Here is a 72,089-nt window from a genome sequence, read left to right as displayed (position 1 = left end):
TCCTTGTTGCTTCCGCTGTTGCTGATACTTTCGTACAGATTCGAATTGTTAATAATTATTCTCATCATTATAGACCATGGATGACCTAATATGTCATGCCAAATAGTAAATATATCTAGATTCATGAACTTTAATCGTTGCATATGTTTCAATTACTCGTATATGAGTATAATATAATTCATAAGATAAAAAAGACAAATTTTTAATATGCATTTTTCATGTGAGACTGTAGATATGATATAAAGATACTCTATCTCATTCTTTCTATTAGTCTTCATGTAATAATCATTGCATCAGATATACTTATAACTTAGAAAATTCCCTTTTATTGATTAAAGAACAAGGCATTGCCAATGTTAAATTTGGTTTCTTTAGGCAAAATAATATTTAGTATTCCAAACCCTTTAGGTAATTTGCATAACCTGCTATCGTATTGACATTTGCTTCCAACCTTGTCAATTTTGAAAAAGTATTTTCTACTTGTAAATATTGTATTCGTAATTGCATAAGTTGCCATACATAGATCTCCATTCTTCATTTTTGAGTCACTCAACATATGAAACTTATCCATGATTCTTTAGGACCTACCTTTAGCAGGGAAAATAACATGAGCTCGTGCTAATAACGTGTTGTAAAATTGAGAAGCAAAACGACGCACCACGACAACACGAATCTTAGGGAAATATAATATAATATATAAAATAAATAAATAACAAAAATAAAAATAGGAAAAGTAATGGGAAATTGTATTGGCAATTTAGGAATATAATATTGTGGGCATGTCACCTACTTTTTGTACTTTGCACATATAGCAATTTTTTAAAATCCTACTCTTCATTGTTTTATTCCCAAATTGCCCATAATGGAACCTTATCTTCTTCCTTTTTTTCTCCTCTAGTTGCCACCCCTATATTTTTTCTTCTTGTATTTCTTCTCATTGGTGAACCTTTCCTAACTATGATAACAAGACGCAAACACCTAGCGTCCGGCAGAGCGATGCCCGACGACAAGTGATAGAAAGAGAAAAACAAAGAAGGCAATTGATGGAGAGAGAAAAATGAAGAGAGAGACTAGCGATCAAACATGCGGTGGAAGAGGAGCAGTGGCTGACGAACGTAAGCGGCCGACGACGTTGGTTGGTGAAAGAAGGAGGTAGGGGTAGGAGAGGGGTTTGCTGCATGCGAATTAAGAAGGAGATGTTTAGTGTTTTATTTGTTTGTTTGTTTTTTAAAAAATTTTTAAACTAAACTTATAAATTACTCTTCTTTGGTATTAAATTACTTAAATAACATTGGGATGGAATTTACTTCTTTTTTATATTTTGGTTGCAATTGAAGTAATGTTTTTATTTTATTGAAAGTGAGAGGTTTTGGTTTTGGTTATGATTTTGGTGCATTTTCAAATAGCAATCAATATTAGTTTAAAGTATTCGATAGTAATCAGAAAAAATCAAATGACAATCGGTATCATTGATTGCTATCTAGTTGTTGTATCAGACAAGAATCAGATAACAATTAGTATTATTGACAATTTAACAATTATTATCATATAGCAATCTGTATCATTAACAATAGTTATTAGATAGTAATCAGACAATAATTAGATATCAATTGGTATCATTGACATGCAATAAAGAAAATCAATATCAAATAGAAATCAAACAACCATGAGATAGAAAATTAGTATAAGATAGCGATATCAAATAACAATTAAAAAGTAATTAGACAACAATCATGTTGCAACAATAAGTATAATTAGAAATTGGATAATAATCATATCTAATAAAAATTAGATAGCAAATCCGTATAAGATAACAATCAGACAATAATCCATATCAAATGAATAACAATCAAATAAGAATAGTTATAAAATAACATTCGATATCATTAATCAGTATCAGATATTAATTAGACAACAATCAGGTAGCAATCAGTATCATTGTAATTAGTTTATCATATAGTAATTAAACAACAATCATATAACAATCAATATTAAATGAAAATCAGATAATAATCACATAACAATCAGATAACAATCAACTTTTATACGAAAGTCAGTGAATCATGAGGGTATTTTTGACTTTTCAGTTTCAATGCCTCATTTAAATTGGGATGACTTAACCGATTTTTCTATTTTTTCAAAATTTATATTATTGGGCTATGAGCCTAATTTTTGTAAACTATTTTGACATTCTTGCAAGTGCCCCAAAAGTAAAAAGTAAATTATGAAAATATGAAATTTCTCCAACTTCTTCAAAATTTCTTGAATTCTCACCGATGTGTGTATGTCTACAAAATCTACAAATGATCACTTATAGGACTTTTGGTAAGTAGGATGTGACACATTTGGATACTAATGTTGTATGACACATGGTCAACAATGGAAAATGACACTAGGCTTTTCATACTAAGCATGAACATCTATCTAACACCTATTTTATAATATATATATATATACACCTGTCTCTTATACACATCTAGATGTGTATAAGAGACAGCTTCAATAATTTTTTATTTCTAAATTTCAATCTAAATTTTTTCATATTTTAATACATTTCTAAGATATAGATGTTTTAATATTTAAGTTGAAGCCTAGGCTATGTTGTCTTAACATTTAAATTTTAACTTTTAGTAACTTTGATGATTTTATTAAAAAATTTATAGCACTTTTTTTTGAATAAAAAATGTATTGGAAATGACCCATTTAATATAAAAATTTATTTGGTTGATAATAAATTTAAAAGCGGTCAAAAAATGAATAAATTATATATAGAACGAAAAATTTTTCTCGGTGGGAAAGCCAATCCTGGATGGGGAATGAAATAGGATGACGGTAAATGTGACAAATTAATAATTCTAAGTAAACATGATCGAAATCAATCCAATTACGTTTGCAATTGTGACCCAATCCGATTGATCTATTAATAAAATTCTATGAAGATGACATCAATTTTCATTACGAATTGGTAAACGTAATCTTAATGAAATGAAATAGAAATCAATTAGAATGAGAATGTTATGATGGTGTTTACATATCGTAACGAAAATGAGTTCTTATAAAGAAAAAATAATAATGAACAATTATTTGTAACTACAAATGCATTAACTAAATAATTAACTAGAATTTTCTTTTTGAGAATATGCCAAAAGAATTAGAATTAGAGCCAAAAGTGTGAAAAGTATTATAAATATTATGATAATAGATGTCTATTAGATGGTCATGCTTAGTGTTTATTGGCCATGTGTAATGTCATCATTTTCCAAAGTGTTGTCCATGTGTCTAAATATTACATATTATTAATGTCCATGTAATCCACCTACTAGTTGCTAAAGTGCCTATAATAGTGGCATTTGGTTGATTTTGAAACACACACATTGGAGAAAATCCAAAACGATTGAAGAAAGTGGGGAAATCCATCCTTTTTATTTTATTTACTTTTGTTATTTATTCATTTCATATATTATGTTTAATTTATTTAATTTATTATTATATTATATTATATTTCTTTGTGTTTTCATTGTGTTTCTCAAGTTCACAACGTGTTATCAATACGAGCTCCTATCATTTTCCTCGCTAAAGATAGATCTTAAAGGTATGTCGGTTTTTCCCTCTTTGTTATAATTAATAGATTTAACATTATTTTTCATGTTTAATATCTATCAAAATTCTAATATAAATATAATATTTTATAATAGTGTTACTATGAAAAGTATTATAAAATTAGATTTTGTAGCATTTGATGTTAATGGTAATAAATATTTGTCATTAGTGCTTGATACCAAAATACACCTGGATGCCATAAAAATATGATCATCAGAAAACAAATTTTCTTCCTAAAACTTTTCATAAATGGATGCATTTGAGGCTCTAAAATTTTAAATCAACATATTGGAGAAGACATTTTTCTACATTTCGGATATGCTCTTGCTGTAGCAATATCGAGAGAATGGTTTGAAACAATATTATGAACTAATTTCATTTTTTCTCCTGGCCAAACAAAATAATGAGTTATTGATGAAAAGTTATGAATCTCGACCAATTGGAACAACATCATTCCCTGAAGTGAATGCTGTGAATGTTAATAATCGTGATCAAGGTCGTGGCCGTGACTGAGAAAGAAATAATTATTTCATGGTGGTCGTTCTAATCATTCAAATTTCAAAAGAACCACACAAAATGATGATCACAAAGGAAAAACTCCATAAGATAAGAGTTCAAAACATGTTGAAAATAAATGCTTCCGATGTGGAATGACTAGGCAATGATCACATACCTGTCATACGTCAAAACACTTAGTTGATCTCTATCGAGCCTCTTTGAAGGAAAAAGGAAAAAAAATGTGAAAGTAAATTTTGCATACTAGGATAATGGGATACCATCCAATATAATAGATCTGGATATGACACATTTTTTTTTTTCAAAACTCCTAAAGAGAAAATTGACACAATTGATGGCATAACAAATGTTTCTTTTGATTTTGAGAATATTTAGTATGAATGTTGCCCGTTTTTTTAATGTTTTTTCCTAATTAAATTTTATATAGAAACCTGGATCATTTTCATATGTTGGGTGACTAAAAAATAAGTAAAGAAAATCTATATATTGCAGATAGTACAACTACACATACAATACTTACAAGTAGAAAATATTTTTCCAAATCGATAATGTTGGAAGCAAAAATAAATACAATATCAGGTTCTGCAAACCTAATTGAAGGCTTTGGAAAAGCAAAATATTATTTTGCTTAGAGGAACAAAATTTACAATTGACAATGCATTGATCTATATCTTGCCGCTCCGCATGGTAGCCGACTAGCGTCGATTGACAAGGGAAAGTGTTTTCATTGCAACCAGGATGGGCACGAGAAGTGGAAATGCCCTCACTATTTAAAGGAGAAGAATAAGGCCAAACAAGGTAAATATGATTTACTGGTTTTGGAGACTTGTTTAATAGAGAATGATGATTCTATCTGGATTATAGACTTTAGGGCCACTAACTATGTTTGTTCTCCATTTCAGGGAATTAGTTCCTGGTGGCATCTTGAGGCTGGTGAGGTGTTGATGCGAGTTGGCATCGGGCACGTCGTCTCAGTTGTGGCAGTGGGAGGACTTCGGTTGACTTTACAAAATAGATTTATCATTTTGAATGAGGTATACATTGTTCCCGAGTTAAAAAAGAACTTAATTTTTGTAAAGTCGTTGCTTGAATGTAAATACACCTTGAACTTTTCTGTAAATAAAGTATTTATTTCGAAAGATGGTGTTGATATATATTCAGCTAAACTGGAAAACAATTTGTATGTGCTAAGGTCGTTAGCAACAAATTTCCTCCATCACATAGGGATATTTAAAACTGCTGTAACTCAAAACAAACGACTTAAAGTTTCTCCTAGAGAAATGTCCAACTTTGGCACCTAAATTTAGAGCACATCAATCTCAATAGGATTGAGAGGTTGGTGAAGAATGAACTTCTAAAGGAGTTAGAAAAAAATTCTTTACCTGTGTGTGAGTCATGCCTTGAAGGCAAGATGACTAAAAGACATTTTATTGGAAAAGGTTATAGGGCCAAAGAGCCTTTAGAGTTAGTACATTCAGACCTTTGTAGTTCGATGAATGTACGAGCTAGGGGAGGCTATGAATACTTCATCACATTTACTGATGATTATTCAAAGTATGGGTATGTTTATTTAATGCAACATAAGTCTGAATCCTTTGAAAAGCTCAAAGAGTTCAAGGTTGAAGTTGAAAACGCATTAAGTAAAAAGATTACAACACTTCGATCTGATCGAGGTGGAGAGTTTTTAGATTCTGAGTTCTAGAACTATATGATAACACATGGAATTGTTTCCCAACTCTCAATACCTGGTACACCTTAGCAGAATGGTGTATCGAAGAGGAGAAATTAAACCCTGTTGGACATGGTTTGGTCAATGATGAGTTACGCTTCTTTACCATACTTGTTTTGGGGTTTTGTAGTAGAGACTGCCGAATACATCTTGAACTGTGTTCCCTCCAAGAGTGTTGTCAGAACACCTTGGGAGTTATGAAACGGGCATAAAGCTAGTTTACGTCACTTTCGCATCTGAGATTGCCTAGCATATGTGCTTGAGGCTAATCCTAAGAAACTAGAACCACGTTCGAGGCTATGCCTATTTGTAGGCTACCTTAAAGGGACACGAGGGAGTTACTTTTATGATCCTAAGGAAAACAATGTGTTTGTGTTGACAAATGCTACTTTTCTTGAGGAATATCATATAAGAGAGCATAGTCCTAGAAGTAAAATTGTGTTGAGTGAACTTTCCAAAGAAACTACTAAAAATTCAACAAAAGTTGTTGAGGACTCTGCTACCTCAACAAGAGTTGTTGATAGAAGTTCATCTAGTAGGTCAAATCCACCTTAAGAGTTGAGGGAATCTCGACGTAATGAGAGGGTTGCGAACCCACCTATTCAGTATATGGATTTAACTGAAATCCTAGCTGTGGTAGCTGATGGCGAGGTTTAGGATTCGTTGTCTTACCAGAAGGTAATGAAGGATGTTGACAAAGATGAATGGGTCAAAGCCATGGATCTCGAGACGGAGATTTATATGATAAACACTTTATCATATAATATATATTAAACTATATGTTATATCAAATATAACATATAACCTATAGTTTATATATTGTATCAAATACAATATAACCTATAGTTTCTTTTTTCTCATCAATGAAATTTAATATAAATCACATTTACATTAAATTTAACCATATGAATCCAATTCATATAATTAATATTTGAATCATATTCAAATATTTATTTCCTTTATTAATAAACTTTATTTTATAATGTATGAAATACATTATAGTAATTATATCATATATAATTAGAATTTAATTAATTATAATATATATAATTAATTTGAACAATTCAAATTAATCCAAAAACTGATTCTCATTTATTCCCGTTGAGCTACCGAGGGGATCTCATGGACTTGTAGCTTGAAGCTCCAACAATACGTGAATAATTACGTTAACTATCAGGCACTCTACTAAAGACCGATAGCTACACTCTTCACACTACAAATATATTTCTGTGTCTATTGGATATAACTAATCAACAGTACAATGACCCTTCACAAATTGCTCGTAAGTACAACTAGGTCAAAATTATCGTTTTGCCTCTATAGTTACATCTAACTTCTTAACTACCACTGATCCCTCTAATGAACAATAAATCATAGTCCAACTTATTGAGATTGATGTCCTAATTCTCACGGAGCCTCGTTATTGGTAATGATACTCATTATTTGATGAATAAAATAACTGTTATTTCATTTTGGCATTTACTCATATGCAATAAACAAAGCTCCATGATTATCTTATGTAAACTTAAGCATGTATATGTGTTATACAAGTGGATCAAGCCTTAAGTTATAATCTAAATAGGTCTGTAGTATAAGAATTAAGGTGGGATACCTGATCTTGGTGACACTACGGATACGACCGGCTTTTTAGAGGTTTGCAAGTGTTGTAAACTACTATAGATGATAGAGACTTATATCTCACCTAAACGACCATAGGTGACACGATCTCGATCTTGAGTGTTTTGGGTACTCCTGTCTTTGAGAGCAGTCCTTTGATTAGTATGGGTGAGAGTGGCCAGATTGCCAACTCAACATGCCTACCTTTTTGGGAACTTGTCTGATTTGGGAGTTGGGAACTCAATACACAAGATGGAATTCACTCCATTCCCAAAGTAGGGACAAATAGAGAGACTGCTCCCTTAAGGGTTGATTCCGGGGCTTGAACATAGTGGCCACAACTTCTTTATGGAAGAGAGGACTCAGTCATAGTAGGACTATGACTTATGTTCATTAGAGGGATCAGTGGTACTTAAGAAGTTAGATGTAACTACAGGGGCATAACAGTTATTGGCCGAGCTGTACATACGAGCAATCTGTGAAGGGTTGTCGCACTATTGATTGGTTAAGATGGACACATAATATATCTGTGATAAGAAGAGTTTAGCTGTCGGTCTTTAGTGGAGTGCCTGTCAGTTAACTAATGGTGGATCCTGTGACTAAAGAGTTTAGTCAGTTATTCACGTATCGTTGAAGCTTCGAGCTACAGGTCCATAAGGTCCCCTTGGTAGTTCAATGGATTCAATTGAGGATAAGTACTTGGTGTTGACTTGAAATGTTCAAATCAACAAGAGGTAATTCAATTATATATAATATGATCGGTATGATGTATGAGATACATCTAGTGGAGGATTAATGTAAATGAGATTTACATTAAGTACCATGGAATAGAAAAAGAGCTATGGTTTATATGTTTCATGAGATGAAATATTAAAACTATAAGTTATAAATATAGTATGGTTAGTTAGTTATCATTTATATTTATAGTAATATTAATTATTGGATAATTAACTCTTTTTCTCTAATAATCAATTGATTGGGAGGTTATTGATAGTTTCATTGTAACCGTGAGATAAAAGGAAAAATGTTTTTCCTAATTTTAGTAAGAAAGAGAAAAGATTTTACAATGTTGAAAATTATTGATTTTGAGATTTCCAATCTCGAAATTACTCACGGGAAGTTGTCAAGTAAATAGGATTTACTAAGCGACAACTTGGATAAGGTAAACGATCGTGGAGTGTTTGTAGGTGACAGTCACTTAGCTAAGCGATGAGCTAAACGATCGCATAGCTTTTGCTAGACGATCGCTTAGTTTTTCCTAAACGATTGGGCATCGACCTATAATATAGATTCTACCATCTCCCACTTGCTCAATCGTTTATACGATTGTTGTTTCCTTCGTCTTCTACCTCAAACCAAGTCCACACAGAGCTCACTCTCTGGATTCTCACACCGAGAATACCAAGGTAGCCTTCTTGGTGGTGTCATACTCAATCGAAACTATCGAGGTTCTGTGGAGGCCGTTCGTGTTGTTCGGGGTGTTTGTGACCAAAGCGATTGTTGCGTTCGAGTGTGCGGTGTTCGTGCAGTGTAACGGTCATGTTAGACGAACGTTCGTGTTTGCTATGTTGCTGTGATCGGGCATTCATGATCAAGGAGCTTGGCGATGAGTCTATAAAAGTGTGTAGCTTTTGTCCTTGATCTTATGTATACATGTTGTAATTTCTGTAATTAATGCATAATCGTATATTTCTGTTTATGATTGTAATTGTAAAGTTCATATATGATTGTAATTTGGAACGATCTTTCCGCTGCTCATGGAAATCCTCGTGTTCGATTTCCTTCACAACTATGAGCAAACCCCTCTTGGGCCACAAGAAGGTGTGGTGCCACATTGTTCAAGCCTTGGAATCAGCCCTTATGGGAGCAATTTATCTACATGTCCCAACATTGGGGAAGTAATGAATTCTTTCTTGTGCAGCTGTGTTCCCAACTTCCCAATTAGACGAATCCCTAAAATGGTAGGCTTGTTGAGTCGGTGATCTAGCCACTCTCACCCAATTAAATTAAAGGACTGCCTTCATAGGCAGGAGTTCACAACTCACTCAGGATTCAAGACATGTTATCTATGGTCATCCTGGTGAAATGTAAGTCTCTATTATGAACGACGTTATATAATGAGACTAAACATTTCGTGGTCCAGTCTTATACAAACTCCTTTGCATAGAATATCCCCGCTCACATGTCTCCACATGAATGATCAGGATCAAATCATTTGTAGCACTTTACAACAATTGTAACAACTATAAAGTGGGCCATACTCGTAGTGTCACCAGGATAGGTATCCAGCCTTATCCATTTACTACAAACTATTTAGGTTATCACTTAAACATGATCCACTCGTATGTCTCCACATATATGTTTAAGCTACAAGATAACCTTGGATCTTAGTTTATTGGTTTGTGGTTAATGCAACTCAAAAATGAAATAAAACATCACATATTTCATTCCATAAATAAAATGTTTGTACATAATAATTACAAACTATAGGACCTTACAAGATTTAGGGCATCAACCCCAATAAATATAAGTTGTTATATTAGATTATGAAATATATGATGTATGTTATGGAGATTGTCTAAGTTATAAGTCTTATCAAATGAATTAGACATTTAAAATCTATAACAAAGATAAATGCATGCTCACCTAGGGTTGACAAATAATAACTTGTTTTAATAGTTAAAATAGGTCGGTATCTTATAAAACGTCGGCTACAAACTCACTTGGGCTAGATCTTGTCTAAGGCTAGAGGTACTTAAGTTGACGGTTTAAGGAATACCTGCTACCTGAGAATCAAGCTAGTTCTTGAGTTTTGTTAACCCAGTTTTATGAGCATGCATGAGCGATGTGAGGTAACAATTAATGTATCACCTAGACAACGTAGGTTAAATCTAGTATAAAAGTTATACTCGGACAAACACCTAGACGTAGGTTAGAACACTTCAATGGGAGATTAATAATATATATGATAGATCATTTTTAGCTTTCACCTCTATAAGAGTTCACACCGTGAGATTTGTACTCGACTTCGTGTCATTTTTAGGCAACTATTCTATTCGGAAAGTGTTTGCATGGGTGAATAACAAGGTGAATAGGAGAAGTTATTCATAGTAAGTGGGAAAAAGAAATGTGTCAACATATCCTGTGGTCTCCTCCATTAGGTTGCACCGTGAGATTCTCATGTTTCGTCTGCATGTCGTTTTACGCAATCACCCATTTGGAGGGCTGTGACTTGGAAATTAGAACACCACAAACTCCAAAAATGGATAGGGTCTCTTAGCTTTGTCTTCAACATTGTCTGCCCTTCAGTAGCTTATTGATATTGTTCTCTGATATCTAAAAATTGAGGGTTACACTTACAAGAATTACTAAGTGTTAGTAATTTCTTGCAAAAAAAAAAAAAAATGTTAACTAAATGCTATAAGAGTAAAGAGTTAGTTTGGTATTAGTATTTGGTGAAGAATGTCTTGGTTCAGTGAATGAGCAATTGACTGCCCCTTGGTAGCGGTTATTCTAACTCACTGAAGTATCGTTGCAATTAATAATGAGTTATGGGTACATTATTACCTTTTTCTAAAATTGATTAGGTTTTGTAGCACTTCATTAATAGAATTTGTATTTTCAACATATCAAATTCTATTATACAACTACTTTCTTCCGATAAAGTTAATGGCAATAACTACTTAATGTGGAAATCGAATATAAAAAAATACTAGTGATTGATGATCTAAGGTTCCTTTTAACGGAGGAATGTCCTCCAGTTTCCAACTCGACCACAAACCGAAATGTTTGGGATGCCTATGATAAGTGGATAAGGGCAAATGAAAAGGTCCGAGCCTATGTCTTAGTAAGCATATCTGATGTCTTGATTAAGAAACATGAGAGCATGGTCACTGCTACGACAATCATGGATTCATTGCAAGCAATATTCAGACAACCGTCAACATCTATTAGGCATGATGCTCTCAAACACGTTTATAACTCCCGTATGAAGGAAGGGACCTCCATTAGAGAACATGTCTTGGATATGATGGTCCAATTCAATATAGCAGAGGCAAATAAGGTTGTCATAGATAAGAAGAGTCAAGTTAGTCCATCATGGAATCTCTTTTGAAGAGTTTCTTGTAGTTTAGAACTAATGCAATGATGAATAAAATGGATATAATTTGACTACTCTTCTGAATGAGCTCCAGACTTATCAGTCTCTTATGAAGAATAAGTGACAGGAAGGGGAAGAAAATGTTGTTACCCCAAACAAGTTCTAAAAGGGATCGTTCTCAGAAATAAAGTTTGGACCTTCCATTTCTAAGAATAAAAGTATTCAGATGAAAAAGAAGGGAAAAAGGAAAAAAGAAGGCTCCTGCAAAGAAGAGCAAGGGAAAAGTTGAAAAAGGTAAATGTTACCACTACAATGAAGATGGGCACTAGAAAAGAAACTACCCTAAATACCTTGTTGAAAAGATTGTTGAAAAAGCAAAACAAGGTAAATATGTTTACTCATTGTTGAAACATAAGAAACTCTTATACAAGAGCACCTCTGAGTGGAAGAAGATCGTTCTAAATACATTGTGACAGAATTACCACATTTACATTCTAACAGACAAGATATGCATTGTACTACAAATTACCGGCATGCTTAGAACAGTAATCAACAAAGAGAAGAGATACGTACCAGTTAAAAAACTTTTCTTCACCGAAATCTCACTCTCTCCAAGGGACGACTCCCCTCGCTCTTACTGGAACCTCCAAGAAAATCGTTCACCAACACCACCGGTCGTCTACTCACGAATGACCTCCACACGAACAAAGCAAAATGAAGATGACACCATCACTTGGAACCCTCAGTATTCTCGGCGTGAGAATCCAAAGAGTGGGCTTTATTGGAATTTGGTAGAGGGGAGGAGGATATGAAAATCGTATACAACAACCAAGCAAGTAGGAGAAGAGAAGAGTCTATCGTATAGACTGTGCTTGATCATTTAGAAGAAGTACACGATCGTGTAGGAAAAAGGCAGCGATCGTCTAGACGATCGTTTAGTAATCGCTTGGGCGCTAGACAATCTTTTACCAAAACGTAGGCGATCATTTAAGAAAGCAGCACGCGTGTATACGATCGTGAAGCAACTTTGAGCTATCATATAGTCTTTCGGTTATCTAAGCAATGGGTAGTATACTCTCTGCATGAGCGAATTACGTGATCCTCTGCAATATGATAATGATTTTCATTTTATTCTTTAGTTACTAAAACTGATTAAAACCTCCCACTAACACACAGTTACGAAGAAAACGGCAGCCAATTATCCCATAATTTTCGAATTAATAATAATAAATATAATCATATTATATTCATTAACCTATAGTTTAATATCACATATAAACCATAGTGTTTTCTCCTTCACTAGATATAAATCATATTTATATCCATTTTCCTCCAATGTATCTCATATATAAAGTCAATCATATCATATATAATTAATCAGTTCAATCATATCATATATAATCGAACTCCCTCTTATCAATTTGAACATTTCAAATTGACCCAAAAGATGATTCTCAACTTGAATTCATTGAGCTACCAAGGGACCTTATGGACCTATGGCTCGAAGCTCCAATGGTACGTGAATAGTTGACTAAACTCTTTAGCCACGAGATCCACCATCCGTTATCTGCCAGACATTCTACTAAGGACCGACATCTGAATTCTTCTTACCACAGATATATTTTTGTATCCATCGGATATAATCAATCAACAGTACGATAACCCTTCACAGATGATCGTAAGTACAGCTGGACAAATTTACTGTTTTTCCCCTGTAGTTACATCTAACTCTTTAAGTACCACGGATCCCTCTAATGAACAATACAATATAGTCCTACTATGTGTGGACACCTCTTGGGCCATGAGAAGGTGTGTGGCGCCACATCGTTCAAGCCCCGGGATCAGCCTTTAAGGGAGCAATCTATCTACATAACTCTGCTTTGGGGAATGAGTGAATTCTATCTTGTGTAGCTGAGTTTCCAGCTCCCAAATTAGACGAATCCCTAAAGTGGTAGATTTGAGTTGGCGACCTAGCCACTTGCACCCATGTAGATCCAAGGACCGCCCTCAAAGGCAGGAGTTCCCAACTCACTCAGGATTGATGTCATGTTACCTATGGTCATCCTAGTAAAGTGAAGTCTCTATCATGAATGGTGTTATATAAAGAGATGTTAATACTTTGTGGGCAGGTCTTATACAAACTCTTTGTATAGGATGCCTCCACTCGCATGTCCTCACATGAATGATCAGGATCAAACCATCTGTAGGAAATCACAACACTTGTAATTATTCTACAAAGTGGGCCGCTCCATAGTGTTACCAGGATAATGTTTCCTTCCTTTATCTATATACTACAAACCATTTTGGTTATCACTTAAGACATGATCCACTTATATGTCACCACAGACATGCTTAAGTTATATACTGACAACCAGGGATTTTAGTTTATTGGTTTGTGGTAAAGCAAATAAAACATCCAATGTTTAAAGAGAAGTAGTGAAGAAAATATCATATGTTATACATCACAAGTGTTCATACAAAACTATGTTTACAAACTACAGGATACAAAATTTTAGGACATCATCCCTAACAATTTAGTGGAGAATTTTCATCTGACCTGGATATTAAGTTCAGGCGCCACTAACCATATTTGCACTTTTATTTAGGAAACTAGTTCCTGGAGATAGCTTGCAGAGGGCGAGATGACTTTCAAGGTGGGAACATGAGAGGTCGTCTCAGCCAATGTAGTGGGTGATCTAAAGTTGTTTTTTAGAGTTGACACATTTTACTTGAAAATGTACATTATATACCAATATGAGAAGGAACTTAATATCTATCTTTTGTTTGTTAGCACAACTGTACAAAGTTTCTTTTGAAGTCTAAGTGTTCAGTAGTTCGAGAGGTGTTCAAATATGTTCTGCAAAACTGGAAAACAACTTATGTGTGTTAAAATCGACTGAGGAAAAAGCTATTTTGAATAGAAAAAATGTTTAAAATAGTTGAAACTCAAAATTAAAGACGAAAGGTTTCTTCTAATACCTATCTTTGGCATTTAAGACTTGGACACATTAATCTCAATAGGATTGAAAGATTGGTCAAGAATGGACTATAAAAAGTCAATTAGAAGACAACTCTTTACCTCTATGTGAATCTTGTCTTGAAGGTAAGATGACCAGAAGATATTTTATAGGAAAAGGTCATAGAGCCAAAGAACTCTAAGAACTCGTGCATTCAGATCTCTGTGGTCCAATGAATGTCAAAGCACGAGGAAGGTATGAATATTTTATTAGTTTTTATTGATGATTATTCAAGGTATGGCTATATTTGCCTAATGCATCATAAGTTTGAAACCCATGAAAAGTTTAACGAGTACAAGGCTGAGGTTGAGAACCTATTAGGTAAAAAGATTAAAACATTTCGATCAGATTGAGATGGAGAGTACATGGACTTAAGATTCCAAGACTATTTAATAGAACACGAAATCCAGTCTCAGCTCACAGCACCTAGTACACCCCAGCAAAATGGTGTATTGGAAAGGAAAAATAAAATCCTGTTAGACATGGTTCAATCTATGATGAGCTATGCTTAATTGCCTAATTCATTTTGGGGATACACAATATAAACTGTTGTATATATTTTGAACATGGTTCCTTCAGAAAGTGTTTCAGAAACACCTTATGAATTATGGAGAGGGCGTAAAGGTAGTTTACATCATTTCAGAATTTGGGGATGCCTGACACACGTGTTGGTGCAAAATTGAAAGAAATTGGAACATCGTTTAAAACTATGTTTATTTGTAGGTTACCCCAAGGAATCAAAAGGTGGTCTGTTTTATGATCCTTAAGATGATAATGAAGAAACTCTAAAACTAGAGAACTAATGAGTGGAAGCAGATCGTTCCAAATCTCGTTGTGAAAGAACATGAACATTTACAATCTAACAACACAATTATGCATAACAAGTAAATTACAACATGCTACAAAAGTAAAGACAAAGAGATCGAGTAAACATACCCTTGAAGAACCTTTTCTTCTAGTATTTCCTTGATCAAAACCAACAAGGCGCCCAACAGCACGAACGCAACACGCCTCTAGAATATCCTCGATCAGCAACGAGTGAAACTCGATCCTCGACCCTCAAACAGGAACTTGACACTACCACGAGGCTACCTTGGTATTCTCGGTGTGAGAATCCAGGAGGTGTGGGCTCTGTTTGGATTTGGTAGAGGGAAAGAGGAACCAGACGATCGAGTAAGTGGGAGAAGACAGAAGTCTATCCTTTAGACTTGGGTACTCGTTCGTTTAGAAGCGAGTAGCTATCGTATAGAATACTCGTTCGATCATTTTCTATTCTCTCTTGACAAGTTATTTGATTAACTTGCTTTGCATGCCGTGAATTGAAAAAATGAAAGCAATTTCATTTTATCCATCAGTTATAAAAAAACTTATTAAAACTTCCCACTAAGTTGGTTATTAGGAGAAAAAATCGAAAATCAATTATCTCATAATTAATTTATTATAAATAAATATAATAACTAATTTATCATATTATATTTATAACCTATAATTTTAATATCACATCATATGCAATATATTAACCATAGTTCTTTTTCTTCTTTATGGCATTTAATATAAATCATATTTATATTAATTCCTCAATTTAATAATGTATCAAATACATCAAATCAATTATATCATATATAATTTATAATTGAACTAATTTAATTATATCATATATAATCAAATTTCCTCTTGTTAATTTGAACACTTCAAACTAACCCAAAAACTGATTCTCAACATGAATTCATTGAGCTACGTAGGGGACCTTATCAACCTGTAGCTTGAAGCTCCAATGATACGTGAATAACTGACTAAACTCTTAATCACAATATCCACCATTCGTTAACAGTTGGGCACTCTATTAAAGACTGACAGTTGTACTATTTGCACTACAGATATATATTTTTGTGAACATTAGATATAACCAATCAACAGTATGATGACCCTTCACAAATTGCTTATAAGTACAGCTAGGCCAATTTATCGTTTGCCCCTATAGTTACATCTAACTTCTTAAGTGCCACTGATTCCTCTAATGAACAATACATCATAGTTCCACTATGAGTAAATCCTTCTCGAGCCAAGAGAAGGTGTGGTGCCATATTGTTCAAGTCCCAGAATCAGCCCTTAAGGGAGCAATTTATCTACTTACCCCTACTTTAGGGAAGGAGTGAATTTTTTCTTGTGTAGCTGAGTTCTCAGCTTCCCAATCAGATGAATTCCACAAGTGGTAGGTTTGAGTCTGCGATTTGGCCACTTGCACCCATGCAAATCAAAGGACCGACCTCATAGGCAGGAATTCCCAACTTATTCAGGATTAAGGTCATGTTACCTATGGTCATCCTAGTGAAATGAAAGTCTCTGTCATGAACGGCGTTATATAACGAGACTAAACATTTTGTGCTCAGGTCTTATACAAACTCCTTTGTATAGAGCATCCTTGCTCGCATGTCTAATACATGAATGGTCAGGATCAAATTAATTGTAGCCCTTTACAATACTTATAACATCCACAAAGCAGGCCACACTCGTAGTGTCACCAAAATAAGGTTTCCCTTATTTATCCATATACTACAGACCATTTAGGTTATCGCTTAAAGTACGATCCACTTGTATGTCTCCATATACATGCTTAAGTTACAACGATAACCAGGGATCTTAGTTTATTGGTTTGTGGTTAATGCAACTAAAATATCTCATATATTCATAGACAGAAGTGAATAAAATATCTCATATTATAAATCACCAAATGTTTGTTCATACAAATGTTTATAAACTATAGGACCCTATGAGATGTAGAGCATCAACCCCAATAGATAAAATGTTTGGATCGACAAACGCTACATTCTTAGAAGAATACCACATCATGAATCATCAACCTCACATTAAGCTAGTATTGAATGAAATTTCAAAAGAAGCTACAATAAACTAACAAGAGTTGTTGATCATGCTGGTATTTTAACAAGAGTTGTTGATGGAGTTGGTACATTCGGTCAGTCTTATCCTTCCTAAGAGTTGAGGGAGCCTCAATGTAATGAGAGGGTTGTTTAACAGTTTGACCATTACAAAAATTTAATAGAAACTCAGGTCATCATACCTGATGATGGTTTAGATGATCCATTGACCTTTGAACAGACAATGGAAGATGTAGACTAAGACCAGTAGATAAAAGCCATGGACCTCGAAATGGACTCTATGTACTTCAATTCGGTCTGGAAACTTGTAGATCAACCGCATGGGATGAAACCTATTGGTTGCAGATGGATCTACAAGAGGAAATGAGACCAAGCCGGTAAGGTACAGATCTTTAAGGCTCGACTTGTGGCAAAAGGGTTTACCCAAAGAGAGAGGATAGACTATGAAGAAACTTTCTATTCTATTGCCATGCTAAAGTCAATAAGGATACTTTTGTCCATAGCTGCTTTTTATGATTATGAGATCTGGAAAATGGATGTTAAGATAGCCTTTCTGAATGGTCACCTTGAGGAGAGTATCTATATGGCTCAACCAAAGGGGTTCATTGAACAAGGTCAAGAACAAAAAGTTTACAAGCTAAAACGATTTATTTATGGGTTAAAACAAGCGTCTAGATCTAAAATATAAGATTTGACACTACGATCAAATCTTATGGCTTTGAACAAAACGATGATGAACCTTGTGTTTACAAGAATATTGTCAACAAAACTGTAGCATTCTTAATATTGTATGTCGATGACATCCTACTCACTGGGAATGATGTAGGATTCCTGAGACATTAGGAAATAACTAGCAACTCAATTCAAAATGAAAGGTTTGGGAGAAACTCATAAGTTCTTGGAATCTAAATCATCCAAAATCGCAAGAACATAACGTTAGCTTATCTAAGGCATCTTATATAGACAAGATGTTGTCTAGATATAAAATGTAGAATTTCAATAAGGGTTTGCTACCTTTCAGGCATGGAATTCATCTGTCTAAGGTACAGTATCATAAGACACCTCAAGAAGTTGAGGATATGAAATGCATTCCCTATGCATCAGCAGTTGGTAGTCTGATGTATGCCATGTTGTGTACATGACATGACATATACTATGCAGTGGGGAATCATCAACAAGTTTTAGTCTAATCATAGATATGATCATTAGATTGCCATTAAAAATATCCTCAAGTATCTTTGGAGAACAAGGGACTATATACTTGTATATGGCAATAAGGATCTGATCCTTACATTATACATTGACTCTGATTTTCAGATCGATGTAGATTCAAGGAAATCAACAGTGGGATCAGTGTTCACTTTAAATGGAGGAGCTTAGTCTGGAGGAGTATAAAGTAAAGTTGTATTGTTGACTCCACTATAGAAGTAGAGTATATGGCTGCATGTGAAGCGACAAAGGAAGCAATATGGCTTAAAAAGTTATTAACAGATTTGGATATGGTTCTAAATATGCATTTGCCTATCACCCTCTATTGTGATAATAGTGGAGCAGTTTCAAATTCTAAAGAACCCAGAAGCCATAAGCGCATTAAACACATTGAGCACAAATACCATCTCATCAGGGAGATAGTATATCGAGGACACGTGATCGTCATGCAGATAGCCTCAGAAGATAACTTAGCTGATCCGTTTACAAAGACCTCTCGGCTAAAGTGTTTGAAGGTCACCTAATGTGTCTAGGACTATGAGTTATGTAAATATAGGGCAAGTGGGAGAAATTAGGGTATGAAATGCCCTAGTTTATTGTATATACGTTCTTTCTCTCACGCTCAACATTGTATATGTAATCAACTGGAGTGTCAGTCCAAGTGGAAGTTTGTTCTGTCGTATGTTCTGAAACTCGTGGTTTGTAAACATTAGACATATTCTATTTGCAATAAAGATGTTATTTATTCAATAAAATTATTATTGAATGTATGAATTGCACTAATTAAACCTAAATTCAATAAAATAAGAACCCCTGGCTATAGAATGAATACTTGAACTGTATTTGGAGACATAAAAATGGATCAAGTTTAAGTAGTAGCTATAATGGTCTATAGTATAGGGATAAGACTAGATACCTTATCTTGGGGACATTATGGATACGACCCACTTTATAATTGTTACAATAGTTGTAAAGTGTTACAAATGATGTGATCCTGAATTGTTCATGTAGAGACATGCAAGTGGGGTATCTTACGCAATGAGTTTGCATAAGGTCAGACCATGAAATAGTCACTTTTACTTTAAATGATGAGACTAACTATTTCAATTCGATGACCAAGGTAACATGAAATCTTGTTTTTTTGGGATTATCCTTTAATCTGCATGGGTGAGAGTGGCTTAACATCGTCAACTCAATAAGCCTCCCATTTTAGGGGTAAGACCGGGTAGATAGCTGGGGACATAATCCTACAAGATGGAATTCATTCCTACCCGACTCTAGTGATAGTAGATAGGTTGTTTTCTTAAATGCTGACTCCGGGTCTTGAACAAATGCCTCACCTTCTCATTGGCCTGAAGGGATTCGGTTTGTTAGTTAGACAACAAACCAATTGTTCATTATGAAGGAAATTTTTTAAAAAGATCCTTTGAGTGGAAGCAAGATTGACCCAAATTTCATTTTTCATTGAATGTAAGTTTTAAAGTAAAAAAAGAACAAGATATGCATTTACATAAATTATAGCAAGGGTTTCAGAAACTCTTAACTTTGAAGAACACTTTCTTCAAGAACTCCCTCGAACAAAACACGAACAAGTCACTTTCTCCACGCGGATCTCCTTCTTCAAAAGGGACACCACCACTTGAGAACCCTCTGTATTCTCTTAGGATATAGGATTCAATCAGGAGTTGTGGGCTTTGTTTGAATCCTTGGAAGAGGGAAGGAGATAGAGAGGAAGAGAGGGAAGAGAATAACTTTTCTTCTCTATAAATTTTTCTAAGAGAGAACTCTTCTCTCAGAGAGAATTGAGGAAGAAGATGAATCTAACAAATCACCATCATTCTATCACAACCCACGTAAATCAACTGAGAGAATGAGTGGGAGGGAGTTGTAACTCCTTCCCTTTAATTAATTTAAATTAAGTTNGATTTCAGAAACCCTTACCTTTGAAGAACCATTTCTTCAAGAACTCCATCGAACAAAACACGAACGAATCACCTTCTCCACACGGAACTCCTTAAAGGGACACCACCACTTTAGAACTCTTTGTATTCTCTTGGGATAAAGGATTCAAGCAAGAGTTGTGGGCTTTGCTTGAATCCTTGGAAGAGGGAAGGAGATGGAGAGGAAGAGAGGGATTTTTCATAGAACGTTTCTCTTTAGTGTGATTCTTTCAGAGAGAACCTTTCTCTCTGAGAGAATTAAGGAAAAAGATGAATCTCCAACCACATTCCACGTAAATTAACTGAGAGAATTAAGGGAAAGGAGTTGTAACTCCTTCCCTTTAATTTCAATTAAATTAATAATATATATAATAACTAATTTTTATATACATAAACACTATATGTTATATCAAATATAACATATAACCTATAGTTTTATATTGCATCAAATACAACATAACCTATAGATTTTATTTTCTCTCAACAATACATGACATTTAATATAAATCCAATTTATATTAAATTCACTTATATGAATCTCATCCCAATAATTGATATTTGGATCATATCCAAATATTTAATTCCTCTCAATATAAATTATATATATATTAAATTTAATTACATGAATCTCATTCATATAATTAGTAATTGAATCATATTCAAATTTCTCTCATATTACCTTAAATTATAATGTATCAAAAATATTATATTAATTATATCACATATATAATCAATTTAATTAATTATATCATATATAATTAATTTCCTCAATTAATTTGAACACTTCAAATTAATCCAAAATTAATTCTCAACTAAATCTATGTTGAACTGCAGAGGGGACCTTATGGACCTGTAGATTGAAGCTTCAACGATACTCAGATAATTAATCAAACTCTTTAATTAAATTACCCAACATCCATTAACTGCCGCTCGCTCCACTAAAGACCGACAGCTGCACTCCTCGCAATACAGATAAATTTATGTGTTCATTGGATATAACCAATCAATAGTGCGATGACCCTCACAAATTGCTCATAAGCACAGTTGGGCCAAAATTACTGTTTTGCCCCACTAGTTACATCTAACTCCTTAAGTACTACTGATCTCTTTAATGAGAAATAAGTCATAGTCCAACTATGACCAAGTCCCTCTCGGGTCAGGAAAGGGTGTGACCTACTATGTTTAAGATTCGGAATCAACTCTTAAGAGAGTAATTTATCTACTTGCCCTTGCATCAAGGAAGGAGTTAATTCCGTCTCGTGTAGCTATGTTCCCAGCTCCCTAGTCAGACGAATCCCCAAAATGATAGCCTTGTTGAGTTGGCAATCATTCTCACCCATACAAATCAAAGGACCGCCTTCATGAGCAGGAGTTCACAACTCACTTAGGATTCAGGTCATGTCACCTATGGTCATCCTAGTGAAATATAAGTCTCTACTATTAACGACGTTATATAAAGAGACTAATTATTTCGTGGTCTGGTCTTATACAAAATCTTTGTATAGGATGTCCCAGCTCACATATCTTCACATGAATGATCAGGATCATATCATTTGTAGCACTTTACAATACTTGTAACACTTACAAAGCAGGCATCCGTAGTGTCACCAAGATAAGGTACCCAACCTTATCCATTTACTATAGACTGTTTAGGTTATTATTTAAACAACATCCACTTGTATGTCCCTACATACTTGTTTAAATTACATGAAATAACCTCAGATCTTAGTTTATTGATTGAGTATATGCTTATAAAATAACACTTATTTTATTAACAGCAATATGTTTATACAAAGTTTACAAACTACGAGATTACAAGAAATTTAGGACAACAATCCCAACACATTAAAGGATTAGTGGGACTTAAAGAGCAAGATGTAATTATAGGGATAAAATGGTAATTTTGATCCAGCTATAATTACGAATAACATGTGAATGATCGACTTACTAATCATGGTTAAATCAAGTGGGCAAAAGTATATCTACAATGAGGAGAGTATAGCTACTAGGCTTTAATAGAGTGTCCCTCAACTCTTGAGGAGGATGTGTATGTTTAGATGAAGCAACATTAACAACTCTTGTTGAAATGCTTGGTTCTTCAGCAACCCTTGTTGAAGATTCAGTAGATTCTTTGAAAAGCTCCTTTAATACAATTTTACTTCTTGATTTATGCTTCTTAATGTGGTTTTCCTCTAGGAAAGTAGTATTTGTTGATACAAATACTTTATTCTCTTTTGGATCATAAAAGAGACCACCTATCGTTTTTTTTTAGTATTCTACAGAAGGGCACAACTTTGAACATGGCTCCAATTTTTTTGGGTTAGTAACTAGCACATGGGCTGGACACCCCCAAATCCTGAGATGTCATAAACTACTTTTACGACCTCTCCATATCTCAAAAGGTGTTCCAAAAACACTTTTTAATGGAACTTGATTGAATAGATAGGCTGCAGTCTCCTCTGCATAACCCAGAACGAGTTAGGTAGAGAGGCATAACTCATTATTGATTGAACCGTGTCTAACAGGGTTCTATTTCTCCTTTTAGATACACCATTTTATTGAGGTGTACCTGATGCTGAGAGTTGCAATATGATTCCATATTCTATCAAATAATTTTGGAATCCCATATCCATATACTTTCCACATTGATCAGATCAAAATGTTTTGATTTTTTTACCTAATAAATTTTCAACTTCATCCTTGTACTTCTTGAAATTTTCAATAGCATCAGACTTGTGTTGTATTAGGTAAACATACCCATATATTGAATAATGATCTACAAAATTGATGAAATATTCAAACCCTCATCTTATCTTAATATTCATCAGATCACAGAGGTCTTAATGTACAAGTTCCAAAGGTTCTTTGGCTCTGTCACCTTTTCTAGTAAAAGGCCACTTAGTCATTTTACCTTCTAGACAAGATTCAAATACATGCAAGGAATTTTCTTCTAACTCTTTTAGAAGTCCATTCTTGACAAATCTCTCAATCCCTATGAGATTTGGGTGACCTAGTCTTAGGTATAAAGATAGACATTTTCTTTGGAGAACTTTAAATCTTTTGTCTTATGTAGTTGCAGTGTTGAACATTTCAACGTTATGGAGTATTTTAGATGCTAAGGGTCTTAGCACATATAAGTTGTTTTCGTTTATTGGTGAACATCTATTAATACCACTCTTTGAGACAAATACTTTATTGCAAACAAATGATATATTATAATTGTGTTCCAACAAACAAGATTCTAAAATTAAATTCCTTTTAAAATGAGGAACATAATTTTAAATCAAAACATAAATTTAGGCTCCCAGCTGCAACCGTTGAGATGATCTGCCCTGTTCTAACCCGCAGAGTCATGTCTTCAGCCTTCAGATGCTGCTAGAAACTAGTTTCATGTAAAGAATTACAAACATGGTTAGTGGCTTCTAAATCAAGTATTCAGGCGAAATCGTCATGTTCCACTAAAAAAGTTTTCAAAACAAGTAAATCATATTTACCTTCATTTTCTTCTTCTTTTCGGCCAAGTACTTTGGGCAGTTACGTTTCCAGTGCCCATCTTAGTTATAATGAAAACAGATTCCCTTTATAATCTTGACCTTTTTGCCCTTTTGGGCAGTAACAGGTGGGGTAACTTTATTCTTTCCCTTACCACCTTTCTTCTTCTTCCATTTCTTAAAGCCAGAGGATGAAGGCATGGACTTAGTCCTAGAGGTAGAATCCTTGAGGGAAATTTTCAAGGAACTGGCAACAATTACCTCATCGTGTTGTCCTCTGACTTTCATCAAGGACTCGTAAGTTTGCTACTCATTGAGAATGGTGGTATATTCAATTTTGTTGATGACAACATTTCTGGGTAACTGAAGGTAACTGTTTGGAAGAGTTTCTAGAATAAAGCTTATCTGGCTAGACTCGTCTATGATAACCCCGTTCATTCAACCACATTGATGTAGACTATCATGTTAAGGACATCCTCCCTAACAGACGATTCCTCGTTCATTCAGTGTTGAAGATGTACTTCAGAGCATCATGCTTGAGATGTGTAACCGATTGGCCAAACATCCCATGCAATGACTCCATGATCTCACATGCAGTGATCGTGATCTCATGCTTTTTGGCCAAGACTTCAGTTAAACTTGCCAAAACATAGACTTGGCCTTATCATTGGCTTTAGTTCATTTGTCATAGGCTTCATAAACGTTTCGTGAAGCAGCGGGTCTAGGAACTGGAAGATATTCCTCCGTTAGGACGAATTTGAGATCGTCGATGACCAGGATTGTATTAATCGTATTTTTTCAAGTTGCATAGTTTTTCCTAGTTAATTTATCGGTACCAAGCCAAGAAATAACAACATTAGTCATGATTTAGACGATGTTGATTCAAAACAAATTATCTATATTAGATATACAAGTAAAAACTCATTTTAATCCAATCAATTTAGCAAAATTATAAATGAACCCTAAGACCATTTAATTTTGCAATGATAATTTAGTGATTTAGATTAAATGTCATCTCAAGGTGTACAACTATTCCTTCACTGAATTGAAACATTCCTAATTAAATATTACACCAGAATAACTCTTATTCTTATAAAATTTAATTACCATTGATTTGGTCAAGAAATCATTAACCTCTTAATATTTTCTTATAAGTGTAACCCTTCATTTTCAATCCTATAGTTCCATCCCAATTAGTTTGTCTTAGGGAAGAACATAACTAGTGTAATTAATTGTAGTGATCTTATCCCTTTCTGATGTTTGCTCTGTCCCTTCCCATGCAAACACCTTCCTAAGGGGGACGCTCCCAGGACACCACGAGGCTAAGCATGGAAAAACATTGCAAACTAATGAAGGAGACCGTAGGATGTGTTAACACACGTCTTTTTCCCACTTATTATAAACACTCTCTCCATTCACCTTGATATTGATCTATGCAAATACCTTCCTAAGGGAGGGTGCATCTAGGACACCACGAGGTCGAGTATAGATCTCAAGGTGTGAAATTTTAGGGAGAACGTGGGTGGAAAAATTGACATATCATATATATCTCTTTTTCCTCCCACTAAATATTTTAGAACCTAGGGTTTATTAATTTAGATATATTCGACTAATTAATTTAACTAAGTCATATTTAATTTGCTCAATATAAGTTTATATTGAATAGTGGGACAATATATGATTTGATTTATTAACCATTTTAATAAAAATCAAATCATTTATTGCACGCTTATAAAATATTTGCCTAATTGATCTTCTAGGTTAGTTTTCAGGTAAGGATGTTCCATTTTTGTCAGCTTAAAAACTCCAGCCTGAATAGAATTGTCCTAAGACAAAGGTCCCTTATAGATAATTATTTTATAAAATTAATCTTCTATTAGTCAAATTAATTCTATTAAAAGGAAAAGCAAAAGATTAACCTATTTTTAAACATAGGTCTATGTGAAATTAATTTTAAACCGTTTAAAATTAATTTAACCTATATTTTCATGCAACTTTGGTTATAGATTTTAATTTCTAATTCATTAACTAAATAACTCTTATAAATGAATGAATTATAAAACATATAATGTGCATACTAATGACATTAAAAGAATATAATGATTATATTCATCTAAGTAATGTCATGCTACACACATCTCCTTTTTCATTAATTATCATAATATAATACTTATATTAAACTATTAATGAACTATATAATAAACATGCTTTTAATCATACATTAAAAGAAATAATATAACAATTACATTATATACATGCATACTATATGATATACATCATGCATGTGCATACTTTAGGAATAACCTAAATTTTAAAAATAACATTTATATTTAAATATGATGTATGATTATGTTGAACCTATGGTGAGATTTTAAATCTATATGACATACAATATACAACATATAAATTATATAATTTAAATGTACATCACATGCGCATTAAACTATATAAAAGACATTAATAGACCGATATTTGCCACTTTAATAAAATAATTAAATTAATATAATCGAATTATATTAATTTATTAAAAAAATGACATCAAAATAAAAGGAAAAACGACAGTTGCAGGCTTCGAATTGAGAACCTCCACGTGCGCGCACCTGACCTTAAACGGACGTAGCATTGCAATGCTAGGGAAACATCGCGACGCTATGGAAATTTTGTACATCTGCCTCGAAACGTAGCGTTGCAATGCTAGGGCACAATGTCGCTATGCTACATGAAGTTCATGCCTTCACCCCGCATCGCAGCGTCACAACCCTAGAAACATAATACCTGCAGCAAAAAACCTTTGTTTTCTAGCGTTCTTCGTAGCATCATCAACCACAAATGTCATGGGCTTATATTATAGACTCGACTGCTTAAAAAAAATGCCCAAAACACATGGACCCTTACAAATTGATCAAATCAAAAGCAATACGAATCTAAATGCAAAATATTGTAAACATTTATTGAGCTAAAAATCCCAAATGAAAAATATAGCATTCATTATATGAAGACAGTACAAAAAGAATACCCATCAAAATCAAAATTCATATCCTAAAACCAAATCAAAGACAATCCATTGGCTCTAATTCCAATTTAAGGGATTGAATCCTAATGCAGAAGTGAATTATTGTTCTGTCTTTAAATTGGGATTGAGAAAAATCAAAATTGATTTTACAGATACCTAATTTAGGCTAAGTATAGAGATTTTTTTTTTTTTTTTCAGTTAGAAAAATATAGATGAAGGGATTAATACCTTTGTAAAAAATCCAAATCTTCACGAAGTTCTCCTTCTAAGGTCACGATCAAACCTTATGTGCAAATCCCAACAATTGTTCTACTAAATAAGAACACCACCAATATGGAGTCCTTACTACTCTCCCGACACAAAAATGAGTGTGTGGTCTTCTTGAATTTTGGTTGAGGAAAATTTTTTGTGAGAGAGTGAGAACAAAAAAAAAAAAAAAAAACAAAACAATCAAAGAGTCTAATCTTTCTTTGTGTTTCACGAAAAGATGAAGAGGGAGGAGAAAGGGAGGGAGTTACCTTCCCACATTATGTAGAAAATAACTCTATGAATCAGGAGCTATTTTATTTAATATAATTAATATTAAATAATAATATTAATATAATATTAATAATATGGTTAATCTAACTATTAGTAACCATATTATATGCATTTATAATCACATCATAATGCAACCTCCTCTTTTAACCTATAGTTTTAATATGAATCGGATTCATATTAAATATTAATCTATAGAATAAAATCCATTTAAAACATTTAAATCATATTTAAATATTTCTCTCCATATTATATAGTTCTAATTATAAATCATATTTATAATTAACTATATACAATAATGCATCGATATACATCACATATTATATTAATTTATCATATTAATATAATTGATTACTCAAATTCCTATAAATAATTTGAACAATTCAAATTTTTCCAAAAAATGACTAATCCTTATTGAGCTAAGAAGGGGACCTAGACCTACAGATTAGAAGCTCGCACTGTGTCCATTGAATATAACCAATCAACACGTAACTACAACTGGGTCTTCTTAGATGCCACTGAGGTGGGACCCACCTCATTATTCAAGACAGAGCAATTTATCTACTAGAGTGAATTCCATACTATTAAGGGAGCACTACTTTTCCATTTGTGTAATTGTGTTCCTGTCACAACTTACTCAGAATTAAGGTGGATACTCCACTCAACTCTTTATATAAGATACTTCACTCACATGTCTCCACATGAACAATATGGATCATATTGTGTATAATCTTAATCATATATTGATAATTTTTAGGTCATTACTTGTCACATCCCGCCCCAAACTACCCTCTTAGCCTAGGAAAGGGCGTGACCGCAGCAGTTATCAACCCTTTTGTTGACACTTACTGCCTGATAACTCTTGCGAAAAATAACTCTGATACCAATGAACAAATTGAACAGTCAACTGATTAAGTAGACCCATTTTATTACAACACTGTAACATTTATACAACTCCAAGACTTAATTACAAGTTACAACAACAACTGTAAAACCCTCCGGGAGTGTAACTATGGCACGTGACAGACCTTGACCTTAGCAACACCCTGGAACTCTTCACCTTCCGCTACCTGGGAAAAAAAAAAGAAAAACATTTGGAAAGCATGAGCTATAAAGCCCAGTGAGTGACCAGAAAACTGATTTTTATCAAAAGAACTACCCCACACTTGGGTACTTTTTTTCGGATACCTTCTTAACTGTGTCCTTCAGTATTGAGCTACTCAGATACCTTCTCAAATGTCTTTCGGTATCGAGTTTCAAGTAAAACTAGTCATACAATGACTTTCTTTAATAAAACTTAGAAAACATGTCTTTATCTAAAATATCTTTCTTTAGCACATGGTTTCTTAAAACATTTTAAATATTTTAGTCATTCACCTTGATCGTTTAGGAACCTTTCTCTCTAGAAGTTCCTTTGTCACCTCAGGCTCCTTTTTGAACCCTAAAATCTAGATTCAACTTCAGATTACTCATAGTTCCAAACCTTATTTTAATATACTTCCTTCTGCAGAAAATGTCTCAGAAAGCTTACCATAAAATCTTAGCTTAGAACTCATCGTGGTTTAGCTGAAATCTTCAAAAAAATCAAGACTAGCCCAGCTTACCTAATAGCTCGACCCTTCTGTCTTTTCCTCATTCTCCAGCCCGATTCCTTGGAGCTTCTTCTCCGGCAGCCCCATCATGAAAACTAGACTTCCATAGCTTTCAGGTGGATTTAGAATCACATCAAACTCACGAGCATTCTGGGAGAACTCCTCATTCCAAGTTGGTGCTGCTTCCTGTCTTTTCTGCTCGACAACATCTCCCCCCTTGGAACTTCTTGACCAATGCATGGTCTTCTCCCACTTAGTCCTTACACACTCTTCTTTATGTCCTTTGAAGAGAATTTGAGTTTTCATCTGAAGTCCTTGGCTCTATTTATAGGAGTCCAAGATTGCTCCATGGCCGACGCCTCCTACTTGGCCGCATGACCAAGTGTCTCTTCCTTACACCATCGACGTAATCTTGCATCAGCGCAATCTAAGTGTCCTTCTCCTATATAGCCAACACATGAGCTTCCAATCTGATGTAACCACCTTAAATTCTTAAGTCTTAAGGCTTCCTCCTAAGAAGACACATGATTTGATGACGTTTTCTAGGTGATCTCATCCTTTATATGCGTCCAACTCTTGGATGTTCAACGCATAGTCCATAATCAACGCATAGCCTCTAATCAACGCATAGTAAGCCAACTTACTACTATCGCATTCCAACTTAGCCATCGTAAGAGCCATCCATTACCAACGCATAGGGTGGCTGCTTATCCTTGACGCATGGCTCACTAGGTACTACCGCAAGGCTTGCTCGGCATGGGCGCATGGTGCTTGGCATAGGCGCTAGCCGCTCGACGNCATAGGCGCTAGCCGCTCGACGCATGAGCATGCTACATAGGCGCTGGCCATCGCTTACAGGCTTGCTCGGCCGCATGGGCATGCTCGGTTGCATTGATGCTTCTACGCATAGGCATGGCTGTTCGACAGGGCGCTCGCTGCATAGGTTGGCCGCTCGACGCATGGGCAGGGGCGCTCGGTGCATGGCATCGACACATCGCTTGGCAGTTTGGCCGGGGCGCTTCGACGCATGGCTGGGCGTCTGACTGAGGCTGCTCGACGCATGGCTGGGCATTTGGCAGTGCTTGGCCTACTCGACGCATTGGCTGTGCGCTGTGCATGAGCGCTTGACGCATGCCGAATGCCTTGCCCGTGTCCTCGCCTACCTTGTGCCATCCAACCTTCCAATGCATCACTTCCATTTTCCTTCCTTCACCAACGCATCCATCATCCAACACATCCAACACATCCATCATCCAATGCATCCAACGCATCAATACACCAAATTCTATACTTAGCCAAATTTCCAAGTTTTTTCCCCAAAAGTTAAACTTCCAAATTTCCTCTTTTCTTCAAATCTCTACTCTTTTCTCTACCATTGCACACTAGTTTCCACATCAACCTACTCACCACAGAAAATTTAGGATTCGGGGTTCACATTTACCTCCCACCTCACTTCTCCCTTGACCCAAATAATCTCTAATAATCTCTCCAAGATCTTATGGTTAACGCATGGTAATGTCTAATCCAACACTTAGTCAATTTTTCATCAATTTAAGCTTAACTCAAAACTACTCAAGAAAAATCTATTCAATGCCTAGAAATTTCCACTTCAACATAGGATTTAACTTTTTCTTAGTTAATTTCCTTAACCACCTGCTTAAGTAGGAATAATGATTTAGTGCTTTAGATTGATTTAGTGCTATATAAAGGTCAAACGATTTTTTATTTTATTTTATTAAATAAATAATTTATATTTACAACAAGGTAAATGAGATTTAGGACACTAAATCCAACATTGAAACATGGGCTAATAGTGATCAATTCGTTGTATGAATAATATCCCCTCCCATTTTTTTGGCTTCAAGGTACTGGGAAGAGATAGTTTCTATCTCTATTCTAGTCTTCTTACACTGCTTGGTTTGAGCCTCTTGTTTCTACTGTGGGTGTTTGTTGGTTTTCCCCAAAAAGAAGTTTAACTTTATAAATATATGAAATAAGAATAAAAAATTAAAAAAAAAAGAAAGAAAAAGAAAAAGAAAAAGAAAAAAAGAAAAAGACCTAAAATGTCATCAGTAGCATAAACAAAATTAAAAGAGTTGCATTACGTGGTAATAAGAAAAATCAGACCACATCTTTCGATCCCCGTCCTCTACTGCTGATTCTCTCTATCGTCCACAGTTCCAAAGCGAACGTAAAATTTCCCACCAAAACTATGAACAATCCAAGCCATTTCCCCTCAATTTAGCACCCTCATCAAACCCATTTCCTTTCTACTGCCTTTAATGGCCGCTTCATCTCTTTCTCTTCTTCCATCTCCCCTCACCTTTTCCCCTTGTGAGCGTTTCTCTGCTTCTTCTTCTTCCGCTTCATCTTCTTCCTTCTTCCATGGTGGAACCCATCTCAGGTTCCACAAAAACTTCCTCTCTGCACATTCTTATTCCTTCAATTCTTCTCCTTCTTCTCCTAATTCCCAATTTATTAAAAGGGTCTCTTCGAGACGACGCCTAGGAATTATAGTTAGTGCTTCTGGGGACTATTATGCCACTCTCGGGGTCCCCAAATCTGCTAATAGCAAGGAAATTAAGGCTGCTTATCGGAAATTGGCTCGTCAGGTACGGAATTTGTTCATTCTTTTGTGTGTGTAATTTGGTAATCGTGATCAAACTGGAGATTAGTTGCTTGAGAAGTTTATCTGTAGGGAAATGAAATTCTCTGAAAAGGGCTTCTGTTTGTTTAAGCCCCCAATGCAATCTTTGAGCTTCTTCGTGTATTGCCCAATCACTGATGAGTCTACTACTTTACTCTCAATATTAACTGACGATTCTTTTTAAATATTAATAATAAAAACTATTACTGTAGATTGTGAGAAATCCATGAGGCATGAATATTGTATTTGTGGACGGCAGGCTGTATTTACTCTTGTTTGGTGCTTGCGAATTAAAATTTTGAATAAGCTCAATGCCAGTGAAATTTGTGAATCCTATAACTCTATTATTCTAAGGCCGCGTTAGGGATAGATTCTCAAGAGTGATTATGAAAGAATCTTAACTGGTTTGGTATGTTTAAAACTATTTGTGAACGAATCTAGTAAAACAGTTTTTAAAATCGATTCCCTAGCTGTTAAAATTAGAATCAGATGTCACTCCTTAACAAATTTTATATATCTAGTACTAGTATATATCTCATCCAACCAAATTCTTTGTGAATACATTTTCAAGTATTTAATTTAATAAATAAATCATTTTGGAACAAATTTGAGTGTTTGGCAACCACTCATGAGACACATTTAAAGTACTTTTTATCAAAATTTTTAAATAAAAATGAGTTTTTTTCAAAAACACTTTATTATATCATAACCAAGTGATTGTTCAACCTGGATCACATTCTCCGGATGCGAGTTCACGGGAGCTGTGGTCCATGGTCAGATTTCATGTTCCTTCTGTGCTTCCTTTCTCTTGGTTGAATTTTTGTTCTGGTATACTTTCATTTTATCTCAATGAGTTGAAAGCATATATTATTTTAAATAACTATATATATAATATAAATTTTAATAGGTATATTTTAGTTATTATATCAAATTTACCAAACACCAATTTAGAACTGATTTTTTAAAAATTAGTAGCATATATATATATATATATATATATATATATATTCCTTTTCGAAAAAATGGTTGCATTGGTAAAATCAACCCCAAAAATTAGGATATACGATTTGGTTGCAGGGGAAATATATTTGTTAAAAAATGACATCTGATTTTACTTTTAGCAACATTTTCTAAAAATTGTGTGGATGAATTTTTGTTTTAAAAAGTAATTTTACTTGATTCATTTACAATCAGTTTTACCAAACAGAGAAGTAGTTAAGATTCTTCCGTAATCACAACCTAAGCCTAGATATATTCTTAATAAATTTGCAAGCCATATTGACTTTTTTTTATTCTCTCCTTTCTCTCAAGTATCATCCTGATGTCAATAAAGAACCTGGGGCAACTGAGAAGTTTAAAGAGATCAGTGCTGCTTACGAGGTATGATTGAGAAAAAAAAAAAAAAACCGTAATGCATGTGGTGCATGTTTTCAGAACTTTCATTTCAAGTAACAAGTATATCTGAAATGTGTAATTTTCAGTCTTCACGAGCAATGTAATCTATGTATTTCCTTTAACCATCCATGTTCACAATCTCTTCCAAATTTATCATTTCGGAAAGTTGGTTTCATCATTTTGTGGCATCATCGATTGCTGATGAAGCACTTTACCCTTCCATATTTACACTTATAATATTCAAGTACAATGCTGTCAGGTTCTTTCAGATGATAAGAAGCGGGCTTTGTATGATCAATATGGCGAAGCTGGTGTTAAGAGTACAGTAGGAGGTTCTAGTGCTTATACGGTATTTTTGCTATTTGATATCATCTCTGTTCTCTGTATGGTATTGGTGTTAAGAGTACAGTAGGAGGTTCTAGTGCTTATACGGTTGTATGATCAATATGGCGAAGCTGGTGTTAAGAGTACAGTAGGAATATCTAGTGCTTATATGGTATTGTTGTTATTTTATATCATCTATATTCTCTGAGGGAAGTAGTCTTCCTGCTTGATGCATTTTCACATCAAGAAACTTTGGGCCTTATACTATATATTATTGTTGCAGACTAATCCATTTGATTTATTTGAGACATTCTTTGGACCAAGCATGGGAGGGTTTGGTGGTATGGATCCAACTGGTTTCCGCGCACGTCGTAGTAGTACTGTTACTAAGGGTGAAGACATACGGTGAGTAACAGCGTGACAAATGCTTGAAAAGTACTACTTTTTTTTGCTACTATTTTTGTAGTGTGATATTTCCTTTAATGTCTGCATTGGTCAGATTCAATTAAGGGAATGTTACTTGTACCTTTGCTGATCTCCATGATTTCCATGATTTCCATATTTGTTATATTTGTTAATAAATTTAAGTAGATGCATTTGTGTTTATGCCATTATGGTGGTTCTTCATGCCGAGGAAAACCTTAATTTCTTTTATAGATTTGGTAAATTTTTGCAAGGCATGATAACTTGAATGGCCTTTCCCTCCCACCACTTCCTACTTTCATAAGGTCCAGGCAGCGAGCTATTAATTTTGTAAAATTTTCAGGTATCTATGATAGTTGCTGGCTTGATTTCTTACTCAGATCTCCCTCTAGCTTAGGTTTTTAGAAACGCAGTTAGATAATCCTATGGAAAGAGGTGAGGCATGGCAAGTTACTCTAACCTGTGAACTTACAACTGCCTTCAACTGGGTAGCTGCCATGGTTGACATTTTGTCATGTTTGTGGCAAAGCATGTGATTGCCCATAGAAAGAGTGTATTAGTATTAAGTAACATATTATGTAGCATAATACTGAGGGCATGTAAGAAAATCTACATGAAAAAGCCATCACACCATCTTCTTCCTCTTCTCCTTGAAATTCTACTTTAAAGTTGAAACAGGGGGATTCTTGCTACCTTGACAGCATCAGACATTTTAGTTATTGTTATTTCTCTATTGCCAAGCAAACAATTCTAGCACAATTTTTGTGGTCATGAACTTTTCAACAACCACTATTTATTTTGGATACAAAACAAGAAAAAAAATTATAACAAATAGGTGACCGAATAACTACTACAATTGATTTACATGTTGTTTGGCTGTCTTCAATCAATAGGAAATTACTTCTTTGTAGTCCAAACTTATTAAATTGACATTAAATAACTGCTCAATATTTTGAGTCCAGATATGACATCAATTTAGGATCTTCTGAAGCCATATTTGGATCAGAAAAAGAATTTGAGCTGTCCCATCTGGAAACATGTGAAGTCTGCTCTGGTACTGGATCAAAGGTAGGCTCCAAAATGAGGATATGCTCAACATGTGGAGGGAGAGGACAGGTTATGAGAACCGAGCAAACACCTTTTGGCTTGTTTTCCCAGGTATAGGCATCACATCACCGTTGCTTTAGAACTTGTCCTTCAAAATTCATTGAATTTGTATTTGCTACTTAATTGTTCACATTTCATCCTCCATTCTATTTTTCAACGAGAAGCTTTTGTTTGATAAGTTTTGATTGGAATGCTTTATCTACCCTTCACTATCAGGGTCGTTTTGTATTTGTTTAAAGCCAGATTGCTCCAATGCTTGTGTCAGGTCTCTGTTTGTCCAAATTGTGGTGGCAATGGTGAGGTCATATCTGAATTCTGTCGGAAGTGTTCTGGCGAAGGACGCATCCGTGTTAAGAAAAACATCAAGGTTAAAGTTCCTCCAGGAGTAAGTGCAGGCAGTATCCTAAGAGTTGCAGGAGAAGGTGATGCTGGACCCAGAGGGTATGAGGTTAAGAGTTTATTTTATTTACTTTTTTTTTTTCCTTTAGAATATTTCAGGGTAATGTGTGTGTAATCTATTTCCCTTAAAAGTATCTGTTTGGCTAGATGTGTCTGATTCATAACCTTGCGAGACACTAGGCTGTCCTCATGCATCCTTGAAATGTAATATTTGTATGGATTATCAGTATATATTTACATGGCCTTGAGATTCCTTTATTTTTTAGGAATGGGAATGACCCGACTTTCTATCAAGGTTTTATTCTCAAGTTCCCATTATTCATTCATGCAAGTAAGCCATGTAGTCTTTTTCTTTGTCAGGGGCCCTCCGGGAGATCTCTTTGTGTATCTTGATGTTGAAGAGATACCCGGAATTCAAAGAGATGGCATCAATCTTTACTCAACAATAGCTATTAGTTATCTGGACGCCATTATGGGATCTGTTGTCAAGGTGGACTCTTAATTTTTTTTTTTTTTTTTTGGGATCCATTTTGTTGCATTTGTTTAATTAGAGGGTTTAATCTCTATTCAAGCTATAAGTTTATAATTAAACTCCGTAAATAGTTGGATGGGTTGTGCGGTCATTTTTTGCAGCGTAGAACTGTGCATCAGCCTCCTGCAGCGTGCACAAGTGAATTGATGTTTGTGATACCTTTCAATTGTGAGATGCTTAAAGCTAATGGTTTCCATTCAAGCAAGACTGTCTTTATGAGCTTTTCTTTGTAGTGTTTGATATACTAGCTAGAAATTGTTGCAACCTTCATTTCGTGAGATTAACGAATAGTTAATAGCTTTGTCACGACAGGACTTCATTATCTGGTGCATAAGTGATCTAGTGTCCAAGGATTGTGTTTAACAATCCTTTTATGTGGCCTATACAGGTAAAGACGGTTGAAGGAATGGCTGAACTTCAAATTCCACCTGGTACTCAGCCTGGTGATGTTCTTGTTCTTGCAAAGAAAGGTGTTCCAAAACTGAATAAGCCATCAATTCGAGGCGACCACTTATTCACAATCAAAGTAACCATACCAAATCGTATTAGGTAAAAAGATAAAGGACGTGTTGTAGAATTTTGTTGGATGTGTTCTTAAATAACTTACATTTGGTTTCGGTACAATGGAAACATTTGACATGGGTTCTTGACCTCTAATTTGGAAATAAAAGAGACAACTGGAGGGAGTAATAGACATGCCTTTCCCATTTAAACTTATAAAATGGGTTCATAGTTAAGCCAGGTAGAAGAATCTTCAGGCCTTGATATAATTCATCTCATGCACGATATGCATATTTGCCTGGTTTGAGTCTTGTTTCTTATATCATTAGGGTAAGAGTGAACCATATCTACACTACTATGCTTTACAACATAAATATTTTTTTCAACTTGTAAATGGTTATTCATTTTGTTTCTTTTCTCATTTCCCTTCATCTTTTTAGAAATTATTAACAATGCCCATTTTTGTTTACAGTGAAAAAGAACGAGAATTGCTTGAAGAACTTGCTTCACTGAACAACACTGCTGGGACTGGGAGCCGTTTTAAAACTCGCCAAAAATCCCAACCACAACCAACTAGTAAGCAATATTCGCTGATCTCCCCTGCATGTTTTTCCAATCCCCTATAGAGGAATTCCATGTGTATATTATTATCAAAAAGAAAGCCAGAAAAGTTTAGCCCCAAAATTAATTATTTGAATGTCATGGTGCATTATTCAGGACCTGTTTGACAATCATTTGGGTTTGGGTTTGGGTTTGAGTTTTTTATTTTTTTATTATTTTTTTCCTTCTTTTTTCTAAATTAAGATTATAAACGCAATTTCTATCCATGGCTTTCTTTGTTTTGTTATTACTTTCTTCGAAGTTTTGCAAAATTCAAACAACTAAAGAAGTAGCTTTTAAAAACTTGTCTTGGTTTTGAAAATTTGGCTAAGGATTCAAATATTTTCTTATGAAGGATAAAAACCATAGTAACATGAAGTTCTCCAAAAAGATAAAAGAAGAAGAATAAGAAGAAAAAATGGAACATATTTTCAAAGACAAAAGTAAAACCGAAATAGTTAAGAAACAGGGCTGTCATTCATCTCCCTTTTGGCTTACCTTTCCATAGACTGTAATTAGTGGAATTACATTTTTTTTTTATGAGAATCAAGAATTAGTGGTATTACATTTACAGTTTCAATATTGGAATCCTTATAATGGATTGCATTTACAGATACAAGTACAGAAAATGAGGTCAAAACAGTTGCCAATAGTACTGAATCTACTGATGATGGGGACTCCAATGATCTATGGAAAAAAGTACAAGATTTTGCTGGGTATAATCTCTTTTCTGTGCTTTCAATTATACCTTCTTTAATCTGATTATAACTGGGGAACTAGTTTTACTTTTAAATTTTAAACAGCTGCCCTCCAAAGACTATTGTCCTAAAATTTTCCCCAAGGGATTCTCTAAAGATTATTTTGAAATAGTTTTCTATTATTCTGAACTTCTTAATGCATGTTTGGATAGTGCACTGCCTCCTTGCCATCAATGCAATGAATAGTAATGAATCATTACCATCTTTGTAGAGATTTGGTATGAGAACAAAAAATGTGGTTACTAACATTTCAAACCTCATGTCTACATACAATATCAATAGCTTACTGTTTCATTTTATAAAATTTGGAACTTGCAGGTCTGTGGCTAAAGGAGCTCTACAATGGCTGAAAGATAACCTTTAGCCTTACGTTCGAGCTTGGCGTCAGCTTTGGTTGAAACCAAACTATCATTACAAGTCCTTGTTCATTCTCGTTGGCGCTATTTCTCTACTTCTACCCAATTATGGCTCAAAGACACTATCTGGCAATTTCTTGAGATATTTTCTTCATGCGTCTTCCAGGAGAAGCCATTGTGCTCAGAGTGGATGTTCATAACTTGCTTAAAGTTGAGATTTTTTTTTTTTTTTTTTTTTGGTCTCATTAGGTAATGGTATTGATTAGAATTACATTTCAGACTCATATTCATTTATAACAATTCAAAGCGTTAGAAAAAAAAATGATTTTGACTTGTTGAGAATGGGATTTTGGTGAAATATTGTTGTCCACTGAAAATGGAGAAGAGTCCATTTTGAAGTTGAAATTGAGATATCTATGCATCCTGCATTATGTTCTAATTATTGATAAAAGTTAAATTACAAATTTAATCGTTTCAAATATTTTTATTTAGTCTCTAAACTTTCAACAAGTGTCTATTTAGTCTCCAAACTTTCAACAAGTGTTCTAATAGATTTACTAACTTTCAAATTTGTATTTAATGTCTCTGTATTTTTATTTTCTATCGAGTAGGCGTTTGATTATTTAATATTTTTTTTTTTTTAAAAAGGACAAACCTATCACAAAATTAGAAGTTTAAGCTTTTGTTAGACATAAAATTCAATTTTATATCTAATAGATAAAGTTCATAAACCAATTAAACATTTTCAATTTAGTTACTAAATAGACCTAAACTTAGAAAAAAAGAACTGAAGTTGTAAATTTACATTGTATTGATATTTTATAGTTTAGATCAAATAGATATAGACTTGAAAATGGAGAAAAGTAAACTTATAACTCAATTCATTGACAATCCGAGAAATATGAATAGTGGTTTCTATTTTTAGGATTAATTTCTACAATGAAAATGATCAAGCAAGCATGATAGCAAAAATATAAAGAAGTGCTTCATCTGTTCTCAATTTCTAGTCCTTTTGACAGGACTAATTTTCTTTTTACAACTCTTTTTCTTTTAAAATAGGAAAAAAAAAAAAGGCTTTTGGATGTTTAAAAGGAATTCATCTTGTAAAAATGAAAGTAGTAGATTTGTTAGCTTTGTCTCTCTTCACGACTTTGGTTGATCAAAAGCCATATGGCTACAACCACAGGAGCTGATATCATGATAAGAGCTTGTACAATGTTGGGTTTGGTCATCTCTGGAAAGATTATGCTTCCATATTTTATTCCACATCCCCCTGCTATGGACCCTGCCGCCAGTTTCAACAAAAATTGCACATCCTCCTGCATAGTATGTAGCAAGTGAGGCAACCAAAGTAAATATTGCCAATATCATTATCATCATCATCATCATCTTTGATATATTCAGAACCTACATGAAATGATTTTTGAAGTGCTTAAAACAATTGTTGTACGTGAAAACACATTTTTAAACCATTAGAAAGAAGGGTAGGGGAGATAAACTGCTTCTAAATCTTGTCTTTGCTTGTGTTAACATGAAGAATAGCTTGACATCTTACTTGTGGAATGAGATACTATTATTACATGGTTTTTTCAGTATCTCATAAACCATATACTTACGAAAGCACCAAATTACTACTAATAGCTCAATCAAACTATCGAAGAAGTCATTACATAGTCTAAATATATCATGTTTGGAAACCAGAAATGTAATTTAATTAAACAGTACAAAGAGAAATTCTCCTTTCTTTTCATTTTTCTGCACATTCTACACTGATTATGTTTAAGTTTAGGCTTCCTTGTCAGTATCAGGCATATCTTAAAAGAGCTTCGTTTCTCTCTAAGAAAGGCAGCAGGAGAAAGAGTAATAGAAAATCTTGTAGCCAAATGAATTAATTTGGTTCCCCAACTTTTAGCATCTTTAGATGCCTCATGGATTCTGATAAGAACGATATTAGGGTGTTATTAGAGTATTAAAGATATATTAGCAAATTAGATTTGGAGTTTGTTATACTTCAAATAGAAAGAAAAGGGAATGAAGAAGATAAGCAATATTTTGGTGAGGGAATTAAGGCTTGAGTGTGATCTCAAGATTGGGAGAGTCCAAGTACCTTGAATAACTTGGTTTATCTTGTATTTTGGTTATCGAAATGTATTTGGGTTTTATCTGATTCTAGGTTGAATAAAAGCAAATGAAAGGCATAAAAACTCAATGTAATCTAGAATTCTGCCAAAGATTTTGTTATCAACAAACACAAATGTAGCTAGAGGAGTTAAAAGTGAAGTAAAATTATTCAAATAAATGACCCCTGACAGGATAGGGGAAGATATTGGTTTGATTTGATTTTGTTAGATTTTTTTGAATTAAACCAGAAGGTAACTCCACAAAATAAGAGTTGGAAACATTTGTTTTATATTATACCCCATAACTATCGATCAAAATCATTTCGACATTATTGAATTATGATGATGATAATGTTGAACGGAACTTTTCTAAAAATGAATTGGATACATATCAAGTTGAGAATGGTTTGGATATATCATCTTGAACATGAAATCCATGCTTTTTCTAGGTTTGATAACCGAAAGACGAGGAATGCATACCCACCCTAACAAGAATTTACTCAATTTCAGATTTCGTCGTCTAATTCAATCGAAGGAACTTCTAGAATCTAGCCAAAGATCAATCAAAATACTGCTAAAATGTGGTTAATCCTATTGATTTTCTCCTTCGTTCAGCCTAAATTCAGCATAATATCCCTCGAATTACCAAGTGGAAACAGCAATTTGCAAAGCGAAAGTTCTTATAGACTGAGAGATAGAAGACAATACGAAAATACACACCTGATTAATGAAACCGCCGGCGTCGGTGTCGTCGTTGCCGCTCGGATTCCCTCCTTGTCCAAGTGCTCGAATGGCGGGAAATTTCAGCCGCGTATTGAGAAAGCAATTTGGATAGCGAACTGTGAGTCTTGCGAAATTCGTCGGCTTCTTTTCAGATTTGGCGGGAGCCGGAATGCCGATCTTCAAGGCTCCGGTCGTCGTTACCGCCGCTGCCATTTTCTCTATTATCTTCGATTTCTTTTAACGGCCACCGCGAAATTATCGTTGCTTCTTTTCACTCTGTTCACTTAGTTGTTCGCCAGCGTGCCACGTCCGCAAAGTCTGATTGGTTGGTTCTTTTTTCCATTAAATCAGATATTTAAAAATTGAAAATTAATGAAAAAAAATATTCATAATTTTGTCGAGAGTATTGGTTTTCAGGTTTCAAAGTTTTAATTTCGTGAAATTGAATTCTAAACTTAAACAAATTGTCAATTTTTATCATATATTCGTGTGAAAGATTGGGAAATTTTCTTAGATGGAAAAATCTTAACTATTTATAGAGAATGAAAAAAATAATAATCTTAACATTGAAGTTCCTGTAAGATTAAATTTTGTTATTTTGTATAAATAGTTTTCTTTTATTTTTCTATTTTTTGAAATTCTTGGTACATGTAGGTTATTTTTAAATATAGTTATATAGTAATATGAAATAAAATCTACATACTATTTCAAAGAGGATATGGAAAAAAACATTTGATTTTCTCTTTTTCCCTTCATTTGATGATTATAGAGATATATTAGGTAATTTCACGTTTAAAATCATTAAATAAATTATTGTGCCCCTAAATTTTAGCATTGCACAAAAAAATATTTAATTTTTCACTTTCTTTTTCTTTTAGCATAAACGTGAATGGAGTTTGATTTATTTTTTAAGATTTGATTCAAGATCAAATCAAATTTTCTCTATAAATGATCCTTACACTCCAAAAATTTATGGGTTATCTCTTTTTCTATTTCTTTTTCATGTTTTTTCTCTTTTTCTGTTTCGTTAATAACTTTTTTGTTTTTTTCCTTCAGTAAATAATAGTTTTCGGTTAAAATGAAAGTTTGAAATTAACAAGATAATAAAATTATATAAATTAAAATAAATAAATAAATATACTAAAAGGATGATTATCACGAATTTTAAAAAAAGAGTGGAAAAAATATTTTCATTTACATTAAAGTTTAAAACTAGGAGGATATCTAAATCAAAATAATAAAAAATATTAAAAAAACTAAAAGAGAGTTCACGAAAATTTGAAAATTTATATTTTTTGGATTTAAATTAAAATTTGAAATTAAGAGATAATTAAACCCTCAAATAAAAATAAAAAAGAATTATTTTTAACTAAGAGATAATTATCACGAAATCTTAAAAGACTTATTTTTGTGAGTTAACCAATATATCTTCTATTACATAGTTTTCTTAAAATTATTCAAGTATTTATGTTATTCTTATAAAACAGGTGCAACACACGTAGTATTCGATTAATATCTACAAATATGGTAAAATGTCATTATCTATCAATGATAAACATTAATAGACATCTATTAGTGTCTTTCATTGATGGACTATGACATTTTGTTATATTTGTAAATATTTTCCTCTCTTTCACGATAGAAGCCAGCCGCCCCCCTAAGTCTTTTTCATCCGGAAAATTTCATAAGATAACCCAAAAAGTAAAACCTTTTCTATGGATGACCTCTTTCTAAAAATTTTGTTCTTATTGACCTTTTCTACATGTGAAATTCTATTTTTACCCCCGACTTTAAATACTTCTCTTTTACTCTTCTTCATCCTTTAATCTTTCCTTCCAACCATCGATCGTCTACAATTCAATTCAACTATTTATTCTCAACCAATATTGTACATTAGAATTTAATGCTATTGGATCTTAACCATGAGACAAGTAAACGTATATCATTTTTCACCTCTTCAGTTTCACTCGAACACTATCCGCTTCTCCATTGCTCTATCACTTTCAGTTGAACACATATCGCTTTCAAAGGAGATCATTCATACATTCAATTTATTTTGTGGGTCTAGAACAAGCATTTTTCGAAGAAGATCATTCTACATACCTAGAAACAAATACTACAAGTGTTGTTAGCCGAAAGTTTTTAGAAGTTCATTCAGTATTATTTTTTTGATCGTGTACCATCAATTACATTGTATTTTCGATCTTATATCATTGGATACACGATTGTGTACTACATTATACACGATCTTATACCACAACATATGCGATCTTATACAATAACATAGACGATCGTGTACCACAACATAACATATCGTATATCATTATATACACGATCGTGTACTATAGTCTACACGATCGTATACTATAGTATATATGATCATGTATGTTATGGTACATGATCGTCTATCACACATATTTTTTGTTATGTAATTTCAATGTTTGATTGATATTATATTTGGCGTGTTGCAGATTAATGATGTTACTTCGCATCTTTGTATGCTATTGTGGGGAGTGGGACCAGACCGAAAGTAGCTACGTTGGTGGTCAAATGAAAGGTGTAAAGATTAGACACAATATATCGTGTAGTGAACTAGTGAGTCTTCTACACCAACGACTAAATATCGATCCAGATAATTTTTTCATACACACTAAATGTTGTAAAAATCTATTGGTCCAAACCCCTCTGATCGATATAGTCGATGATGAAGACCTTAGTTCTTTTTTTTTTGGAAGGAAGTGATGCACCCTGGATGCCTTTGTTTGTATCAGTCACACTGCATGATATTCATGGAATATACACCGAGAACATTAACCATCAGAGTAATCGTACCATTCCAACTAGTTAGGACTTTGGCATTCCAGCCACGTCTAGACATAACTTGTCTTCACTAGATGAGAACATCTAACCATGTAACCTGGGATATGATGATGGAAATGAAACTTGGATGGGTCATAACATCCAAATAAGATGCACCTCATAAACTCATACTAAATATGGATATAGACAACATCTAGGTCCACAATCAGGTCCAACACCTTTTATTCGTGCTTCAACCCCACCTGCTTCGATCCTACCAATGATGATGCCCTCAGATCCAATACAATAAATTGCTCCTACCCAATCATTCATAAATGCACTTAGAGCATCTGATGGCCCATCTTATGATGAACTTATCTCAGTACTTGACGATTGTCTGAATGAAGAGGGTATAAAGGTTGGTCAGATTTTCTTTTCCAAGTATGATTTATCCGTTAAATTGTCAATGCTTGTGATAAGAACAAATTTTATTACTGTGTAAAGAAGTCGATGAAGAGCTTCTTAACCATGTAGTGTTCAGTGGAGGAATGTAAGTGGCGTGTCCATGCAAAAAGATTGGTGGGAAGTGATTCCTTTGAGGTGACAAAGTACCTAAGCATACGTATCCAAACTTTAAATAAGGAGTGGTAATCATCGATAGGCTAAGAGTTGAGTTATTGGATACTTAATCAAGTTCAAATATGTCGGTCGATCAAATCGCCCAAGGGATATAATTAAAGACGTCCGAAAAGATTATGGAGTGAATATAAGCTACAGACGAGCTTATAGTACAAGAGAATATGCATTAGTATATGTACGTGTTGGAACGTACCATCGTGAGCGAAAGTGATCAGGATCCATAAGCACTCTAATTCATTAATTTTGGCAGAAATGAAAGCATGCTTCAATAGAAATAAATGGGTTTCAAGATATACCTTTGAAGAACTTCCTTTAAGCTTGAATTCTTGCTGCAAATAACCTCTGAATCTTGTTGACCACCCCAAGATCTTCCTTACTATCCTCTTGATGCTCTAGATTGAGTAGCGGGACTCAAAATAAGCCTAAATTAAGGAAATTCAGAGACAAGCTCACTATAGCAACCCAACGTGAAAAATACCATTCTTCACACGATTTTTTCAAAAAAATTTGATCGGTTGCATTCTCTTCAAAACAATCCAATCTCTTCAATATATTGTAGATACTCATGCAAAGAGATTTGTTTCATGAGATGCAACTCATGCTTGGAGTTAATGAAGCTTGAAGAGTGGGTTGTTAGTGAGCTACTTGATGAAGACAATGGAAAAAACTTATTTTCCATTTTGTGTTTTTATTTCTTTTTCAATTTATCAAATATCGATTCCATAAATAAATTATTTTAATAAAATTGAAAATATTATTAATTTTATAAAATTAATTTTCTCAATAAAATTCATAAATAATTATTTAAACAATTTAAATAATTCTAATTAATTTAATATCAAATATTAAATTAATTTTTACACAATTCCATCTTCAAATATTTCAACCATATTTAAATATTATTTCTCCAATTCTATTTAATTCTAATTTGAACACTTCAAATTAACTTATCATGCTATTCTAGAGCTGATCCATTTACGAGCTAGTAGAGGGACCTCGTGGACCTAAAGATCATGGACTCCAACGATCCGAGATTAATCAGCTAAACTCATTAGATCGATCTAACCCCCATTTGTTAACTAATGGGTGATTCTACTAAAGCCCATAGTTGAACTCCCCTCACTGTAGATATATTATGTCCACTCGATATAACCATGATTAGTAAGTTAATCCTTTACAGGTTGTTCGTAATAACAGATGGGTTGAAGCTCTGTTTTACCCTTGAAATTACCTTTTGTTCTTTAAGTCTCACTGATCCGCTAATGAACAATTTGATTTGTGATCCAATCAAGAAATCGAATCCCTGTTAGGCCAATGAGAGGGTGAGGCCTCTTGTTCAAGACCCAGAATCAGCACTTAAAGGGAACAACCTCTATACTAACCCTAATCGGGTAGGAGTGAATTCTGTCTTGCACCTTATGTCCCCAGCTATTCATCTGATCTTATCCCCAAAATGGGAGGCTTATTGAGCAGAGGCAGTTGGTCTACTCTCACTGTTTGTAGATAAAAAAAATAATCCCGAATAAACAGGAGTTCATAGTTAGCTCAGGATTAAGGTCAAGTTACCTAGGTCATCGCTTTGAAATAGTCAGTCTTAAATAGTAAACAGCGTTATAAAGTAAGAGTGACAGGTTTCGTGGTCCGATCTTGCATAAAACTTATTTGCACAGGACACCTTCACTAAAACTTATTTGCACAGGACACCCTCACTCCTCATGTCCCAATATAAACGAATTAGGATCATTTCATTTGTAGCACTTTACAACTCTTTGTAATAACTACAGAGTAGGCCACATCCAATAGTATTACCAGAATAAGGCACCCAACTTTATTCATATACTATAGACTATTTTGACTAATAATTCGAACCTCATCTACTTGTATGTCTCCACATAAAGTTCAAGTACTCATGTAATAGTCAAGGGACTTATCCATAAGCACTCTAATTCATTAATTTTGGCAGAAATGAAAGCATGCTTCAGTAGAAATAAATGGATTTCAAGACATACCTTTAAAGAACTTCCTCTAAGCTTGATTCCAACTGCAAATCTCCTCTGAATCTTGTTGTAGACCACCCCAAGATCTTCCCTACTATCCTCTTGGTGCTCTAGATTGGGTAGTAGACTCAAAACAAGCCTGAATTAAGGGAATTTAGAGACAAGCTCACTGTAGCAACCCAACGTGAAGAACACCCTTCTTCACACGAATTTTTCAGAAAAATTTGATCGCTTGCATTATCTTGAAAACACTCCAATCTCTTCAATATATTGCAGACACTCATGCAAAGAGATTTGCTGCATGAGATGCAGCTCATGCTTGGAATTAATGAAGCTTGAAGAGTGGGTTGTTAGTGAGCCACTTGATGAAGACAATGGAAAAGCCTTATTTTCCATTTTGTGTTTTTCTTTCTTTTTCAATTTATCAAATATTGATTTCATAAATCAATTCTTTTAATAGAATTGAAAATATTATTAGTTTTACAAAATTAATTTCATAAATTAATTTTATAAATAAAATTAATAAATAATTATTTACAAGCTAGTAGGGGGACCTTGCGGACCTACAGATCACGGGCTCCAATGATCCGAGATTAATCGGCTAAACTCATTAGACTGATCTAACCCCCATTCGTTAACTAATGGGTGATTCTACTAAAGCCCAAGCTGAACTCCCCTCACTGTAAATATATTATGTCCACTCGATATAACTATGATTAGTAAGTTAATCCTTCACAGGTTGTTCGTAATAACGGCTGGGTCGAATCTCTGTTTTACCCCCGAAATTACCTCTTGTTCCTTAAGTCCCACTAATCACCTAATAAAAAATTTGATTTGTGATCCAATCAACAAATCGAATCCCTCTCAGCCAATGAGAGGGTGAAGCCTCCTGTTCAAGACCCAAAAACAACACTTAAAGGGAACAACATCTCTACTAACCTTAATCGGGTAGGAGTGAATTCTGTCTTGCACCTTATGTCCCCACCTATTCATCTGATCTTATCCACAAAATGGGAGGCTTATTAAGCAGAGATAGTTGGTTTACTCTCACCGTTTACAGATCAAAGGATAATCCTAAACAAATAGGAGTTCATAGTTAGCTTAGGATAAGGTCAAGTTACTTAGGTTATCGCTTTGAAATAGTCAGTCTTAAACAGTAAACAACATTATAAAGTAAGAGTGACTGGTTTTGTGATCCGATCTTACACAAAACTCATTTGGACAGGACACCCCCACTTCTCATGTCCCAACATGAACAAATTAGGATCACTTCGTTTGTAGCACTTTACAACTTTTTGTAACAACTACAAAGTAGGTCGCATCCAATAGTGTTACCAGAATAAGGCACCCAATCTTATTCATATACTATAGACCACTTTGACTATTAACTCGAATCTAATCCCCTTGTATGTCTCCACATAAAGTTCAAGTACTCATGTAATAGTCAAGGGACTTAGGTATATTGGATTTCTAAAAAACAAAATATTCAACAACAACTTATTGAATTTTTAGAATAAGTTCTATTGTTTACAAACCACGAGTTTTAGGACATGAAACTCAACAAACTTCCACTTGTACTAAAACTCCAGTGGTAACTTATGTATCCGATATATAAGACTTAGTTTCTTAGTTATATAGAGAAATACAATAAACTAGGGCATCCCATACCCATGGTTTACCATTTGGTATTTCATACCCGATATTTCTCCCACTTGCCCTAGGTTATTAACCTGATATTTCTAGTCTTACTAGGTGATTCTCAAACACTTTAGTTGAGATAATCATTGTAAACATGTTAGTGTACAATAGGCTTCTTATTAAACTATATGAGGTATGCATCTAATTCTCAATAATAACTAGGAAGCACACTTTCTTCCCACTACATTGAAGTACTCTCAACTCTTTGATTAAGATGCGTCTGATCTGTCTTAACAACTCTTGTTAACAGTCAGATCTAGAAATCTTTAAACTTTTTATACTTTGATCTTAGCCATTTAAATATCTGAATATTTGCAAATGGCTTTTAACAGTTTGATTCTTAACAGAAGTTTATGAGATAGAACAAACACATTTTCTGAGGATGAACATTTCATTCAAAACAAAAATATGTACAATAAGTTCATTACATGATTTACAAAAGCAAGATATTTAGGGCAATTTCTTTTTTAGTGCCCTTCTTTGTTGCAGTTGAAACATTCCCTTTCTCTGTAGCGGTTTTCTTGCTTTTCTTGCCAAGCAGGCTTCTTCTTCCCTTTCCCTTTGTCTTTCTTCACTAGAATACTCTTACTCTGCAAAGAGGAGGCAACATCAGGCTTGGAGGACGTTCCTCTCTTCACAATAGAAGCAACATTTACTTTTGATTCCAGACCCTTAGTTCTCAACATGGTCTGGAAAGCCTATAGCTCATTCAATAAAGTGGTTAAGTTGTATTCATTTTTATTCATTAATGCATTCGTACAGAATTGCAGAAAAATCTCCGGAAGAGATTCTAGAATAAAACCAACTTGGCTTCTCTCATTCATCATAGCGCCATTTGCTTCTGCCACATTAAAATGGACCATCATGTTTAGGATATGTTCACGAACTGAGGTTCCCTCTTTCATGCGATTGTTATAAATGTATTTGATAACATCATGCCTTAGGGCGAAGGACGGTTGTCCAAACATCCCTCTCAGAGATTCCATAATCTCTTTGGCAATACTCATATTCTTGTGTTTTTTTGCCAAAACATCAGACAAGCTGGCGATAATATAAGCACAAGCATTATCATTCGCTCTGACCCATCTATCAAATGCTCCCCGAACAGTTCAGATGGAATTAGAGCTAGGAATGGGAGGACATTCCTCCGTTAAGACAAATCTTAAATCATCTATCGTAAGTATCGTGTTCAAATTTGATTTCCATGTCACATAGTTATCCCCGATAAGTTTGTCTGATGTCAACAATTGTCAATAGTTATCCCCGATAAGTTTGTCTGATGTCAACAATTGTACAATTGACTCGTCATTCTGAAATTATAAACAAATTCTATAAGTGAATTTCTTTTAAATCCAATCAAGTCTTAGCAAAGTGACAATGTACCCATAATCATTATTTTTTTAACGATACTTAAGTGATTTAGAACAAATGCTACCGAGGGGCAGTCAAGAATTCCTTCACAAAAGCAAGACAATTCTTGATCAAATACTATCTCCAGAATAAATCATACTCTGATAGTCATTTAGTTATCATTTTCGGCTCAAGATCATTACTAACACTTAGTAAGTCTTGTAAGTGTAGACTCGCCATTTTCAGATGTTACAGAACGGTATGAGTATGCCTCCGAAATAGAAGACAAATACTCAAGATGGAACTATAAGACTCTGTTCATTTTACTATAGCTTGGGTTATTTCGAATCCTATGTTACAACCCTCCATGGGGATCGTTGCGGTTAACGACTAGCTAATGCCGCATAAAAACAACAGCAGATACAACATAGGAATCTCACGGTTCAAACTAATGGAGGAGACCATAGGACAATGTTGACACATTTCCTTCACCCACTTACTATGAACGACTTCCTTCATTCACCTTGTTATTGACCCATACAAACATTTTTCGAATGGAACAGTCGAGGTAAAATCGACATGAAGCCAAGCATGGATCTCACGGTGTGAACTCTTAAGGACATGAGAGCTAATAACTTTTATTCTCCCATTGAAGTGTTTTAAATGTTTGGACACCAAAATTAAACTGAATTGAATGGGAGGCTTATTGAGCAGAGATAGTGGTCTACTCTTACTGTTTGCAGATCAAAGGATAATCCCGAACAAACAGGAGTTCATAGTTAGCTCAGGATTAAGGTCAAGTTACCTAAGTCATCGCTTTGAAATAGTCAGTCTTAAATAGTAAACAACGTTATAATGTAATAGTGACTGGTTTCATGGTTCGATCTTGCACAAAACTTATTTGCATAGGATACCCCCACTACTCATGTCCCAACATGAACAAATTAAGATCACTTCGTTTGTAGTACTTTACAATTATTTGTAACAACTACAGAGTAGGCCACATCCAATAGTGTTACCAAAATAAGGTACCCAACCTTATTCATATACTATAGACCATTTTGACTATTTACTCGAACCTGATCTACTTATATATTTCCACATAAAGTTCAAGTACTCATGTAATAGTCAAGGGACTTAGGTTTATTGGATTTCTAAAAAAGAAAAGATTCAATAACAACTTATTGAATTTTTAGAATAAGTTTTACTGTTTACAAACCACGAGTTTTAGGACATAAAACCCTTCAGTACGAGGGTTGCCAGAGGGATCATATGCCTTTATTAAGGCATTCAGTGAAGCACTTAAACTTGTGAATCCAGGTATTTTTTTTTGGTTTTAAATAAAAGACGAAATTTAGTTTAGATATGTCTTCATGGCACTAAGACTATGCATTAGAGGATTCTTAAACTATATTCATCCCACCATTGTAGTTGATGGGACTCATCGGCATGCGAAATACAAAGGTATGTTGTTAATAGCAAACGTGCATCGACGGTAACAATAACATCTACCCAATTGCATTTAGTATCATGGACGGTGAGAATGATGCTACTTGGACCTGGTTCATGACTAATTTAAAGACGTCAATTGATGAAATTCCAGGATTAGTCATTGTGTCTGACTATCATATCTCAATTGGAAAAAGGTTGCATCTGTATTTCCTGAGGCATTGAAGGATCCCACTAAAGGGCCCTTGAGTGGAAGCGATGGATCATCCCAAAATTTCCATTTTTGAGAATATAAATTTTACAAAGAATAAAAGACAGTTCATGCATTTAATTTAACAAATATACAACATGCTTATAAAATTTAAAAAAATAAATAGGATTTCAGAAACCCTTACCTTTGAAAACGTTCTTCACGTATCCTTCTCCTCTGCAAATCACGAATGGAAACAAAAAATAGTCAATTGAACACCACTAATTGATGACCTTGGTATTCTCAAGTGAGAATCTAGGAGGTGTAGGATCTGATGATTTTTGTTGAGAGAGAAGGGAGGATTGATATTGAGAGGAAAAGGGGAGGAAGAAGCACAAAAACTCACAGAACTCTTATGTAAAGCACACACGCAAAAAAAAAAAAAAAAAAAAACGTATTTGTTTTTCCAACCCCTTCTGCAGGAAGAAGATGGTCAAGTTAATAACTCCCCACACAATATGTGGGTTGAGAGATTATTGGGAAGGGAAGTTATTTCCCTCCAATAATTCAAAACAAATTGAATTAAAAATTAGTTTAATTTAATTTAAATTATATATATATATATATATTTATTTATTTATTTATTATACATATATATATATATATATATACATACATAACTATATGTTAAATCACATCTAACCTATAGTTTTTATATTGTATCAAATACAATATATCCCATAGTTTCAATTATCTCTCATCAAAGACTTTTAATATAAATCATATTTACATTAAATTTAATTATATGAATCTAATTCATATAATTAATATTTGAATCATATTCAAATATTTATTTCCTCTCATAAATACTTAATAATATAATGTATCAAATACATTATAGTAATTATATCACATATAATTAAAATTTAATCAATTATATATCATATATAATTAATTCCCTCAATTAATTTGAACAATTCAAATTAACCCAAAAACTTATTCTTATTTAATCCTAGTGAGCTACCGAAGGGATCTCATGGACCTGTAGCTTGGAGCTCAAACAATATGTGAATAATTAATTAAACTTTTTAATTAAATTATTCACCATCCGTTAGACACTCCACTAAAGACCGACAACTACACTCTTCACACTACAGATATATTTCTGTGTCATCGAATATAACCAATCAATAGTATGATGACCCTTCACAAATTGCTCGTAAGTACATTTGAGCCAAAATTACCGTTTTGTCCTTTTAGTTACATCTAACTCCTTAAGTACCACTGATCCCTCTAATGAACAATAAATCATAGTCCAAGAGGGTGTGGTGTCACATTGTTCAAGCCCCTGGAATCAGTCCTTAAAGGAGCAATTTATCTACTTGTCCCGTCATTGGGGAGGGAGTAAATTCCTTCTTGTGTAGCTGTCTTCCCAGTTCCCTAATCATGTAGTCAACAACTGTTAACACCAGGCGCGGGTCCATTGAGGATAAATGATATATAACTGAATCAAACGATCATGTAGGTTATACAAATAGATTTTATAGGTTTAACTAAACGATCATTTAGATAATACTATTAGATTGTTTAGGTATAATGATCTTTGAGTATTATACATAAACGATCGTTTAGTTAAACCTAAAAGATCTCTTAGCATAACCTAAACGATCGTTTAGGTATAACGATCTTTTAGTATTATACATAAACGATCTTTTAGTATTATTTAATCGATCGTTTTGTTAAACCTAAACAATCTCTTAGTATAACCTAACTGACCATTTAATTATACTAAGATATCATTTAGGTTAGGCCAAGTACATTAACAAAAAAACATGTAGGCAACAACTGATAACACCAAGCGCGAGTCCATCGAGGAAAAATGATATGTAACTGAGTTAAATGATCGTGTAGGTTATATTAAGAGATCTTATAGGTTTAACTAAATGATCATTTAGATAATACTAATAGATCGTTTAGGTATAATGATCTTTTAGTATTATACATAAACGATTATTTACTATTATCTAAATGATCGTTTAGTTAAACCTAAAAGATCTCTTAGCATAACCTAAACGGTCGTTTAGGTATAACAATCTTTTAGTATTATACATAAATGATCTTTTAGTATTATCTAATCGATCGTTTAGTTAAATCTAAACGATCCCTTAGTATAACCTGAACGATCGTTAATTATACTAAGAGATCATTTAGGCTAAGCCAAGTATACTAATTAAATGTAATGGTTGTGGATACTATGAATTTTTAAATTACCATAAATATCTATTGGCCCACAATTGGGAAACATATTGTTTCCTAAATAAATACATTTTTTTTTTTGTTGAAAGCTACTACTACTTTTTCTCGTTACAAGATATTCAATGAATTTTGCAAAAAAATACCACAATCTAGAGATTTGCCCATCTAGAGGACGATTTTTTATTGTTTCATTTCCCACGGATCGTATTTGAACTTTGAATTGTTGGGATTGGTGTCCTAATTTTTTCGAAGTCTCGTTGTTTGTAATTATACACATTGTTTTATGAATAAAATAACTGTTATTTCATTCTGGCATTTACTCATATCCAATAAACAAAGCTCCATGGTTATCTTATGTAAACTTAAGCATGTATATGTGATATATAAGTGGATCATGCCTTAAGTGACAACCTAAATAGGTCTGTAGTATAAGGATTAAGGTGGGATACCTGATCCTGGTGACACTACAGATACGACCCGCTTTGTAGAGGTTTGCAAGTGTTGTAAACTACTATAGATGGTAGATCCTGACCATTCATGTAGAGACATGCGAGAGAGGGTGTCCTATACAAAGAGTTTGTATAAGACTAGACCACGAGATGACTAGACTCTGTATATAACGCTGTTGATACTGGAGACTTACATCTCACCTAAACGACCATAGATGACATGACTTCAATCCTGAGTGTTTTGGGAACTTATGCCTTTGAGGACGGTCCTTGGATTAGTATGGGTAAGAATGGCCAGATTGCCAACTCAACATACCTACCTTTTTGGGGACTTGTCTGATCTGGGAGCTGGGAACTCACTTACACAAGATGGAATTCACTCCTTCCCTGAAACATGGGTAAGTAGATAGATTGCTCCCTCAAGGGCTAATTCCGGGGCTTGAACATAGTGGCCACAGCTTCTCTTTAGAAGAGAGGACTCAGTCATAGTAGGAATATGACTTATGTTCATTAGAGGATTCAGTGGTACTTAAGGAGTTAGATGTAACTAAAGGGGCATAATGGTTATTGGTCGAGCTATACTTACGAGCGATCTGTGAATAGTTGTCGCACTGTTGTTTGGTTAAGATGGACACATAATATATCTGTGGTAAGGAGAGTTCAGCTGTCGATCTTTAGTAGAGTGCCTGATAGTTAATGGATGGTGGATCCAGTGACTAAAGAGTTTAGTCAATTATTCACGTAAGGTCCCCTTGGTAGCTCAATGGGTTCAAGTTGAGGATCAGTTCTTAGTGTTGATTTGAAATGTTCAAATTGACAAGAGGTAATTCGATTATATATGATATGATTGGTATGATGTATGAGATACATCAAGTGGAGGATTAATGTGAATGAGATTTACATTAAGTGCCATGGAATAGAAAAGAACTATGGTTTATATTTTTCATGAGATGAAATATTAAAAATATAGGTTATAAATATATTATGGTAAGTTACTTATCATTTATATTTATAATAATATTAATTATTGGATAATTATATTTTTTTTCTCTAATAACCAATTGAGTGGGAGGTTATTGGTGATTTCATCGTAACCATGAGATAAAAGAAAAAATGTTTTCCTATTTTTAGTAAAGAGAAGAAGAAAAGTTGTTTTTGAGATTTCCACTCTCGGAAAATTCTCACGGAGAAGTTGTCAAGTAAATAAGATTTACTAAGCGACAGCTTGGAGTTAGCTAAACAATCGTGGAGTGTTTTACACGATAGACATTTAGCTAAATGAGCTAAACGATTGCATAGATTTTGCTAGACGATCACATAGCTTTTCCTAAACAATTGGGCATCGACCTATACGATAGGTTGTTCCATCTCCCACTTGCTCAATCGTTTACATAATTGTGGTTCCTCCCTATTTCTGCTTCAAACCAAGTCCACACAGAGCTCACCCTCTGGATTCTCACACCAAGAATATCAAGGGCTGTCTCTTATACACATCTAGATGTGTATAAGAGACAGCTATACGATCGTGTAGTATTTACTAAACGATTGTTGGGTAAATCGTTTACTCTATCGTGTAGCGTTGGTTACCCGATCGCGTAGGCACTAGAGGTAGACGATCGTAGTGGAAGCATTTAGTGCTCATCGTTTAGTAAAAGGCGCGTGCTAGACGGTCGTAGTGGGAGAATTTGATGCTCATCTTTTAGTAAAAGGCGCACACTAGATGATCGTGAAGTTAGCTTGCTTCATCACTTAGTTACTACCTACACAATCACACGGTATACGATACAAAGACGCTCGCTAAGCAATCATGTGGGCGATGGTGATTTGCTGCATCGTAGTCATTTAGACGATCGCATAAGGTTGGTGTTGTGCGGAGCGTGCTAGGCAATCGCGTACCTCGGGCTTCATCGCTTAGTAAAAGTTACACGATCGTTGCTAAACGATCGTTTAGCTCTGGGAGCTTTGGTAAACAATAGAGCAAATTGTTTATTCTTTCGTGTAGACGATCATGGGGAGTTTGGTGCACGATTGTTGGAGACACGTTGCTTTGCTCGGACGGTTCAAGACTCGGTTTTCCTGTTTGAACCAAAGACTCCTTCGTTTTGTAATAATTAGTTTTATTTTTTGTGGATTTTTTAGGCAAGTTTACCCAATTCATCAACATTTGTTTATTATACATGTGATGTATGGTGTTTGACATATAGTTTTAAAAACCCACCTTAGGTTGTGCAATTATTCATGCATCATGTATTATAAATGTTATAATCTAGCATGAAGAAATTACATGAAAGCATGTGCATGCATCATGAAATATAATAGCTATATTTTGCATGCAGTGAGCATTATCATGCATCATCCTTTTATTATAAGTGTTATTGTCTAAGGGTGAATGGAAGCATGTTATGCTTGTTTCGTTATTGTTTTGTATAAGTGTTATACAAAAGAAGTAGCAATGAATGAACAATGCATTGAGCATGACACTTAGGCTGCTTATAATCGTTATGAATGTCTTGCATGTATTAGCTTAGCATTGTGGTTTTGGTTGTTTCTGTTTATAAGTGTTATAAAGGAAATTAAAACTAAAATCGATAAGAAAGAGTTGCATGCGAACTTAGGGTGAACTCAAGTTTTTTAAAAGGGTTTTAAAATTGGATTGAGATATACCTAAGTTCAAATAGTTCTAAAGATTTTAGTAAACTAGATAATCTTTTAAAATCAGTTTAATAGGATTAAATTAATTGACATAAAAGATTAAATTTGTTTTAAATCTATCTATAAGGGACCTTTTGTCTAAGGTGAGTTCTGTCTAGGCTGGGGTTCTCAAGCTGACGAAAACAGAACACCCCTACCTGGGAACCTACCTGGAAAGGTGAATTAGATAGATTTTCAACAAGCATGCGAAAATTTGGTCAAAGACTCCGTTAAAAAGTTTAATGGATGGTGATCAAAAGTTGGTCAACTATCCAAGGTAAAAGTTACTCTTGGGCAAACCTAAAATCCTTAGCCATTTTTTTTCTAAGTAAACTAAACCTTAGGTTATAAAATACTCAGTGGGAGGAAGAGATGTATCTGATATGTCTATGATTCCACTCACATTTCTCCCTGAATGTTCACACCGTGAGATTCATGTTTGGCCTCATGGTGCCCTGGGAGCATCCCTCTTCAAATGTTTTTTTGCATGAGTCAATATCAAGGTGGACGGAGAGAGTGTTTATAGTAAGTTGGTGAAGGGTGTGTGTCAACACGTCCTATGGTCCTTGTCATTGGTTCACACCATGAGATCATTCTGTACTCCCTCGTGGCACCCTAGGAGCATCCCCCTTCAGATGGGTTTTGTGTAGTTGGTCAAGATTAAGGTGAACTCCAGAAATGGATAAGGTCACTTTAGGTTTTTTCCCAATCATATTTTTTCCCTTCGAATTGGTTGCTTGAGGTGGATCTCTAGGACCTAAAATTATAGGTCCACTTACGAAAGATTGTTAAGTAAGTTAATGATCTCTTAGCTAAATTAATGATGGCTAGTCATTATAAGAGCAAGAGTTGTTCTGGTATTAATGACTGGTTGAGAACTTCTCAATTCAGAGGAGTGATAATTGGCCTCCCTTTGCCGGCTTTTATCCTAAAACTTTGAAGCGTCATTGCGAAACTAAATGTCACACAAGATTCATATTAGTTTTGCTAGAACCTTATTGGATGTTGTTTATTTTACAATAGGTATTTGTTTAAAACCTAATGTAGATCAATGTGTTTTTCTTTTCAGCAACTTGTTAGTATTTCTGTTTAGTGCTTTTAATATGACCGAATACATACAGTGGAAAGAATAGTGTAAAACATGTTTCATGAAAAACGACCTCAAATTTTTCATGGTTAAGAAGTGTCCTCAAGTCCCGACCCTTGATGCACCGCAAGTGTTCGCAATGCATATGAGGTGTGGATGAAGGCTAGTTCATTGGCCCAACTTCACATTTTGGCTAACATACCTGATGTTTTGGGATGAGAACATGATCATTGCACGTGAGATCATGGACTCGTTGCAAGATATGTTTGAAAGTCAGTTCTTACTTGTCGAGCACAAAGGGATGGATGACGTAACTAGTAGTGTCTGTTGTTTTGACATTGATCCCACTACTCTCCAAAAGAGGAAGAAAGATAGTAAATCTGATTTATTGGTCTTGGAGACGTGTTTGGTACAGAATGATGATTCTGCCTGGATTCTTGATTTGGGTGCTACCGACCATGTCAGTTCCTTTTACCAAGGATTCAGTTCCTGACAAAAGTTGCCACAAGGAGAGATGACTCTACCAGTCGGTACTGGTGAGGTTATTTCAACTGTTGCTGTAGGTAGGCTGAAGTTATTTGTTGACAAGAAATGTTATCTGTTACTGGATAATGTTTACGTAGTTCCTCATATTAAGAGGAACTTAATCTCGGTTTCTTGTCTCATTGAACAAGAGTATACCATCTATTTTTTTTAGAATAAAGTGTTCATTTTCAAGAATGGAATGGAGATTGGTTATGGTTAAATGGAATGTAACTTATATGTACTAAGGCTGTTAGTCATAAAAGCCTTGTTTAACACTGAAATGTTCAGTACGACAACAACAGCTAAAAGACCAAAGGTTTCTCTTAAGGAAAACGCCCATCTTTGGCAGCTAAGGTTAGGTCACATCAACCTCAATAGGATTGAGAAGTTGGTGAAAAGTGGACTTTTAAAGAGTTTAGAAGAAAACTCCTTGCCGGTATATGAATCATACCTCGAAGGCAAGATGACCAAACGACCTTTTACTGGAAAAGTTACAGATCTAAGGAAGCCTTAGAGCTTATACATTCAGACCTCTGTGGTCCGATGAATGTTAAAGCTCAAGGTGGATATGAATATTTCATCTCTTTCATAGATGATTATTTAAGGTACAAGCATCTCTACCTAATGTAACGTAAGTTTGAAATCCTTGAAAAGTTCAAAGAGTATAAGGCTGAAGTTGAAAACTTGTTAGGTAAGAAGATAAAAAACTCTACGATTTGATCGTGGTACAGAGTATATGGACCTCAAATTCCAGAACTATATGATAGAACATGAGATTGCGTCCCAACTCTCAGCCCCTGGTACACCTCAGCAAAATGGTGTATCAGAAAGGAGAAATAGAACCTTGTTGGACATGGTTCGTTCTATGATAAGTTATGCTCATCTTCCAGACTCGTTTTGGGGTTTTGCAGTGGAGACTGTATGCTATATCTTGAACAACGTTCCTTCGAAAAGTGTTTCTGAAACACTTTTTGAGCTGTGGAGAGGTCATAAAGGTAGTTTACGCCACTTCAAGATTTGGGGCTATCCAGCACATGTGCTTGTGACTAGCCTAAATAATTTGGAACCGCGTTCAAAGGTTTGCCTCTTTGTAGGCTACCCCAAGGAAATAAGAGGTGGATATTTCTATGATCCAAGTGAGAACAAAGTGTTTGTTTCTACAAATGTTATCTTCTTAGAAGAAGACCACATCTGGGATCATAAGCCACGAAATAAACTCGTTTTTCGTGAGATTTCTAGTGAGACTGAGACTGTTGAGAGTTCAACAAGAGTTGTTGAGATCAGAACATCTAGTCAATCAGCTCAAGAGTTAAGACTGCCTCGACGTAGTAGGAGGGTTATGAACCCACCGGATTGCTACATGGGTTTGACTGAAACCCAAAACGTCATTTCAAATGATAGGATCCAAGATCCATTGTCTTTTAAGAAAGCAATGGAGGATGTTGACAAAGATGAATGGGTTAAGGCCATGAACTAGGAAATGGAGTCTATGTACTTCAATAACATATGAGAGCTTATTGATCCACCTGATGGGGTAAGACCTACTGGGTGTAAGTAGATCTATAAACGAAAGAGAGGTGTAGATGGAAAGGTGCAAACCTTTAAAGCTAGACTTGTGGCAAAGAATTATGTCCAGGTCGAGGGAGTTGACTATGAGGAAACTTTCTCACCTATTGTCATGCTCAAGTTTATATGGATACTCCTGTCCGTAGCCACATTTTATGATTATGAAATATGGAAAATGGACATCAAGACTACCCTCTTTAATGGTAATCTTGAGGAGACCATCTATATGCTCAACCAGAGGGGTTCATTGTTTCAGATCAAGAGCAAAAAGTTTGCAAGCTTAATAGATCCATTTATGGGCTGAAACAAACATCTAGATCATGGAACATCAGATTTGACATTGCGGTCAAGTCGTTTGGCTTTGATTAAAATGTTGATAAGCTTTGTGTTTACAAGAAGATCATCAATAGCTCAGTAGCTTTCCTGGTACTGTATGTGGATGATTTCCTACTCATTGGGAATGATGTAGAGTATCTGACTGACATTAAGAAATGGCTTGCTGCCCAGTTCCAAATGAAAGATTTGGGTGAGGCACAATATGTTCTAGGGATTCAGATCATTCGATATCGTAAGAACAAACGGTTAGTGCTGTCTCAGGCATCATACATCGATCAAATGTTGATCAAGTATAGAATGCAAGATTCCAAGAGGGGTTTATTACTCTTAAGACATGGAATCGTTTTGTCTAAGGATCAATGTCCTAAGACACCTCAAGAGGTTGAGGAGATGAGACAGATTCCCTATGCTTCAGCTGTAGGAAGCTTAATGTATGCAATGTTGTGTACCAGACCCAACATTTTCTATGCAGTAGAGATGGTCAGTTGGTATCAGTCCAATCCAAGATTTGATCACTGGACGGCAGTCAAGTCGATCCTCAAGTATCTTCGAAGAATGAGGGAATACATGCTCGTGTACGAAGATAAGGATTTGATCCTTACAGGATACACAGACTCTGACTTTCAGACTGATAGAGATTCTAAAAAATCGACATCAGGGTCAGTTTTCACTCTGAATGGAGGGGTTGTAGTGTGGCAAAGCATCAAGTAAGGATATATCACAGACTATGGAAACCAAATACATAGCCGCTTGTGAATTAGCTAAGGAAGCGGTTTGGTTGAAGAAATTCCTTTCAAACTTGGAAGTTGTTCCAAATATGGATTTGCCTATCACTCTTTATTGTGATAACAGCAGGGTTGTGGCAAATTCGAAGGAGCCTCAGAATCATTGTCGGGGGAGCGAAAATACCACTTGATAGTGGAGATTGTGCATCGCGGTGATGTGATAGTCATGAAGATCGTGTCAGAGCACAATGTTGCTGATCCCTTTACAAAGGCTTTCACAGCTAAAGTGTTCGAGGGTCACTTGGAGAGTTTGAATCTTCGAGACATGCGGTACCTTGTGTAGGCCAAGTGGGAGATGATACTGGGTTATGCCCTAGTTTATTGTATATTGTACATGTTTTATATTGTATTGTATATTAGTCTCTCGAGGCATTAGGACAAGTGGGAGATTGTTGGGATTAGTGTCTTAATTCTTTTGGAGTCTCGTTGTTTGTAATTATACATATTGTTTTATGAATAAAATAACTGTTATTTCATTCTGGCATTTACTCATATCCAATAAACAAAGCTCCATGGTTATCTTATGTAAACTTAAGCATGTATATGTGATATAGAAGTGGATCATGCCTTAAGTGACATCCTAAATAGGTCTGTAGTATAAGGATTAAGGTGGGATACCTGATCCTGGTGACACTATAGATACGACCCGCTTTGTAGAGGTTTGCAAGTGTTGTAAACTACTATAGATGGTAGATTCTGACCATTCATGTAGAGACATGCGAGAGAGGGTGTCCTATACAAAGAGTTTGTATAAAAACGGACCACAAGATGATTAGACTCTATAGATAACGTCGTTGATATTGGAGACTTACATCTCACCTAAACGATCATAGATGACACGACCTCAATCTTGAGTGTTTTGGGAACTCCTGCCTTTAAGAGCTAGAAACTCAGCTACACAAGATGGAATTCACTCCTTCCCTGAAGCAAGGATAAGTAGATAGATAGCTTCCTTAAGGGCTAATTCCAGGGCTTGAATGATGTGGTGCCACACACCTTCTTATGGCTCGAGAGGTGTTCACACATAGTTGGACTATGTTGTATTGTTCATTAGAGGGATCAGTGGTACTTAAGAAGTGAGATGTAACTACAGAGGTAAAACGGTAAATTGGCCTAGCTGTACTTACGAGCATCTGTGAAGGGTAATCGTACTCATGATTGGTTATATCCGGTGGACACAGAAATATATCTGTGGTAAGAAAAGTTCAGCTGTTGGTCTTTAGTGAACTGTCTGGCAGTTAACGGATGGTGGATCTCGTGGCTAAAGAGTTTAGTCAGTTATCCACCTACCGTTGGAGCTTGGAGCCATTGGTCCATAAGGTCCCCTTAGTAGCTTGGATAAAGTTGAGAGTCATTTTTTAGGTCAGTTTGAAATGTTCAAATTGACAAGATGGAGTTCGATTATATGTGATATAAATGAACTGGTTAATTATATATGATATTAATAACTTGTAGAAATATAAGTTATTTATGCTACCTTATTCAGATATTGCGGCCAAAGTGAGAAAATATGCGTTGATTGTATGAAAATTAGCTAAAAAATACAATAATTATACATTATCGCAAATACACCCACTATGACCATTAAGATGGTAGAAAAGGATATTTCAAGTCTGTTTTGCAGGAAACCAAGTCACCGCTTGCGATCAAGGCTCAGAGAGAAACTGAACAATGCATCTCCGTCATATTGCGCCCATCAAATCAACACTGAAGAGACGATCAATACATTGACAAAGCATGCGACAATCGATCCAGAGTTGAACTTCAACCGCATGCGATAATAAAAACAACACCGCATTCGAGCACAGATCGAAAGATGCAAATGAGCAACACAAACGCAGAGGATTGTGACACGTACAACTAATCGTTGTGCATATTCGACAGACTGATTGCATAAAAGAAGAAATATTTATTCCACCATTTTCGGAATTTCCATAACAATAAAGTGGGGACCACAAGTTAGAGAGTCAAAGCCTTCAGCCTATAAATACCTTCAAAGAATTCACTAAAAAGATATACTTGATACGAGGGTATACTTGATACGAGAGCTAATTGATGCTAGATCATTGAGAGAGAGAGGCTGAGCTGAGTACTGATCGAAAGAAATCCGGGAAGAGAAGAGACAAGGCAGAGTCTCAGTGCGATTCTGCTAGATCCTCACCGTGGAGCTCTGTGCTTAGATCCCTTCTACCGGTTGAGCAAGCCTGAAAGGGAAGCTCATCCTTCCATTCACTCCATCAACGCCGGTAAGCGATTCTCCATTCCAGATCTGTGCCAAGACGTTGGCACTTATTTGTATTTGTTTCTAACTCTCATTCATCAATTGTATTTCATCTTTTTAATCTCTTCATTCACAACCATGTATTAGACACTAAATTGAATTATTGAATGTCTTGATCATTTCCATTTTCACTTCTCTGTCTATTTTCGTTCCTCCATAAATCATTTTCTCCATGATGTATTCTTAATCCCTTGGCAATTAATATGAATTAAACAAGTAACTTAATCTGTGCTAAAGAAATAAAGATGTTTAGCTAAAGCATGCTAAACGGCATCTTCACCTGTGAGAGCAGAAGTGAAGATGCTATTCTGATCTGTCGAGAGAAAGTTAGAAGAATGCGTTAACTAAAGCAAGAAGTACTTCCAGAGATGGAAGCAACCTTACGTTCATTACGTTGGTCCCTATTTCACCACAGAGATGTGGGAAATGTGGCCAATTACTGAGTGGTGTATGCCAAAGGAAAGCGGAACCGTACTTATATCTTTAACGCAACTAAGAAACTTGCGCTGTTTACATTAATTATCCTTTCTCTTTCCATTTCACACATAAGCCTTGCCACCGCATAACACGATCTTTGTATATCCTTCACAGTTAGTCTCAACCTCGTATCTTGTATCATGAAACCTGTATCTTGTATGATCATAGCTTAGGTTTATTTTATCGCACTTTATTTTTACCGCACTTTACTTTATTACCACATTTTTATCGCTTATGTTTACTTTATTGCACAATTTACTTTATCGCATTCTTAAAAACCTGTACACACAACCTTTTTATAATTTGAGAAAAAAAAACCCCCGGTTGCATATATCACAAATATAATGCAATTAACCTAAAACAATCCCTGTGTTCGACCTTGAATCACACCGAAAAACTTGCGGTGAAATTATACTTGGTTTCAACGCAAGGAAACTTGTGACAACGCAAAGTATACTACAAGATTCTCACGAATGACGCATATCTAGAAGTAGTATCGCATAAATTAAGTGCTCTGAATAAGCATAACACAACATCCACATTCCATTCCCATTCCATGTCATTGAGTTTATGGTAACATGAGCTTGTATGATCCATCATTCATCACAATCCATATGGCTATTTAGAATCACCGCATCTTAATCGTTGTATGGCATTATTATCATAGCTTATGCCTTTACAAGTTTATGGCGCCGTTGCCAGAGAACTGGTAACGGGGACAAGGACTTGTATTGTTCATTCATTCATATCATAACTTATGCCTTTACAAGTTTATGGCGACGTTGCCGGGGATTGGTTAACGGTTATTGTTTGAATGTGTTTGTGGTATTTTGTAGGACAAATCTCTTTGTACTATCTGTTTATCGCGAAGAGTAGGCTGACGGTTTATGAGTATTGAAGTGATTCAGAAAGTCTAAGTTGACCTAGAGATCATGTGTATTTTTCGCGCAGGAGCACATCAAGACCAGATTAAACGCCGAAATTTCAAGACCTACGGTTGTGGAGAATGCAAGGTTTGAGAAATGTGCAACATATTCTCCATACCTAGTGTGACTCCCGAAGGAATTAGATTGATCTCTTCCTGTACACACGACGGGATGAGGCAAGAAGGTGAACAATGTCCTTGATGACATTGCGCAGGCAAGCTTGACTGCCTGCAGGGGATGCTATTGCGGTAATTCTAAAAACTTTTTCCAATCAGCATCCCTATCTATCCCTATCTATGTTTACTTGTTTTCTTTACAGCTTTTCTTTTACTGCTTTCTAAATTGCGTTATTAGAATTAGCCTTTAATGCTTTCTGTATTTTCCTGCAATTTAATTCATTAGTGTCTTTCCATTTCATGTTTAATTCCTTTAATTTGTATGCATTAGTAGCACTGTTCATTAATTTTTGTAAATGATTGGATGGAACATTAAACATCGCAGAGTCTTTTTGACTTTGCATTGTTGATGAATTAAAAAGAAAATTAAAGACTAGTATGTAACGCGTTGATGGGTGCATTGTGTGTTAACAAGAGACACCTTATGTCCATTACACTCAACTGCATTGCGTTGAGGGGTGTGTTGCGCACGTGTGTGTCCTTTGCCCGTCCTTAGCAAAATGCACTATGTTGAGGTAGTGTTGCGCTGGTAGCAATACGTGCGCCCGATCCTCCAGAAATGTGTTTAGTTAAAGGGTGTGTTGCGGCTGTCTCTTATACACATCTAGATGTGTATAAGAGACAGGTATAGCATAAATTAAGTGTGTCTAAATAAGCATAACACAACATCCACATTCCATTCCCATTCCAAGTCATTGAGTTTATGGTAACATGAGCTTGTATGATCCATCATTCATCACAATCCATATGCCTATTTAGAATCACCGCATCTTAAGCGTTGTATGGCATCATATCTGTCTCTTATACACATCTAGATGTGTATAAGAGACAGAAGCATGCTAGACGACATCTTCACCTGTGAGAGCAGAAGTGAAGATGTTATTCTGCCTATCGAGAGAAGGTTGGAAGAATGCCTGTCTCTTATACACATCTAGATGTGTATAAGAGACAGATTCGTAGCTTAGCAGTACTTTACCTTTTATCTTTCAAAGTTTTTCTCAAACATTCTTTTTTAAATTTTTTCTAAGTGTTTATCTATTCTGTCCAAACAACGCAATGAGGACCTTACGCATCTCTAAATTTGGGGGTGGGGAAGGTCTGAGTAGATGAGATCAAGAATATGCGGTCTTTAAGAAAATGTGTTCATTTTCTATTTTCAAAAAAAAAAAAAAAAAATACAAAACTTCAATGTCAGTGCAAGGGAAAACCTCAAAAATATTCCCAACCTAATAAGAGTTTAGTTGTGAAAGGAGTCTGCTCATAGTTGGATGTTCGTATGACACCCGTAGGAGGAAGCCAAAACGAAGGTGGGTTTCCAAGAACAACGCAGTATGGAAAGAGAAATATGCAAAATAATAATAATAATAATAATAATAATAAAAGAGTGCAAGAGACAACTCCTTTGAAATTCATGAATTAAAGTTGAAATTGGCACACAACCGTAGTTGGATGTTCGCATGACACCCGTGGGAATAAGCCAAAACGAAGAGTGTAACCATGATCAACAGTCTCTAATAAATGACACAAAGTTTGACCACCGCATACAGACGCATCGAGTTATTTTGATAAAGAAGAGGTAAATATTCTTTTTTAAACTAGAAAAGCATTTTTTAGCAGAAATTTGTTATATAGAAGAAGAAAGTAGGGCTTTGATACGAATTAGCAAGGATAGAAGGAAATTGCGTTGTCAAACAATGTGCCTAAGTGGAGCATTCGAAGAAACCAATCAACGTAAAAATATAGCTTTACTTTATAGCACGATTTACTTTATCTCATTTTTAAATACCTGTACACACAACTTTTCTATAATTTGAGAAAAAAAACCCCAGTCGCATATATCACAAATATAACGCAATTAACCTAAAACAATCCCTGTGTTCGACCTCAGATCACACCGAGAAACTTGCGGTGAAATTATACTTGGTTTCAGTGCAAAGAAATTTGTGACAATGCAGAGTATACAACAAAATTCTCACGAATAATGCATATCTAGAAGTAGTATCGCATAAATTAAGTGTGTCTAAATAAGCATAACACAACATCCACATTCCATTCCCATTCCAAGTCATTGAGTTTATGGTAACATGAGCTTATGTGATCCATCATTCATCAAAATCCATATGCCTATTTAGAATCACCGCATCTTAAGCGTTGTATGGCATCATTATCATAGTTATGCCTTTACAAGTTTATGGCGCCATTGCCGGGGAACTGGTAACGAGGACATGGACTTGTATTGTTCATTCATTCATATCATAGCTTATGCCTTTATAGATATAATTGACTAAATGTATAAGATACATTATTTTGGAGGAAATTAGATAAAAATATGATTTATATCAAGTAGAGGAGAAATTACTATAGTAGATATGTGATATCAAACTATAGGTTAAAAGTATAATATGATTATATTCATTATTTAATTAAATAGGCGGTTAAGAGATAATTGGCCGAGAATTTCTCCTGAATCGTGCGAAAGTGGGAAGATTGATTTCAGTTATTGTAAGTGAAGAATAAAATGAAAATTGTTTTCCTTTTGTGAGACACACAAGAAATTCGCTCATGGTGTGAAAACTTTACAATCGCTTAGCGTTGAGAGCTTATGCGATAGCGCTTATCATCCTAAACGATCGCACACCCGCACACTAAACAATCGCACGCAATTTCTAAACGATCGCTTACCTTTTCTAAACAATCGCTTAGCGCACCAAGCAGACCTAAACGATCATTTACTATTTACTAGACGATCGCTTAGTAAAACCTACATGATCGTGTACCTTTCTCTAAACGACAAGCACCCGACTATACGATAGTCATCTACTATCACCCACTTATTTGTTCATTCTACACGATTGTCTTTTCCTCCTCCCTCTACCAATTCCATCAAAGTCCACCCTTTGGATTCTCACTCCAAGAATACCGAGGGCTTCGAGTGGTGGTGTCGTCCCCAGTTGTTGTTGGTTCGTGTGCTGTCATTCGTGTAGACGACCGTGGTGTTGTTAGGCGACTGATTGTTGGGCGATAAAGAGCATAGAGGGGTTTCCTCCACTGGACTGAGTTCGATTGAAGATTGTCTTCAACTGGTACCTTTACTCAGTCTTTTGTATTTTAATTGTTAAAGCATTCCTATAATTAGTATTACAATGCATGTCTATTTGTTAGAATGTATGTGTGGTAATTCGGCCACAATGAAACCGATCCGCATGCACTCATGAATACTCTTGTTTAAGAGTTTCTTCAATTGGTATCAGAGTTAGGTTACTGATATTCCAATTTCATTGATGCAAAGAATTACATATACATTCGGCGGTGAATGCATATCTACTCTCTGTTTAATTGTTAAATTGTTTGTGGATATGCGGATTAATGGAGTTTTCTGGGATGAAACGTTAGTTTGATTAATTCTTTTGCATTTTTGGATAATTGTAAAGGCCCCTGCATTTTTTGGCATAATTAATTGCTATCGAGTCTGTAATTCAAAGTTAGTTTGAGTTTTGAGTCGTTCGTGAAGAAGTTCAGAGCAAGGGTTGTTGTTCTTCAAGGAAGAAGATGATTAAGAGTTGATTGGGTCATGTAGATGATGGGGTAAGCGATCACTGAGTATCAGATGCTCGAATTTCATTTAACGCGTGCACGCACTAGATGATCATTTAGCTCAGCAAGCTTCATCGCTTAATTACTGATTAAACGATCGTGGAGTAAATTGCATGGTAAATCGTTTACCTTTAGCCGCGTTAAGCGATGGCCTAGACGATCAAGCTTCGCAGCCTCATTGTCGTCTAAGCGATCGTTTAGCATTTTGCGCTATCGTCTAATGTGCACTAAATGATCTTTTACCTACGACGTTTATTAAATGATGGAGCTTCACTCGGTGGTTCAAGACCTGGTTTGCCTGTGAACCGGTTTGCTCGATTAAAAATGTAATAGATAGAATTATTTCATTTCGGTTTTGTAATGGTTCATCCCGATCCATTAATCTTTGGTTTATTACATGAGATGTATGGTTATTTATATGTCATATGGTATGCACATATAGTAAATCCCACCTTAGATTATGCATTGGTGATGCATCATCTCTTTATTGTAAATGTTATAAATTAGAAAAGCATGGTTTAATTATGTAAGAGCATGCTCATGCATCATATAATATAAGAGTTATATTTATGCATGCATAAAAAGCATTGACATGCATCATCTTTATATTATAATTGTTATAGTATAAGGGTGTATGGAAAACATGTTTGATTGATTATTACGCGTATATAAAAGTTATGTATAGTAATGACCGGACATTGCATGAAGCATGACACATAGGTTTCTTTATAAGCATTATAAACACCTAGTTATGTGTAATGTGTTTTAGTTGTTTCTTTTTAAAGGTTAAAGAGAAATTAGAACTAAAATCAATGATAAAGACATGCATGCTCACTTAGGTTTAATTCATGGTCTTAAAATATTTAAAACTTGGATGACATAGACCTAAGATCATGGTTCTAATATGATTAGCAACCCTTAGGATGGAAGCACATGATCACGATGATAATTTTCGACATGGAAGCACATGATCACGATGATATTAATCATCGAGGATCTCATGTTTGCCCTTACAGAGGCATGTCCTCTTATTCCAACTCTGAATGTTGCTCAAAATGTTCGAGAGGCATACGAGCGATGGACACAGGCGAATGAGAAGGCCCAGGCTTATATCTTGGCAAGTCTTAATGACGTCTTGGCCAAGAAGCATGAGCCTATGGTCTCAGCGCATGAGATCATAGAGTCCCAGCGGGGGATGTTTGGACAATCGTCTGAACAGCTCAACCATGAGGCTTTTAAGTATAAATTCAACTCCAAAATGAAAGAAGGCACCTCTATTCGTGAACATGTGCTTAACATGATGGTCCACTTTAATGTGGCAGAGTTGAATGAGTTTACCATCGATGGGGGCAGCCAGGTTAGCATAATCCTGCATTCATTTCCAGAGAGCTTCCTGCACTTTGTTAGCAATGTGATTCTTAACAAAGTGAAATACACCCTTACAACTATCCTCAACAAGTTGCAGACCTACCAAATTTACTAAAAAGTAAGGAAAGAAAGAAGGATAAGGCAAATATTGCTTCATCTTCTAGGACGTTCCATAGAGGTTCGACCTCAGAAACAAAGTCTGCACCTTCTACTTCTAACTCTGCAAAGGGGAAGAAGAAGAAGGGTGGTAAGGGGAAAGGGAAGACGTATGCTAACCCACTACTTGTCGCCCCAAAAAGGCGTTTGTCGTCGATTAAAAAAAGAAAATGTTTCCGCTGCAATCAGGACGGACACTGGAAGAGGAACTGTCCTCGCTGGCTGAAGGAAAGGAAGGTTGCCAAGGCTAAGGCCAAGACATATAAAGGTAAATATGATTTACTTGTACTTGAAACTTGTTTAGTGGAGAATGATGATTCTACCTGGATAATTGATTCAGGCACCATTAATCACGTTTGTTCTTTTTTTCAGGGAATTAGATCCTGGTGACAGCTGAAGACTGGTGAGACGACGATGCGAGTAGGCACCAGGCACATCATCTCATCTGTGGCAGTGGGGGGGATCCAATTAACTTTACATGATAGGTTTCTTGTTTTAAATGATGTATATATTGTTCATGAACTTAAGAAGAACCTCATTTCTGTAAAGTGCTTGCTATAATGTAAATACACTATTTCGTTTAATGTGGATAAAGTGTTTATTCATAAAGATGGTGTTAATATTTGTACAGCATATCGGAAAAGTAACTTGTATGTGCTAAGACCATTACCCATTAGTTCCCTCCATAACACAGAGTTGTTTAAATCCGTCGTAACTCAATCTAAACATCAACAACGAATTTTTCAAAATAAAATGCCCAACTTTGGCACCTTCGATTAGGGCACATCAATCTCAATAGGATTGAGAGATTGGTGAAGAATGGTCTTGTAAGTAAGTTAGAAGAAAACTCTTTACCGGTGTGCGAATCTTACTGAAAAATATTATCAAGCCAAAGAGCCTCTTGAGTTAGTACATTTTGACCTTTATGGTCCTATGAATGTGCGAGCCCGAGGTGGCTATAAGTATTTTATCAGTTTTACTGATGATTACTCTAGGTAAGGGTATGTTTATCTTATGCAACGGAAGTCTGAATCCTTTGAAAAGTCAAAGAGTTCAAGGTTGAAGTTGAAAACACATTGGATAGACGAATTAAGACACTTCGATCGGATCGAGGTGGAGAGTTTTTGGACTTGGCATTCTAGGACTATTTGATAGAACATGGAATCGTTTCCCAACTCTTAGCACCGGGTACACCTCAGCGAAATGGTGTTGTGGAGAGGAGAAATAGAACCTTGTTGGACATGGGTCATTCGATGATGAGTTGCACTTTCTTATTGGACTTGTTTTGGGGTTTTGCAGTGGAGACTGCGATATACATACTCAAATGTGTTCCCTCCCAGAGTGTTATGAGAACACCTATGAACTTGTGGAGCACTTTCTAGAGGAGGATCATATTAGAGAGCACAGTCCATGAAGTAAAATTGTGTTGCGTGAGCTTTCCAATTATTGAAACTTCAACAAGAGTTATTGAAGAGTCTGCTTCATCAGCAAGAGTTGTTGATGGTAGTTTATCTAGTAGGTCGGTTCCACCTCAAAAGTTGAGGGAACCTTGACACGGTGGGAGGGTTGCCAACCCGCCCATTCGCTATCTGGGTTTCACGAAAATTCTTGCTATGGTAGCAGATGGCGACGTTGAGGATCCGTAGTCTTATTAGAAAACAATGAAGGATGTCGACCGGGATGAATGGGTCAAGGCCATGGATATCGAGATGGAGTCGATGTACTTCAACTTAGTATGGGATCTTTTAGATCAGTCTGATGGGGTAAAACCTATAGGTTTTAAATGGATCTACAAGCTCAAACAGGGTGTTGATGGGAAGGTGCAAACCTTCAAGGCTCGACTCGTGGCAAAGGGTTATAACCAGGTAGAGGGAGTCGACTATGAAGAGACTTTCTCTCCTGTTGCCATGTTAAAATCAATATGCATCCTTCTGTCCATTGCAGCTTATTATAATTATGAGATCTGGCAAATGGACGTTAAGACGACCTTTTTTAATGGCAATCTTGAGGAGACCATTTACATGGTGCAACCCAAGGGATTCATAGCCCAAGGTAAAGAGCAAAAGGTTTGCAAGCTGAATCATTCCATTTATGGGTTGAAACAGGCGTCTAGATCTTAGAACATACGATTTAATACTGCGATCAAGTCGTA

At 35.0% G+C, this 72,089-nt stretch overlaps 2 protein-coding genes across 2 annotated transcripts; one reads left to right on the top strand and one right to left on the bottom strand.

Annotated features, from left to right (window-relative positions):
* Positions 1 to 31,363: 31,363 nt before the first annotated feature.
* LOC120092159 (chaperone protein DnaJ) lies at positions 31,364 to 38,727 on the top strand. The gene is made up of 11 exons (XM_039050391.1): positions 31,364 to 31,869; positions 33,216 to 33,284; positions 33,559 to 33,648; positions 33,907 to 34,028; positions 35,009 to 35,204; positions 35,419 to 35,594; positions 35,913 to 36,042; positions 36,473 to 36,633; positions 37,058 to 37,161; positions 37,799 to 37,901; positions 38,262 to 38,727. The coding sequence occupies exons 1-11, from the start codon at positions 31,540 to 31,542 to the stop codon at positions 38,305 to 38,307; spliced, it is 1,527 nt and encodes a 508-aa protein (XP_038906319.1). The 5' UTR covers positions 31,364 to 31,539; the 3' UTR covers positions 38,308 to 38,727.
* Positions 38,728 to 39,183: 456 nt separating this feature from the next.
* LOC120089511 lies at positions 39,184 to 41,418 on the bottom strand. Its single transcript, XM_039047010.1, has 2 exons — positions 41,140 to 41,418; positions 39,184 to 39,618 (listed from the first exon to the last, which is right to left on the bottom strand). Exons 1-2 carry the CDS (start codon positions 41,353 to 41,355, stop codon positions 39,427 to 39,429), a joined length of 408 nt encoding a protein of 135 aa, XP_038902938.1. The 5' UTR covers positions 41,356 to 41,418; the 3' UTR covers positions 39,184 to 39,426.
* Between the last annotated feature and the right edge of the window lie 30,671 nt (positions 41,419 to 72,089).

This window comes from Benincasa hispida, chromosome 1 (assembly GCF_009727055.1).
Source record: "Benincasa hispida cultivar B227 chromosome 1, ASM972705v1, whole genome shotgun sequence".
Taxonomy (NCBI): Eukaryota; Viridiplantae; Streptophyta; class Magnoliopsida; order Cucurbitales; family Cucurbitaceae; genus Benincasa; species Benincasa hispida.
The sequence above is the reverse complement of the archived record's forward strand: the minus strand, read 5'-3'. Positions and strand labels throughout refer to the sequence as shown.

What these genes read in the sequence shown, in the direction of transcription:
- LOC120089511 (XM_039047010.1), bottom strand. Translation starts at nt 41,355, where the DNA reads ATGGCAGCGGCGGTAACGACGACCGGAGCCTTGAAGATCGGCATTCCG. An exon ending in CCGGCGGTTTCATTAATCAG is followed by an intron (nt 39,619 to 41,139) that starts GTGTGTATTTTC and finishes CATACTATGCAG; the next exon opens with GAGGATGTGCAATTTTTGTT.
- LOC120092159 (XM_039050391.1), top strand. Translation starts at nt 31,540, where the DNA reads ATGGCCGCTTCATCTCTTTCTCTTCTTCCATCTCCCCTCACCTTTTCC. An exon ending in ACTAAGGGTGAAGACATACG is followed by an intron (nt 34,029 to 35,008) that starts GTGAGTAACAGC and finishes TTTTGAGTCCAG; the next exon opens with ATATGACATCAATTTAGGAT. An exon ending in TTATGGGATCTGTTGTCAAG is followed by an intron (nt 36,043 to 36,472) that starts GTGGACTCTTAA and finishes TGGCCTATACAG; the next exon opens with GTAAAGACGGTTGAAGGAAT.